The sequence below is a fragment of the Pistacia vera genome, unplaced genomic scaffold (assembly GCF_008641045.1).
Source record: "Pistacia vera cultivar Batoury unplaced genomic scaffold, PisVer_v2 Contig314, whole genome shotgun sequence".
NCBI lineage: Eukaryota > Viridiplantae > Streptophyta > Magnoliopsida > Sapindales > Anacardiaceae > Pistacia > Pistacia vera.
Window position 1 is genome coordinate 468,044 of NW_022196129.1, and position 68,741 is coordinate 536,784.

Below are 68,741 nucleotides of genomic sequence, written 5' to 3' on the forward strand. Positions count from 1 at the left end.
GAGGTGGGCAAGGCCTGGGTCCAGTCGATTCTAGGCCTGGGCCCTCAAAGAGCGAGCCCAAATCCTGAAGGACTCTTGAGGGTTTATGTAAATTTGTTTTTGTTGGGGGATGGGTTAAAAATAATGGGCCCCGTCCCTCCTCCCTTGGGCCTGAGCCAAATTCCCACATCTACAGTAAAGAACAAACACCTTTCTGAAACGCCCTTTAGTATGTTAAAGTTCGAGTCAACATACGGTTGACAACTCCAATCTCTAGCCTCTGTCATACAGTCTAGTCTTCTTTAGCCTCAGATAAGTATGGACAACACTCTGAATAGCTAGCCTATTGCCATCACGTGTTCTAAAACTGGACTAGACCGCCCGTCGGATCGTTCGAAAGGCAACCGGTGGCAAATCCGGTCCAGTATATATAAAACTGCTATTGAGTTAAACCAGATTGGACGGCGGTTGGACCATCGGAATAGTGTCGAATCGCGGTCCAATCGCCGTCGGATTCTAGCATTTCGACGGAGATCACCCTCATTCGACGGATTGCATCTCCCCGACCAAACCCATCCTTTTCAGTCGCTTCGTCCAGCCTTCGTTGATCACCGTCCACCTAAAGTTTACGTGTTACTCGATGTCGGATTTCTTTCGTTGATTCTAGCGAGTTCCGACGCCGTAGAACTCCGTCGCACCACCATCTAGTCGTCGACACTTGCACATCAAAGCCCCAAGATTCTAGCTTCGATTGCCTGATCGTCGCTGCGCCACACTCACCAATCTTCTCGTGATAGGGTGTTTTAGATAGATTTCAAACCTTAAGGGAGTATTAGGGGTGTTTTTGATGATTCAAACCTTTAGGACATTTTTTTATAAATTACGGTCTAACCGCCGATCCAACCGTCAAACCGGAAACTGGACCCTTGAACGGGTCATGTCCGATCCGGTTTTCAGAACATTGTTTGCCATACATATAGTCTTCTTTAGCCTTAGATATAGTCTGGCTACACTCTAAATAGCTAACCCTGCCTAGTCTAGTCTTTTTTAGCCTCAGATATTTAGGATTTTAAAATGATAAAACTTGGTTTTATGTTGTGATTTATATGTGTGAGTGAATTCCTTTGATTTGGTGACCCTTTGTATAGAATCTAGATTAGGTAAGGAGACTTAAGATAAAGATATTTTAGTGACCGACCCATCCACCTTCCTTATCCTATAGACTTGGGCACACTCTTAGGACTTGGGCGACCGAAACCCATATTTTGATCTTAGAGTAACCCAAGGTTGACGAAATCCCAATTAGTACCATTGGTTCCATTTATTCCAGATTCCACCCTTAAGTACAGTGTTATGAATTTTTAGGGTTTAGAGGGTATTACCATAATACCCTTAATCCTAAATTATAAATTGTTTTAAATATCTTTTCCTCTGATTATGAATTACACTTCCATTTTATTTTCAAATTATATAAAAAACCCTCGGTCACATACACCCTCGCCGGAAACAGCCTGATTTCTTTTCCGACGACGCGAACCCCTGGTCACCTCCATCACCTCCCCGAGTTCATCGTCTAAAACCCCTTCGGCTCCCGACTCATTTGCCCCTCCATGCCGGCACCGTTAGGCCTAGTTTTGGTGTTCTTCACCGATTCCGTGGTGAAAATCCAATTGGACACCACCAATGCAACCACCGTCCCCAAATCTATAAACCCTATGTCCCCAACAACCGTTTCGTCGTCAATTGCCAGTCAAGAATTCATGTTCATCGGCCGTTTTTCATTGCCGTGGCCGAGATCGACGAGTGATGAGGGGTTGTGAATGGTATGGTTTTGTAGAGGGAGGATGGGTTCAAATGGTGGTGACAAGGTGATTTGGGTGGAAGAATCGCCGGAAAAGAGCGAAAAAGTTGGAACGCCGGCTGCAATGTGCTCAGAGGACTGTTAGAGGCGGTGGTCTGCTAACGTGTGGTTGCCCATATAAATGACCAATTTACCCCTTTACTGTTATATCAAACATTTTTCCGTCACTTTAAGGATGAGAATTTGGATAAATAGAACCAAGTACTAACTTGGGATTTCATCAAACCTTGGGTGGGAATATATCTTTTCCTCCCAATCTTATAATAAAACTGAGTGTTTTGAAAGTAAAACACTAAGTCTGCAGCGGAAAACAAAATATGCTCTGCCAATTTTCCTGTTGACGAAAATCAGGCATCAACATTTTTCATAATTTAGGCCAAAAGAGTTCTTCAGTGTTTCATAAAAAATAGAAATATAATTAGACAATTATCTTTTTGTTTGGTTAATTTCTATATCATATAATAAGTAATTAAATTATTAAACACCAATGAGCGTAATTATTTTTATGATTTTAAGTTTCCCTTCATTTTCCAACCCGACCTCAAGTGGTAAATATTTTTGGTCTTACTTTTTCTTAAGGGAGAACAACATTTTCCCAACCCAAGTTTGGTGCAACAACTTTTCCCACCCGTCAAGTTTCAAAATGATGCTTTTCCACGATTTGTTAGATTCGTTAGTGTTTTCTGTTAATATTTAACTGAAAACAAAAAACCCCTAAAGTTTATTTCTATTAGTTTATTATATTTAAATTGGTTAATTCAAAGTCTTTACTTGATTATTATTCGTTCAAGTGTAAATTTTTTTTCCTTCGTTTATTTAATTAATTTGAAATATTTTTTTTTATGTTAATTAGTAAAAATTAAAACATTATATTATGAAAAAACATTATGAATATAGTAGATATTGAATATTGATGAAAATATAATGACATTATAATAATAATATTTAACTTTAATATTCCTACATTACTCCTAACTTTTAGGTAAGGTTAATTATATTTTATTTTTTAATATTTGATTATTTGGCTAATTAAAATAATAAAAAATTTATAAAGTCAAATATTTAAGGGTTTTTTGTATTTTCGTAAAATATAAGAGAAAACATAACAGAACCTAACAAGGGTGGAAAGTGTTATTTTTAAACTTGAAGGGTGGGAAAGTTTGTTTGGCCAAACCTTTGGTGGGAATGTCGTTCTCCCTTTCTTAATTATGATGCTCGTCAGCTTCCTCTGTTAGGAGTTTCAATTTTCAATAATTAATTAATTAACTTCACTTAAATCATTTCAGACTCTTGATTCCCCACCCCCCACCCTGCTTTTACGTTAAATTCTCGATAATTTCCATCTATAAATAAAACGCTTCAAAACTCTCTTCTCTCACACACACACAAAAAAAAAATGGCTAAAATTACATCACAACCTCCCACTCTAAGCTCTTCTTCCTAACTCTTCTCCTGGCTTTGTCCTTGCGTCCATAACCGAAGCTCGACCATTTTTTGAGAACAGTAGTAAGTCAAGCCTTGTGGCTCGACTCAAACTGGATAATGAATCATCAAGCTGCTGGGACTCTTTGACACAGCTTCAATCCTGCTCCGGCGAGCTTATATGTTCTTTCTTATGGGAGACAATCTCGCCCTGGCTGCTGCCAGCCATACGACATCATCACCAATGCTGGCCACCCATGATCGGCACGCTAGGGTTTACCGCTGAAAGAGTGATGTGCTTCAAGGTTACTGTGATATGAACCGCCACATGAGAGCCCGTCGGAGGCTGCTAGTGCTAGGGTGGTTGAGCAGCACACAGCTTCTTTCTATGGACTGTTCCTAGAATATGTAATTTGCTTTGGTAATCATAATATATTTACATAGCAATTAGCAATAATAATAAATTATTATAATAAAGGTTGAGTTTATTATCGTTTCTTATTATTAAAATTATTAAATTGTATGCTTTATTAGTAATTTTAAATTGTGATGAGTAATTTGTCATTAAACCATCATCATAACTATCTTTGGTGACCGATGGTTCGACAGAGCCTTAAGTCTATTACTCAAGAGGTCATAAGTTCAAGTCCTTCATTAATTGTTAATAGGGATAGCTGTTGGAAGTTATATCTGACTGTAATTTTAGAATCCTAAAAAATCAATTAAAGTGTGTGTAAACTGGCCGAACACCCTGTCATTTAAAAAAAAAAAAAAAATCAATTACGTTCAAGTTCAAAAACTGATTGCTATGGATGCTTCTTATTGGGCCAGCCCAATACATGGGAGCTTTGGCCATTCCTGGATCCGATGAATCAGGGGCTTTTTATACCCAACAAAAAAGTGAATAGAGAAATCTCGACAAGTCAAATAACTTCTCCAAACATCTGATGAAAATATTTTTTGCTATTACTGTATTACTTGTAGTTCTTCAAAGAAAAAAAAAAAAAAAAATATGGTAATCCACAAATAATTTTTAAAAATTAAATAATATATCTTAATATTTATATGTTCGATATAATCTTTAAAAACGGTTTTCATATTAAAACTATAGAAGCTGTGAACACACTTTCAATGATTTAATCATGTTCTAATTTTACACTATTTTTATAATTGTATCTGAAAACTGTTTTCGAAAACTTTTTAACTCATTTCTAAATGAAAAAAGGAAGCAAAGGAGGATTAAAGCAAGCAGATGCCAGAATATCCAAAAACAAAAACAAAAGAAGATGATTATTGATTAGGTGAAGTGGGTCACTAACTGGTTTGGCAGTGACAGGAACCTGCAATTTCAAATCTCATCTCCAATCTTCAACCAGATTTTGAGCCGATAACATTAAAATCCTCAACAGGAAAAAATATACATAGTGATCTCTTACGTATTAATATTACTGGTGAATAATGTAATGAAATCCACAATTCATGGATTCAGTCTATCTATGTAAAGCTAATTTGTAAACATAATGATCTCTTACAATGAAAATTGATGTTCAAGCTGAGTTGATTCGTCTTAGGTAGAAAAAGTCAAAGGTTAATTTAGGGTCAAATGGTAATCAAAACATACAACTACTCTACATTGAAGAGGCGACAAGAACATAGAAGTGTAAATCGGAGTGGGGTTTATCTTTGCTTAATGTGGATAAGATATATGATTATTAATGCAGGAAATTAAAGGGCTATACCTAACATTCAAATGCTGGCCATAATATTAATGGTGGTTATTAATTAATTGGTGAGGTGTTGTATATATTTTGATATTTATTAATTAATTAGGCCACTAAATTAAAATTGGGTTCATTTTAATTTGGTGAAATCACATGATGTCTGTTTCTGTTTTAACATATACTAGCCTCATAAACACTCTTACTAACACCTCTTATTAACCCTGACAGCTTGCAATTTCATTATAATTGGGTGATCCATCACTCAATTGCAATAAAAGTCATATGGCTCTTTCCACCTTTTTTTAAATATTTTTATTTTTTTATTATTATTCTTTGATGTGTGTTTTTTTTTTTTTTTTTTCAAAGTGTGTATCGTATATGTTGATATAAGTATTAGTTTTGATTTTGTATTTTATTCGGTTAGAAATTGATCATCAACTCCTAATATGCACTTTAAGAAATTAGAATATTTTGAATATACTTTTAGGATGTGTTTGGTTCTGATAAAGATGTGAGTATCGTGAAATAATAACGTTAGATTAATGATATAAATTATATTGTGTTTGGTTCCTAGATAACTTATTTTATTAATTACTGGCCTATATACAATATTAATAACCATCAATTTTATTTTAAAAGTTAAATTATCATTTTTTTTGGTTAAAGTTGACTAAATTTTGTTGTACTAATATATAGTAATTAATGAGAATGAGAAACGGGAATGAAGTAAAATATAAACATCTGAAATATCTATTATATACATCACCATAACAAGGGCAAATGCTCAAACCACCCCCAGTAGAGCACTCACAAAGTGACCCAAACACACAGATTATTTAGGGCAGTTTGCTCACTGGACACATACATCCATACATACGTAATTAACAAACAAATATAACAAATACAGAAAATTAACAATAATAATTCACTAAGCAAGTAAGCAACACTTAAAAGAGATGGTGGTGCTTCTTGCCATGAGCCTCTTCCTCTTCCTCCTTGGTCTCTTTTCTCATGGTGCTCATGGAAGGCGAATCCTCCGGCTCCAACGGCAGCCGCCGCAGCAACCTCCTCCTCGATCCTGTGCTTGTGTGCATGCTCTGGGTCCTTCTTCCCTGGTGCTTCTCATGCTGATATTTTCAATATACATCAACAAAATCATCAAATAATCATACAATTTTTACTATCTCAAAATATAAATATTATGCTGTCAAAACAAGTTTTCCAGAGAGATGAAACTAATTTGTTTCAAATTATCAATCAAATTAAACTTAAAGAAAAAAAGAAGAATGAAGTGAAAAATATCATACCAAAAGCCGAGCTTGCGAAACAAGTGTGGGAGTTCGAATTTAGGGGGAAAAAAAAAAGAAAAAAAAGAAAAAAGAAGAAGAAAAGTGAAGTGAAAGTTATTTATACCAAAGCGTAAGCACCTGCAGCAGTTCCGAGCTCGCCTAGGTGCTCAGATGCTTGTGGTGCTTCTCCTCCTTCTTGTAATCAACGCCTCCTTCCGCTGATCACCAATGTCAGACCGCGGAGGCACCTCGCCGTAAGCAGTCTCGGAGTAGGCGGTGTTCCCGCTAAACCGTAAGCATTGTCGAGTAGGCGGTGGTTCCATCGCCACCGTAACATTATCAGTGCTGTGGCTGGTTCTCGGAGTACGGCGCCTTCGTCGACCGGCCTGTCCTCTCCTTGTTGTGGCGGCCGAAGAGTGGTGGTGGTGCTCTCCTCAGACATGGTGAAGTAAAAGTTTGATTGCAAAGAGTAATTCAATACAAGAAATTTAACAAAGAATTAAATTAAAAGAAATTTGAGTTTTGGTGTGTGATCAAGCTGGGAAGTGAGGGTATTTATAAGCGCTGGTGGAAAATTTGTAAAATATTTTTCTTGCTATCGGTAAAGTTTGTGACAATAATATTTATTTTTGTGTGTTATTTTTTAATTTTAGAAAATCCGAAATGACAAACCGTGTCGAAGGGATATTAATAGGACCACTAGAACTTTTTGTGTGTTATATAAATCGACATGAGGTGGGGACAACTTTTCGGTGGTTAATTGTTTATATATGCATTTTTGGGCTTATTATTGTTTGCAATTGGTGTTGATATTAATTTTTATCTAATTATATTAAATATCCAAGAAATCAGTTAATTAAGTGTTGATATAATTATATTGACGCGTGAAATAAACAGTTTTCTTTTAAGAGTTTTAATAGGTTAATTTTATGCGTTTTTGAGAAGTATCGTATATTTAAAGGTCACAACTAGTTTATGCATTTTATATGGGGATTTGTAATTCAATTGATTTTTAATATTTTAAAAAGTATTTAAATTTTTGAAATCATTAATTTCTTCAAACTTAACTATCTTTGGTATGTTTACTATGTGTGATTTCTGATGGCCATTCGTGCCACCTGTTTAGGTACCATATCAAGATCTAACAGTTAGAAACTTAGATTGTCTCACGTCGCTCTCATAATAAATGACTTCACCAAAAAACCATCAAGGTTAAGCATGGTGTTTTACTTAAACATGGGCAGAGGCTGACTAAGATCCAGATTGCGAGATTATGCGTGTAATCCGCCTTGTAATATCAACACCTAACCAATGTTAGATGGTGTGTATAAAAAGGGTGCACCACCTTTATTTGGGGGATCCATTATTTATACTAGCGCAAACCACTGAGGGAGAGTTTTAGCTTGTCATTACATGTTTCCTCCTGGTAATCACCATGTGTATAAGACAACATGGTGATTACAATAATATAATAGTGACGTTGGCTTGGTTCTAACTTATCGAACCACTTTAAAAGTCTCTTGTGTTCTTGCATTATAGAAACTCTAATCTAATTATTTATAATCACGCACTCATCCTATCCAATTCTTCGTAGCTGACTGGATACTCTCATTGCAAGTTTTTTTTAACAACATCTGTGGAGTTGACTCGGTTTTAATTGGTGAAATCAAAGAATTTATGATTATTTGTAACTCCACAGCCCAGGACATTGATAGAGGTCATTCTGCCTGGAATTTCGCATGACAATGTATCATCTGTGTTTGAAAATTGCAATTATATTATTGTTAAAGCAATAATGTTATGCTTACTCATGAACTTACTGTTATGCCTGGGAAAATAAGGCTGACGTGACGCCCAGTTAAGTGCGAAAGGTCAGACCTCGGGAAGAGTTTACTGGCATTCTAGCACAGCCGCATCGTGTGATCATGGTTACACCCACAGCTTGCTTCCGTCAGAATAATGGGTGCACGTCAGGCCCGCCATGAGTTGTGATGATCCCGCGTGTCCAATCCCTACAGCAAATCATGTGAATTACTCTAAAAGAAGGATTTGCACGGATCATCCCACTAACTTACAGATTCAGTGATCATTACCTCAAGACATCCCACTATAAGTTGAGAGTTCCTCTCTCATTAAGGGGATTCACACATTTACTCTTGACTAACCTCTCTCTCTCTCTAGAATAGACAACCTTTGATACCTTGTATCATCAGTGTAAAGTCAGTCGTCTAAAACGACCTGACCCTTATCATTAATAAAAACATTAGTGGACGTAGGATTTACTTCCTTAGCATCCGAACCACTTTAAAACTCCTTTCTCACTGCATTTACTATCATTTTTCCTTTCTATTCACGTGTGTCTTTGGGCCAACTCAACATTTCACACGTGCGTTTCGTTGGTGTCAAAATCACGCATCAATAGTTTGGCGCTAGAAGGAGGGCTCTGATTTAGTGTTCATCCTTCATCAGGAGAATCTCCATCCTACTGGTCCTACATCAACAAATGGCCCGCCAATCAGAACCTGAGCAAACCAACCAGGGCGCTGAGGGGCTCCCCCAAGTTCAGGGGAACAATTCTTCCGAAAAACCTTCAGCCCCGCAAAATGCTACAGGAGATATCCCGTCAAGTTCACAGCTTGACCCCGTTATTAGAAGCTACCTGGAGAGGTTTGACAATACTTTCCAGACGATCAACTGAAGGCTGGACCGTTTGGACTAAGGCGTGCCATCCAAGTCAGCTGCGGTGGTGCAACTATCAAAAATGCCTGCAGGTCGTGTGAAAGCGCAGTAAAGGGAAATAGCCTGTGCCACGAGCACTGCAGCGCGTAGACAAAAGGGTAAGCAAGTGGCAAAAAACAAGCCCACGGGCTCCAAAGGGCCAGCAAACTCCGACTGCATCCCAAGCAGAATACCAGCTCGTTGAGACTCGGTGAAAGGACGCAGATTGAGCTGTCCCATGCCACGTCACAAGTGCACACCCATAAAAGTGCTGGACGGGGCGATTCCTATCACCTCCAGCAAAACGATCTTGATCGTCACCGTGTGAGAGGGTCCCACACTTCGCGGGGTGGTTCTTACCATCGCAAAGGTTGAGAAAATACCCCGCACCTTTCATTGTCATCACACGCCTCTAGCCAGTGTGTGTCGAGAGTGGTCGGAACCGCCAACCGAGGCAAAGAGGAACCCGACCTTCAGACTTTCCTCAACCGTAATTGCAAGGGTCGAACTCGCATGGGTGAAATCAATCCCCAAGCTGCTCCATTGCCGCAAATTGAGGAGCTACAGCGAGCTTTAGATAGACTACAAGCTCAACAAAACGAGCAGGGGAAGGTCGCATCTGCGTCCCCCTTCTCTACCGAAGTGTTAGTCGCTCCACTCCCACCAGGATTCCAGATGCCTGACATGCAGGCGTTTGATGGGAACTCCGATCCGTAGGATCATTTGTATGAATTTAACGACCTGATGGAGCTTCACTAGGTCTCAGATCTGGCAAAATGTTGTTGTTTGGCAGTGACTTTGACCTCTCATACCAAACGGTGGTTCAAGTCGCTCCCAGCAGGATCGATCAGTTGGTGGCCTCAGATGAGCGCGACATTCTTAAGGCATTTTCGAGCAAATTTAAGGCATTTTCGAGCAAATCAGAAGTTCTCGATGCCTTTGAGCTACCTCAGCAATATAAGGCAAGAAAGGGATGAATCCCTCCTGTCCTACATTGACCGTTTCCACAAAGAACTTAACAAAATGGCTCATACTCGCGAAGAGTTTGTTCGGACTCTCATCATAGCTGGAGTCCATCCACAGACTGACATGTGGAAAGAATTACAGGCCGAGGACGATGTTTCCCTCACTGGATTCTATAATCTTGCGAAGAAGTACCTCCGGATAGAAAATTCATTGGTGGCACTCCCCCATCGCGACCACGGCACTTCGGGCAGTACACTTGGTCGGCGGGATAGTAGAAGAGCTGATCATAGGGGGGACGCAGACTATCAGTGAAGAGGGAAGAAACCTCGTTACGAGCCCAAAAAGTCCTATGCTCTTGTCCCTCGTTGTGATCGTGACAGAAACCAATATACTCTACTGAACGCATCTGTATCAGCTATTCTCGATAAATCCAAGGAGGCCAGCCTGCTCGGAGAGCCCGAGCCCATGAAAACTCCTGCGACAGCCAGAAATAATAAAAAATATTGTTGCTATCATCGGGAAAATGGACACCATACCAATGAATGCCGAGCTCTCAAGCAGGCGATCGAAAACCTTATCAAGCAGGGACATTTCAAGGAGTATATTGATGACTCTGCTCCCTCATAAGAGAAAAATCAGGGGGAGCCAAGTAAGAAGCACCGCGATCAGAAAGGGGTGTGCACCCTCAATTTAATTTTTGGGAGACCGCACTTCGCGGGAAACTCGCAAGGTGCCCAAGAAAGGTATGCTCACGAGGCACATCACGAGCCCATCAGAGCGATGAGCGTGGCACAACGACCACAGAAGATTTACCGGGAGGAGGAAATTTCCTTTTTTGAAAAAGATGCGGCCCGACTGCATCATCCTCACGATGATGCCCTTGTGATCACGCCCCTCATAAGGCGCCATAATATACAGAGAATGTTAGTGGATAACAGAAGTGCTGTGAACATCCTGTTTGCTTCAACTTTCGAAAGTATGAATTTGGATGAGGCAGACCTAAGCTTATCTCGTTCCCTCTATATGGCTTCACAGGGGACCACCTGCTCCCCAAGGGCACGATCTCACTCCTAGTCACGCTGGGTGACTTTGACGAGGTGACCAGAGTAATTGAGTTCTTGGTAGTGGATTGCCCATCCGCCTTTAATGGAATCCTGGGGCAACCTTTGCTGAGACACTCAAGGCGGTCACTTCAATATACCATTTGAAGATGAAGTTCCCTACCCCGATGGGTATTGGGGAGGTTAGCGGGTCTCAACGCGCAGCTTGGGACTGCTATGTGAAAGCAGTACAGATGGCGTGCAAAGGCAAATGCACCTCACGCGGCGATGATAACCAGACAATGGCGATTAGCCGGATCGAGCCACAGCCTAGCCCAACCGAGAATAATATAGATCCTCGCATTCAGAACTGCCTTTCCAATGGGCCAGTTGAGGACTTGACTGAAGTACTGGTCTACCAGACTGAACCAAGCAGGGTGCTAAGGGTCGGTAAAAATCTCAATCCCTAGCTTGCTACCGAATTGACCAGCTTCCTCAGGGAAAACATCGATGTGTTCGCATGGTCGCACGCAGATATGGTCGGGATCAGCCCGAATGTTATTTGCCAGGCATTAAACATCGACAGTGAAGCCAAGCTAGTTCGGCAAAAGAGGAAAGCGATGGACCCAGAGCGATATGCTGCCTTGAAGCTTGAGGTGGATAACCTCCTCCGAAATGGATCCATCCGAGAAGCACTCTATCCAACCTGGGTTGCCAACCCAGTTCTAGTAAATAAGCCTAAAGGCAAATGGAGGACCTGTGTCGACTTCACCGACCTCAACAAGGCATGTTTGAAAGATAGTTTTCCCCTACCAAGAATTGACCAGCTTGTGGATGCCACCTCGGGGTACGAGCTACTAAGTTTTATGGATGCGTACTCGGGATATAATCAAATTCTGATGTACGGGCCAGACGAAGAGCATACATATTTTATTACAGATCGGGGACTGTACTGCTATAAAGTTATGCCCTTCGGCCTCAAGAACGCTGGTGCAACTTACCAGCGATTGGTTAACCAGATGTTCTCCGAACAGATAGGCAGATTGATGGAGGTCTACATAGACGACATGCTGGTGAAGTTGCATGTCGCTTCAGATCATGTAGCACATCTCGCTAAGATGTTCGGCATCTTCCGATAGTACCAAATGAAGTTGAACCCCCTCAAATGTTCATTCGGAGTATCCTCGGGAAAATTCCTAGGGTACATGGTTAACTAGCGGGGATTTGAGATCAACCCCGAAAAAATCCAAGCTCTCCTCGATTGAAGAGCCCGACCAACAAAAAACAGGTTATGAGCCTGAACGGGCATATAGCGACGCTAAGTCGCTTCATATCGAGGCTAACAGATCGCTGCTTGCCATTCTTCAATGTACTCAGGGCCAATAAGAAGTTCAAATGGACTCCCGAGTGCGAACAGACCTTCCAGAGAATAAAGAAACACATCGAGAAGCTACCACTTCTGTCCAAACCTCTCCCACAAGAGATCCTCCTTTTGTACCTGTCCGTCTCGCTGTTCGAATTCAGTGCATCTCTAGTTCGGGAAGAGAATGGAACGCAATGACCAGTATATTACATGAGCAAGCGTCTGTTAAATGCCGAGATGCGGTATCTGAAAATGGAGCGATTAGCCTATACCCTGCTGATCGCTTCCCAAAAGTTGCGACCTTACTTCTATGCCCATACAGTTCACATATTGACTAATTACCTGCTCAGGCAGGTCCTCCAAAAATCTGAAGCGTCTGGAAAATTACTCAAATGGGCCATGGAACTCAGCCAGTTCGATCTCCATTACAAACCAAGAGCAATTATTAAAGGGCAGGCTGTTGCCGACTTCATATCAGAGTTCTCGCATCATCCAGCAAACGAGTCGGAACAGCCCAACGAAGTCATCCAAGAAACTGTTCAAAATCTCTCGACCTAGACCCTCTACGTCAATAGATCATCAAACAGAAAGAGGGCCAGAGTGGGCCTTCTCTTGTTGAGTCCCGAAGGGGCCTGCATTCATGGCATTCTCCGGTTTGGTTTCAAATCAACGAATAATGAGGCTGAGTATGAAGCTCTGCTCACTGGACTCAGGTTGGCCAGGGAAATGGGCACAACCGTGATCAGCGTCCATAGCGACTCCATGCTGGTCGTTAACCGGATTTTGGGAGAGTATCAAGCCAAGGAAGATAACATGATCAATTATCCGAAAGAAGCTAAGGCCACACTCGAGCCGTTCAAGCACTTCACGGTCACTCAGATCCCCAGAGAAAACAATTATGTGGCGAACGCCTTGGCAAGGATAGCTTCATCATTAGGCTCGGATGCACTGGAGAACATTCGTATTCGATTCATCGAAATCCCCAGTATCACCCTAATCGAACAGGCCGTGAATGTAACGAGGGTTCAGACTCATGGATGACCCCCATTACTCGGTATCTCAAGGATGGGATCTTGCCTGACGATAAGGTCGAGGCAAGGGTTCTGCGAACAAGATTTGCTCGCTACACCCTCATCAGAGACCAGCTATACAGGCGAGGGTTTAGTGCCCCTCTCCTCCGATGTGTAACCAGCGAAGAAGTGGATTACATCATGAGGGAGATACATGAAGGGATCTGCGGTAATTACACTGTCGTGCGATCTCTTGCGAACAAGGTTGTTCGTCAGGGGTACTATTGGCCTCGAATCCAAGATGACGCCTACAACTTTGTCAAAAGGTGTGATAAGTGCAAGTGGTTCGCGAATATACCACGAGCTCCCTCCTACGAACTGATAACCATGACTAGCCCCTGACCTTTTTCCATATGGGGGATTGATCTCATCAGTCCCATGTCAGTCGGTAAAAGGGGAGTCAAATATACAGTGTTTGCGGTAGATTACTTCACCAAATGGGTGTAAGTCGAACCGCTAGCTGCGATCACGACCAGAAAGCTCAAAGACTTCGTTTTCAAGAATATTGTATGCTACTACGGAATTCCTCATACCCTTATTTTGGATAATGGGAAATAGTTCGACAACGAGGAATTCAAACAGTTTTGCGATGAGCTTGGCATCCATAAAAAATTTGCCTCAGTCGCAAGGCCACAAGCAAATGGTCAAGTTGAAGCTGTTAACAAAACCATCAAGCACACTCTGAAGGCCAAACTTGGCGCAACCAAAGGGAATTGGGCCGACGACCTCCCCGAAGTCTTATGGGCGTACAGAACTACTCCAAAAACCTCCACCTCAGAAACACCTTTTTCGCTAGCATACTGATGCGAAGCGATGATCCCTGTAGAGGTAGGAACTGGTTCACTTCGGAGGGACTTGTACAATGAGGCCGACAACGAAGCACTTATGAGAGCAAGCCTAGACCTTGTTGAAGAACATCGTAGCAAGGCTTCGCTAAGGATAGCAGCCTATCAGTAACATGTGAAGAGGTTCTTCGATTCAAAGGTCAGGCGAAGAGACTTCCAGGTCCGCAACCTTGTGTTAAAGGAAGTTCTTCTCGGTATCAGGGAATCAAGTGTGGGAGTGTTAGGACCAAACTGGGAAGGTCCATACCGCATCAACAAAGTGATAAGACTGGGGACTTATCATCTCAAAAGGCTGAACGGTTCCAAAGTACCCCGAGCTTGGAATGCTGAGCACCTTCGACCATACTATCAGTAATTCCGAACTCAGTTTTCTTTGTAAATTAACTTGCGATTTGTGTAAATAATTTCCTTGTGAAGTGTCATTTTGTGCGCTTGTGACAATCTTCGCATGTAATCTTGTTCGTGTGAATGTGTTATGTTATAACATTTGTTTAAGTAAATGTAAGCAATCAGGAAGTACTCATGTATAATAAAGCGAACAGAAATTGTAAAAGCAGAAATGTATTTCATTAATGTGGAGTACAACGAGCAAAATGACATGACTATAAGCCCTAATTCAGCTCCTAGAGGGTCGACCTCGTTGTCCTAGGGCTGGTCAGCTGAGGGTTTATCCGAGGCGTGTCCTGAACCTCCTGCTCGGGAGGCCACCGCTTTATCATCCTCCCGCGCCATGGACATAAGTGTATCTTGCCAGTCTTCTGGGAGGTCGGACATGTCAAGTCTCGGATTCTTCGATCGCAAGACATAAATAGACTCGATCGCCCATTCGGCAGCCTTCTCCTCGACCTCTGCTGCCTGATTCTACATCTCTTGTGTCAAGGAAGCCACTTTTGCTTGACTTGCTTGAAGTTCAACTTCGAGAGCTTGCTTTCGCTTCTCGGAGGTGTCCCTCTCTTGTTATGTTCGCGAGGCCTGTAGATAGGTCGCTTTGAGCTCCTGGTCCTTCTTCCCGGCCTCCTTGGAGAGTCTGGTCATGGTCCTTTGTAGCTCCTTTATTTCCTCTCCATGCTTCTCGAGCTGCACTTTTTGGAAGTCCACCGTACAAAGAGCCGCGTCTCTTTCGTTCAGGTACCGATTCGCCGACTCAAAAGATAGGTTTCTCTCTGTTTCGATGGCTTCCAAGCTTCGCTTGAGCGTTGCGTTCTCTTCCTTCACAGTAATGCCTCCCTTTGCGGCTCCTAGTTGAACCTTCTCCAGGGACATTCGCATGGAAAGAAGAGCCTGCGAACAAAGAAATATAGAGTTAGCTAATTAAAAGAAGCTAAGGGTAGTCCTCGCCAAGGACAGTTCGTTCACCTTGCTTAAGTGTTGGACTGATGTGGACATTAGGTCGAGGTCGCTGGAATCTGTGAACTACTTAAACGATTCCGAGAGTTCGCATTCCAATAAGGCATAGACCACCGGCTGCAGGTACTCCGGCAGGATCACCAGTGAGTCCAACACTGGAGTATCCTTCTTCGTGGCTTCAGCAGTGGTCGTGTCATCCATCGGTTCCTTACCTGACCTCCCCACGTCCGGTCACAACCTCTATGATTGATCATCCTCAGATTCGGTCTCTGACTCTTCGACCTGAATTTGTCTCCTCTTCTTTCGCTAGGTCGTTGTCTTCAGCCTCGGGCAAGCAGACGACGGCTGGGAGACCTTCATGGTTCGTATTGGTACGTCCTCTGACGGTTGTGCCTGAGAAGTTCTAGAAGGTCGCGCCGGTGGGCCCGATGTTGCGCCTTCAGCTGAGGGAATGGTCGGAGCAGCATCGGTCGCTTTGGCTTTTCTTGTCCAAGGGAAATTGAGCGGCCTTCGTCGCGGCTGCTCTGACTCCTTTGGAGGCATGGTCACTGCATGCAAAGCATCATTAGCAAAGATATCTTATTTCACGACCAGAAAGGGACCAGTTAGCAGGACTTACTCAATGGGGGCTCTAACGATGCGTTTGCGTTGAAGAAACCGTATTTTCGCAAATTCGCGGTCGTCACGAGTTTCTTCGCATCACACTTTCCTCGGGTAGGGAGCCGAAATGCACGATCCTGCTTCTATCAAAGAGTAGCCCTAAGTCGGTCGTCTTGCTAACTGTCAGAAAGGAATTAGGTCGTTAGAAAGAGCACATTTCGAGTGTAATGAATTTGTCAAAAAAAAAAAAAAAAAAAAAAAAATGAGGCCTACTCGGATCCTGGAAGCGGCAATGACCGTCATAATGAAAGAAGAAAAACTTCGTTTCATAGGCCCCCGCGTTGCTCGAGTAACTGTGTATCCCCTTGGCGATAGTAGATAGCCTGGACAAGTAGTAAGAGTCCTTATCCTTGCTCTTTTTCAAAAAATACGAGTAACCGATCTCCATCACGGTCAGCTCGCCTAACCCGTTCTGGTGGCACGTGATGTACATTGCAACGGCAATGACATACGCGTTTGGAGTCAGCTGTATTGGCGCGACCCCGAAGTGGTCCAAAAGCGACCTGATGAAAGGGTGGAAGGGGATCAGTCCCCCACCCTTGATGATCTCCTCGGAGACTGCGACCAGACCATTTAGAAGGTATCGCGATGAGTGTGCCACTTCGAGGAAAGCGTCCACCTCAATACTGTATTGTTTTATTACCCTCTCGAGCTCATCCTCGGTAAGTACCGAGAAGACCTCGATAAGGATACTTGGAGCACCCTGTGGGGACGAACCGGTTCCTTGTTCGGATCTGGTTGTTGAGGGGTCCATTTTGCTGGTCTGCAAAAACGACAAGCAGAAAGGTCATTTAGCAGCCGTACGCTATTTCGTATGATGATGTGGGAGGAAACAAACTCCCTAAATCCCAAAGGAAACCCTAACGGCATGATTCGAGCCGCCATTCATAGCTCGAACCCGACCTAAGCATCTCGTCTCCGATAGGCTACCGGAAGACAGACACCATTCAACCATGGAAAATAATGAAACAAAAACAGGGAGAAGCTCTTACCTCTCGGAGTATGAGAATAGCTTCCGCTTCCAATACTGGAAAAATGCTGGTTTGAAAGGCAGAGGTTCCAGGTTTGTGAAAATCTTTTACTCTTTAAGAAAAAGGCTCTGGTGACATTGCCTGAGAAAGACTCGAGGTTTTTATAGCGTACGAATCGGCGTTGGATTTCTTGGAATCGAAACAGCATTTGGACGACAAAGGTTTCTCACCGTTGATCACGGCCACGTGTCACGCATCAGCGGGGAAGAGTAAACGTCATGACTGGATAAAGTCAAACCTTCATCTTTCCCGTTGAAAAGCTCAAACGACGGCCATCCCCCTTTCTCAGAGCATTAATTGCATCTCAAATCTACATTTAATGCTCTGATAAGGGCAACGTATAACGCATTTAATGTCCTGATAAGGCGTACTGTGTCAGCGTACAACGTATTTAATACATCTAGCTGGCACTTATCACGCGCAAAGCATATCTGTCGGCGCAGAGATTGTTTCATTAAATGCGCCCATATCAAAAGCACAACAGGTGACGTCTGACGAAATCAGGTCGCTCGTCCTCTGCAAACAATGATCATGCGAGGTCGTGTTCGCAAAAAAGTGCCATTCCTACCTACTTTCAGACAGGTCGGAATAACCAGAATTTCTAGGAATCATCCAATTGCGGCATGACTTGTAGTTTCTAAGGTTCGATTCTCAAACCTTAAAAACTAGGGGACTTCTGTTATGCTTGGGAAAATAGGGCTAACGTGGCATCCAGTTAAGTGCGAAAGGTCAGACCTCGGGAAGAGTTTACTAGCATTCTGGCGCAGCTGCGTCATGTGATCATGGTTACACCCACAGCTTGCTTTCGTCAGAATAATGGGTGCATGTCAGGCCAGCCAGGATTTGTGATGATCTCGCGTGTCCAATCCTTGCAGCAAATCACGTGAATTACTCTAAAAGAAGGATTTACATGGTTCATCCCACCAACTTACAGATTCAGTGATCATTACCTCAAGGCATCCTAGAGCTCCTCTCTCATTAAGGAGATTCGCACATTTACTCTTGACCAACCTCTCTCTCTCTTTAGAATAGACAGTCTTTGATACCTTGTATCATCAGTGTAAAGTTAGTCATCTAAAACGACCTGACCTTTATCATTAATAAAAACATCAGTGGACGTAGGATTTGCTTCCTTAGCATCCGAACCACTTTAAAACTCCTTTCTCATTGCATTTACTGTCATTTTTCCTTCTATTCATGTGTGTCTTTTTGGCCAACTCAACATTTCACACGTGTGTTTCGTTGGTGTCAAAATCACGCATCAACACTTACTAACCATCTTACTAACCTTTGTAAGTATAAATCATAGTAAGAGTACCATAAATATAATACGAGTACCATATGTAATTTTAATAAAGGTAAGTAAGACGGGTAGTAAGTTCGTGAGTAAGCATAGCATTATTGATTGTTAAAGTTATACAATATTTTTTTTTGGTACATATATAATTTAATGCATAAATAAATTGTTATAAATTTGGCCAATAGAAGTAGCTGTACTTCAAATTTAATTATTAAAAATCAATCCCGTACGGCCGTACGCTAAATTAATTTACAGTGTTGTGATTAATTATTAATAAAAATAAAGAAAGAAAAAGGTTAAATTTATCCATCCGTGAGTGATGACTGATGATTAAGTGAAATTTTACCCAAACAATAATTGAATCTCATAAATGGGAGAATCGACCGGTCATAAAAAGGTACCATGTGTTGCATGTAAAGTGTTTGAAGACTTTTGCAACCAATACTTTCGTAGTAATTAAATTAACAATTTAACACAGAGGGGACGTGAATTTCAATCAGATTTTTTTCCCTAAAAAAAAAGAAAGGTTTATAAAGTTAAGGCTGAGATTGCTCCATTTTTTCGCTTCACATTTCATATGATGGCTCATGGCCGGTGGTAGGGTCATTTTGCAATGGCAGTTGGGGGTTTCTGTCGGCAAGACTCAAGACTAATTTCTTCCTTTAATATTTACTTAAATTATAAATAATATTAAATAATAATATTGTATATACAAATTTTTTTATATAAATTTTTTACATTTAAAAACCGTTGTACCACAAAAGTTGATTAAAATAATTGGTTACAATATCTCACGTAGTTAATGAATGAGAATTTGAATTCATTTATAAAATGTTGATGTGAAACTCAAAATTGGGTATATGTATGAACTAGTTTAAATCAAACAATATCCAATTAAGTATATGAATGTGGATAATAAAAAATAAATTTATATATATCAACTTATACGAGAAGCATATATACTAATAGTAAGTGATTCATACTTTTTCCCTTTTTCTTCGACTACAATTTGATTTAGGTGTTTGATTAATTCATATAAATTGAGTAATTCATGTAAACTCTTTTTCGAAATATATATATATATATATATATATAAGTTTTTATAATTTATAAGATAAGAATAATGTCACGTATCTTTCAAGTTTCGACATGATAGAAATGATTCGTGTTGTGATATTAATAACATTTGTTTCTAGTGTGAAAATATAAAATTCCCATAATCTAATAATGTAATTTTTTTTTTTAAATTTAGTTTTTGTTTTGTTTGTATTCAATCAATATGCATAGATGTCCCTACTTAGGTGGGTACACATGAGTCTTGAGCAAAGATAAGATGTCAATATCGTTTATGTGTAATATATATTACCACAAATTAAAGTGGACACCATCAAAAGATATATATTTTTTGAAAAGTTCAAAAAAATAAAACATATTCCAATAACAAATTAAAAAAAAAAAACCAAAAAGTAAAATGTTATAAAAAATATGCTTGTTTGAAATAAGTAAGAAACATTTTCAATGGTTTTCAATCTGAAAATAAACTTTGAATATTACGTTAAATGTATTTTTAAAAATTGAAATTATTAAAATACAATTAAAAATTCTAAATATTTTGGAAACACAAATTAATTGATCCTAAATTTTATAAAAAAAAAAAAAAAACCATAGAATATGACATTGGATTTGTAATTTCAATGTTTAAACAAATTTACAGAAAAAAATAATGAAAATTATCCAAATTAATTAACGGTATTATGTCTTGTAATGCACCCACAATGTTGGGAGGTGGAAGTTATTTTGGGGTACGTGTACAGGTTGTTGAGGCAATTTTAAATACGAGAGTTTAGACTCTGGATTGGGTTACCAAATTAACCGGCCCCATTTAACCAAGATCGCGTGGCCACGTTTATCTTCGGGAAAACGATTGACAGCTAATGGCTAGTGGGGCTGGGACCCCCATAAGCTTTGTGTCGTTGATAGATTGATCAAAGTGTGGCTAGTAGAATGCCGACACGTCTAACTACTAGTCAAAAGTTTTGATCATAATTTGTTGATTTGTGTTTCGTGCGATCTGGTGAATGTAGATGGATGAGTGGCTACATCACAATTATGAGATTTTATTTTTCGGTAGGGGGTGGTAGGGTGAGCCCATTGCCATGGAGTTATTACGTTGCTCGGATAACCCATTTTCACGGTATCTAATGGACACTGGTTTCTTCAATTTAGAGCACCGAAGGTTTTACTCCCTTTATTTGCCTTTTAGGTTTGGGATAATTACTATATTTACTATTCACCTTAGGATATAAAGTTTATAAGATATTTAATAGACTTCAATCTTTGAGACAATCTATCATCTTGACTTATTTTAAAACATTAAGTTTATAATTTAAAAGATATTCAATAGATTCCAAAGATTATTTAAGAATGTGCATAAACTAATCAGATACCTCATTATAAAAAAGAAAAAAGAAAAAAAGAGATTTAGTATATATATTTGGGTCTTTTGATGATGTGTTTTAAATGTCTTAAACATAGACTCATACATTTATAATATATGACTTATGAGATGCATTATTTTTATAAAGAATAAAGATAAATTGACAAACGTTTCTCATAACTTTCTCTTACAAAGATAACGTAACAGTTTATAATTAATCAACTTACATTTAATCAGGTGTGACTCATTATTGACAAATGAGATTTATTATAAATTGATCAATTATAAATTAACACTTTACAATTTTAATAAAAAAAGTTTGTCAATGTAGTCCCCTACCATTGTGCCTCCGTTACAATTTTATCTGTGTTTATCTATTTGATAAAGAAGGCATGACAACAGTAAGTAGCCCAGGCCCTATTGTTTTCATAGCTTTGATGAGGTGTCAATAGATCAGGCTAAAAATGCCAACAATCTTGGTGTTTTGTTAGTATTATTAATAACTTAGGCTGCGTTTGTTTCAGTTTTAGTATTCCCAAAAAAGTTAAACAGTAAAATATCTAAAAACTTAGATTTTTAGGAATATTACTCCCAATATTATTCAACTTTTTTTAAACCCCTTAAATTTGATAATTTAATTAAATACTCCTAAACATTTTTTTTAAAATTACAAAAACATCCCAATAATCCACATTTACCAGATTCCGGCCACCACCACCGGAAAATAGCCAGAATCTGGTAGGATGGCGCACTACCGGCTGAATCTAGTCGGTAGTGCGCCGATCTAGCCTTTTTCGATCAGATCCACCGTGGATTTGGCCGGAAAAGGTCAGATCTAAGGCCAAAGATCTGGCCGTTGACGGCCAGATCTTTGGCCGTAACACTCGGTCACGACGGCCAACAAACGGTCGTCGTTGACCATCAACGACGATCGTTTGTTGGCCGTCGTTGAGAGCAAATACGGCCACGGCTAGATCTGACCGTAGATCTGGCCTTTTCCGACCAGATCCACCGTGAATCTGGTCGGAAAAGGCCATAGCGATGCATGACTGGCAAGATCCAATCGGTCATGCGCCCATACGGCGACTCCGGCCACCTCTGGTGGTGGTCGCCAGCTGGGGGTGTTTGAAGGTAGGTTAGGGGTATTTTTGTTAACTTTTAATGTTTTATTATAAGAGGTATTTTGTAAAAAAACAAATATAAAGAGTATTTTATTAATTTATAAATTCTACATCGTAATACCTGCTCAATTCAACTTTTTTTAAACTTTTTTCAAAAAACTTTTCTCAAAACCCCCAAATTTGGAACCAAACGGAGCCCTAATCTTACAAAAATTGTACAAGTGTCTCCAGTCCTGCAATTACAGTAATTAGGCCAATTATTTTATCATTGATGTGTTGAAGTTATAAGTAGTTTAATAGTGCAACATGAAAATCAAGAAAAAATCTTCTACAGGAAACACTAACTTTTTGAATCATGAAAAGATGTTCGTAATCATTATAGAGTGTTGAACTTTGAATTGACTCCAATAAAATCTGATTTATCTGTATATATTTCAAAATATGTGAATCAATTATGGTTGTAACCAGACGAAGAAAAAAGAAAATAAATACATAAAACAAGCGTATAAGTGACACAATATATATATATATATTATATATATATATATATATATATATAAATCTATTTGTGTATATTTCAATTAATCACTCGAGATCCTAAAATTAACAACCGTATAAATTTGCAATGACCATTTTATTAGGGGCTGAGGTGGATTGAATTTAAAACCTCTTGAATAATACATTAAAGAGTCCTAATTAATCTCTCAACCACCTAATAATGGTTCTCCACTCTACATATTTGTGAAGTTATTGATCTAAAATACTGCAATGGCAAACTAAAATTCCAGAAGGCAATTCTAATTAACTAGGAAGACAATTGGTTTTATGCACAGAAGCAATTCATATATGACATTTCGTCTCAATTCAGATTCTTTCATGAATCAATTATCTTCATCATATAAAACATTTTGAATATGAGAAGCCAAATGGGAATACTCACCATAACATATGCTTGCAAGATATCCTCCATAAAATAAACAATGAATACCAAGCAGAAAGATACTCACCCTTTCTTCATTCATATACCTCGGTGATTTCTTCCTGGAAATAATTTCCACAGTCCAGCAGCATGAACCTTTATTGGTTTTGTTTGAATGAGTGCGAAAATCCGATACATTAGTAGATTTATCAATCCAGCTGAAATTAATGGGATCTTTAATTACTTGTAAGTGCAGGTACCCATGTATTAGGGAACTCCAGACCTTGCTAGTCAATTTTGAGATACAATCAAGAAACTCATTGGATATGTTCTTAAGACCAGCACTTTGAGCTTGACGTATAAATGAATTCACTTCAAGCCTATCAATCAATGAGCAATTAGAGCATTTAGAATTCTGAAGGGAAAATTTTGTAGCGGATAACCTTGATTTCATAAGCAAATTCCATGCTGAGCTTCTAGCAAGCGTTAATAAGGACTCTCCTGTATTTGCCCAGAAATTCGCAACATATGCAATCAGAGAGGATTCGGACTGAAACAAATGGTCATCAGCACCAGCAAGCAATAACGAGTATGTTGCACTAGTTCTGCTCATGTTGAAAGCTTTCCAGTGATGTCCATCAGTGTCAGAACAGAGTGTTAATAAGTCAATTGACCAGATTTTACATGCAGAGGCTAGTGTGGTATATGCATTCAGAGTTAGAAGGGATAGACCACCTAATGCAGGACCTAGAAGGGGCCACGCATGTGAGTGTAGCTGCAGGGCCATTGCTTGAGAATTCTGTTGAGGCTGAGGTTGATAAAGCTCCAATCGGCGGGAGGGAGGAGGAGGAGGAGGAAGATGAAGAGGTTCGTATGCCTCCACCCAATTGGCAAACTGGTATAACAAATACTGCTTTGCCAAGGCATCGGGGTCAGGAGAATGAGGTGGTTGACCTCATAAATAGTCTGTTTGACAATTTTACAGTTGTCGTTTATGAGAGGTTTGAGAAGATGGAAGAACGGATGAAAAAGGTGGAGGAGAAAGTTGATAGGGTGGCGCATAAAGTTGGTAGGGGGGAGGAGGAAGTTTGTGGGGTATTGAAAGTGGTTGAAGTACAACCCGAGCATAAAAGAGAGAGCCAAAAGAGTAGGCACGTAAAATCTCCTCACACAACATGGAAGAAGAGGAAAACGAAGTAAAAAAATGAGGAAGTCCATGAAAATGGAGAAGCAAAAATGGAGGAGGTAAGGAGGAACGCGGAGGAAATGGGGTAGTGAAAATGGAGGAGGGTGAGGCGGGACGCGAAGGAAGTGGGGAAGTGAAAATGGAGGAGGGTGAGGAAGAAGGTGAAGGAAGTTGGCAAGTGAAAATGGAGGAGTTAAAGGTCGATTTGTATATGTTAATACATGAGGAAAAGAAAAACCTCTTCGATGCCTATTACAATGATTTTGGAAGTGATGGGTGCGTGAAGTGCAAGACTAGGGATTATCCCCAAGAGTGGTTTGAAAAGATGTTGACAATGGGCAAGTGGCTCGACGACTTGGTGAGTTATTTTGCCTTATTTTTGCTTATGTTTTCCATGAGGTATTGTATATTTATCATGTTATTTTTATTTGATACAGCACATTGATGAGATATTGGCACTTATGAGGCTACAACAAGGTAGTAATGGTGATATTTTGTATCCGTACTGTGCCATCATCGATGTGGCCTTTGGCCAAAGCCTAGTAACTACATATGATACCTTAATGAAAAAGGCCAATGGTAGAGGTGCAACAAAGGGAGGCAAGCGGAAAAAATTGGCCACAGATGACTTCGATGGTGTCTTTGATGAGTTTCGGTTTGATGAGAGGATGATGCAGTATGTACAAGGAGAAATGCCCAAATATGACAACAGTTGGGCAAACGTTAAAAGAGTGTACTACATCATAAACATCAAGGATATGCATGATAACCGTCATTTGACTACTAGAGAAGGGCTTGCTGTAGATCCTTGATTACAACCTAAGTATTTGTCGAGAGAGACAGTTGGAGATGGAGTTGGAGTTGCAACCGCTGTGTATATTGTTCCCACAGTTGTTGCACAATAGCGGGATGTTTCAGCACTTGAGGTGATGAACTACTGACAGGAAAGTGGCCACTCAAGCGCCTTCCCATTCCGATAAATGACTCGAGATAAATTTTGTATAAAACTTACATAATACAATTATTTTATAAGCTGATTCTAATGCTCATGTCTTCCTCCTATTGTAGTGCTGATTGTAGGGCATATGCACTAAAATTTATTGAGTTCGACATGATCCCTTTTGACTGACCAGAACCCAATCCAAGTCATTGTTGATGCTGTCATCAAAAGGTATGGAAGTTGGACTTAGAGTTTTGTAGTTTATGTGAAATGCATTTCTTATTGGGTTGTCTTGAATAATTGGATTGTCTTGAATTGGATCAGTTGGTGTTGTTAGGCATCAAACTGTTGATACTTGGGTTGTGGTGTTATGTATGCTTTGTGGCATTGCTTTGTGGCCAAGGCCAAGGCTGGATAATGTTGGAAGGGTGCTATAGAAGAAGATGAAGATACTGCTACTGCTGATGCTGAAGGTGTGCTAGATAATTTTGGAGGATGGGGAAGTGGCTGAAGAGAATGATAAAGAGGGAGGATGGAGGCTGTCGACGCTGCTTTTATTTTGGGTGTATATAAGACATTTATTTGTTGTTTATAATGTTGTAATTTAATGAAATTGACACATTTCAGAATTGTACAAAAGCAATTCAATATTTTTTTCCCTCTTTTGACTTTGAGTTTATTTAGTATTTTTGTTAAATAGCATTAATGTGTTGATGCAATTAGGTTGTCAAATTCAGGAGAAAAGATGAAATTAATATGTGTTGGTGATTTTAGTTTGTCAAAATTCAGGAGACAAGTTGGAAATAATATGTGTTGCTCATGATCGCTTAAGCGACTATATATATCACTTAAGCGATCAAGAGTTTTCTATACAAGATCGCTTAAGCGAGACCTTAAATCTCTTAAGCGATTATGCACCTGGGATGATCTTGATTCCGCCTTTGACTTGATTGTTTAAGCGACAAAGGCTAAAAGTGAAGAATCGCTTAAGCGATCGTGCAATTGGGATGATCTTGATTCTGCCTTGGACTTGATCGCTTAAGCGAGACCTTAAATCGCTTAAGCGATTGTGCACTTGGGATGATCTTGATTCTGCCTTGGACTTGACCGCTTAAGCGACCAAGGCTAAAAGTAAACAATTTCTTAAGCGATCGTGCACCTGGGATGATTTTGATTCTGCCTTGGACTTGATTGCTTAAGCAATCATAAATCGCTTAAGCGACCAAGGCTAAAAGTGAAGAATCACTTAAGCGATATATAAATCACTTAAGTGAGCATGCACTTGGGATGATCTTGATTCTGCCTTAGACTTGATCGCTTAAGCGATTTAGGATCCCTTAAACAACCATGGTTAAAAGCGAACAATCGCTTAAGCGATAGTGCACTTGGGATGATCTTGATTCTGCATTGGTCTTGATCGCTTAAACGATCCTAAATCGCTTAAGTGACCAAGGCTAAAAGTGAACAATTGCTTAAGCGATACATAAATTGCTTAAGCAATCGTGCATCTGGGATGATCTCGATTCTGCCTTGCACTTGATCGCTTAAGCGACAAAGGGTAAAAGTGAAGAATCGCTTAAGCAATACATAAATCGCTTAAGTAATCGTGCATCTGAGATGATCTTGATTCTGCCTTGCACTTAATCACTTAAGCGACTAAGGCTAAAAGTGAAGAATCGCTTAAGTGATCTTGATTCCGCCTTGGACTTGATTACTTAAGCGATCTTAGATCACTTAAGCGACCAAGGGTAAAAGTGAAGAATCGCTTGAGCAAGACCTTAAATCACTTATGTGATCGTGCACCTGGGGTGACTTGATTTTGCCTTGGACTTGATCACTTAAGCGATCATGCATCGCTTAAGGACTAAGGGTAAAAGTGAAGATTCGCTTAAGTGATATTGATTCTGGCTTGTACGTGATCGCTTAAGCGACTAGGCTAAATAGACTGGATCACTTAAGTGAGACCTTAAATCGCTTAAGCGATCCAGTATATTCGAATGATCTTTATTATGCCTTTCACAAGATCGCTTAAGCGATTTATTTTATCGCTTAAGCAATGAAGCCTTATAAACACTGGATTAACGTTAATGTTAACGTACATCGGTTATTAACACATATATTAAGAGGGATTATTTGCAACCTAATTCCATCAACACATATTAAGGCCATGTAAGAAGATTATTTACAACCGCATGATATATGGATGAATGTCATAGCACACTAGTGTGACACGTTAGTAGAAACATACGTCATTTCACAAATATGGATGATGTATTTGAAAATGATTATTGTGCTCTTTTTATTGACCAAAATGTAGTCAAATCTTGTACGATGTGGGGGGAATAGATTGAAATAAGCTTGAATTTTAATTGTACGATTAGTTCAATGGACTATGATCTGTCTTGTGTCAATTGATTTGATTATTAATATCACTTAATTGATTTTTTTAAATTATATTTTAATTAAACTAATTTTTTTTTAAATTATATTTTAATTAAACTAATTTTTTTACATGTGTAGATAAACATGGAAAAGAAATATTAAAATAATACAAATTTTAATGTTTTTAAAGTACCAAAGTAAATTACCTTTGATCGCTTAAGCGATGTATGATTTCGCTTAAACGATCTTGTATATTTAGCCTTAGTTGCTTAAGTGATGTATATTATCGCTTAAACGATCTTGCCAAAGGCAGAATAAAGATCATCCGAATATACTAGATCGCTTAAGTGATTTCAGGTCTCGCTTAAGCGATCCAATATATTTAGCCATAGTCACTTAAGCGATCACGTACAAGCCAGAATCAAGATCACTTAAGCGATTCTTCACTTTTACCCTTGGTCACTCAAGCGATGCATGATCGCTTAAGCGATCAAGTCTAAGGCAGAATCAAGTCACCCTAGGTGCACGATCGCTTAAGCGAAACGATTTAAGGTTTTGCTTAAGCGATTCTTTACTTTTACCCTTGGTTGCTTAAGCGATCTGTTGCCATATATTAGAATTATAGCAGATCGCTTAAGCGATCTAGTATGTGACAGAATAAATTTTTTCACTCATTTGAACTTGCATTACATCAAACACAACCTAACAACCAAAACAACTAAATCAAAATCATAACCCAAACCCAACCCATCATTAAATCTTTGTAAATCGAAATTTAAAATGCAAAAAAGAGATACACATACCTGGACGAAATGTCAGGAGGAGGAAGAGGTAGATCTTTGGCAGAGAAGATGTTAATGGCGGAGGAAGAAGAAGATGTAGACTTAGAAGAAGATTGAGAGGAAGAAGAAGATGTAGATGAAGCTTAGAAGAAACAACAACCAGGGGAGGTGTGTTAATGGCGGGAGGAAGAAGAAGAAGGTGTAAAAGATTACTCAATACTTTATTAATCCTAATTAACCACTAATCATGTTTAATTAACCTTAATCAATAGTAAAACTATTTACTTAACACTTTAAAACTACATGACCTTTTAAGTAAATTTGAACTTGATTTGGTCTTTTAATAAAATGCCCCCTGTTTTCGGTTGCCACTTGATTTGTTTATAAAATATGTGGGGTTCAAACAGTAGCCATTCTAGAAAGGGTTTATTGGAAAATGACACTTTCCAAACTTTGTTATAAAATTGCTTAATATTTACAGTGAAATATGAGTAGTTGAGTTTTTTTGGTTTATAAAAATTATACAACAAAGCTACGGACACCGAAAAATTTACACCGAAAATGTGTACTGACCTATGTGTACCAGGCGCCTGATTTTTTTATCAATTTTTTTCTAGTGAACAGCCGTCCATCAAATTTGGATGACTGTTCACTCACATGGACTCCTGTCCATATTATATGGACGGGGGTCTATATACCAGGGACGGGCGTCCCCATTTAAAGGACGCCCTGCCATAAGTAAAATGGAATAATTTTTTTTTTATAAAAATTAGGGACGGCCGTCCCTTCATTTTGGACGGGCTCCCGCAAATAAGGGACGTCCGTCCTTAACCAAAATATGAAAATAAAAAAAAAAAATTTTGGGGACGGCCGTCCCTTAAGTTTGGACGGGCGTCCATTCCCATCCATACCTTTAAAAAAAAAAAAAAAAAAAAAAAAAAAAAAAAAAAAGAAGAGAAGCTATTAATGGATCAAAGAAGAAGCTACTTTGTCTAGCTTCTCAAAAGAATCTGCACGTCGTGGAACCCATCCCCTGATCGCCTCTCCAGCCACTGTGGTCAACCAGGCCGGCCACCTTGCTGCCACTTGCTCACCTTCTGTAGCTTTGGGAATATTACCCATCCTGGATGTGTTGAGCAACAACATATTCCATTTTCTCCCTCTTCCGAACGAAATTCTCACCATGCAACCAAATAGACCGATGCACCTGCTTATCAATCAACATTTTTCTCCCATCATTACTATCAATCGATCTTTCACCCGATATGCGTCCTCTCTCTAAATGTGCAGTCTCCCCGACTCTGGTAAAAATATCACTGATTTTGGTAGGATATTAATCTCTTAAAATTTTGGGCCGTGCTTGTAGAAGATTAATATGCATGACATGCAAAAAATGTCATTTTTAAGATAAGACTGCAGTTTCATAAAAATGATGCAAGAATAACCAGGCTAAATTATTGTGTTTATTAATATGCTCTTTCACTCTTCAGTTTTATGTGGCGGAAGTTCTTCTTTGCTTGGAGTATTTGCACATGCTTGGGATTATTTACAGAGACCTTAAGCCAGAGAATGTCTTGTTGAGGGAAGATGGGCATATAATGCATTCTGATTTTGACCTCTCTCTAATGTGTGCAGTCTCCCCGACTCTGGTGAAGTCCTCAAACTCCACCTTGGAGTCAAAGAATTCAGCATACTGTGTTCAATGCAGCAGGTGGGTTCAGAAATATTTTGAGGGAAGAAATCAATGGAGTAGAGAGAAGAAGATGGTAGTTGTTTAACCCTGCTCGCCTCCTCCTTTTAAATTATCTGATATTAGAGCGGCTATTCCTAAGCATTGTTGGGTTAAAAATCCATGGAGATCAATGAGCTATGTGTGAGAGATATTGCTGTGGTTTTTGGCTTGGCGAAGAAGAAGAGACGAAGAATGTGTTTTTTTTTTTTTTTTTTTTTTTTTTTTTTTTTTTTTTTTTTTTTTTTAAAGTATGGACGGGCGTCCATTCCTAATGGATGCTCGTCCAAACGTAAGGGATGGCCGTCCCCAAATTTTTTTTTTTTTTTATTTTCATATTTTGGTTAAGGATAGGCGTCTCTTATTTGCAGGCGCCCGTCCAAAATGAAGGGATGGCTGTCCATAACGGATGAACGGTCGTCCCTAATTTTTATAAAAAAAATTTTATTCCATTTTACTTATGGACGGACATCCTTTAAATAGGGACGCCTGTCCCTGGTATATGGACCCCCGTCCATATTATATGGATGGGAGTCCATGTGAGTGAACGGCCATCCAAATTTGATGGACAGCCGTTCACTAGAAAAAAATTGATAAAAAAATCAGGCGCCTGGTACATGTAGGCCGATACACATTTTCGGTGCAAATTTTTCAGTGTTCGTAACTTTGTTGAAAATTATAAGTGCGGTTTTGGGATAAAAAGCAGTCTATACAAGGAGTGTTCTCTTTCAAAATATCATAATAAAAAAAATTATATTATGTTCCTGAATATAAAATTTTGGGTTCCAATGGTCTAATTTTATAATAAATTAAAAAAAAATAAAATTGAAAAGTTATCAATGTAATAAAAATCTATATCATCAAATTTTTTTTTTTTTTTTTTTTTTGACATATTATCTCACTGTCTAAAATATCCTAGACTTCATTTCTAAAAACTCAATTACATATTACCAAGTGCTATAAAAATCCTCGATTTTAAATTTAATTCTAAAAATCAATTACATATTTTCTTCCAGTTGTGCATTCTGCAACCAGAGATATTGGAAGAATCCATCATTCTTTCATTAGCGGCTTCAAATGATAGTTGTCTTTAAAATTTTCATTACTGAAATAGTAATAGATTTGTTTCACAATTCAATTTCCTTCAATATCTCATTAACACAATTAATTATATAAAATAGTTAGATGTATAATCATTATCAATTTTTAAATGTAATTAAACAACAATACAAAAGAAAAATATGCTACTTTTTTCAAATATTTATAATCAAATTTCACCGTGAGTTTTTTAACATGCATAACCAATGCAATGTCAAAAGTAAAAATTATGTGCCAACTATCAATTAGATGATTAATTAAAATCATGGTTAGAGCATGACAAATTATATCCACATTAACACATCAAACTATAAACCTTGCATTTAAAAATAGAGACTTGAAACTGTTAGAAACCTTTAACATGAAATTAGAACCATTAATAATAGTTGAAACTAAAGATAACGTAAATGAACTATAAAATATGATTTTATCCTCCACTCTACATAATTGTGAAGTTATTGATCTAATATACTGCAATGGCAAACTCAAATTCCAGAAGGCAATTCTAATTAACTAGGAAGACTCTTGGTTTATGCACAGAAGCAATTCATATAATACATTTCGTCTCAATTCAGATTCATTCATGAATCATTGTATTGAATTATCTTCATCATATAAAACATTTTGAAGATGAGAAGCCAAATGGGAATACTCACCATAACATATGCTTGCCAGATATCCTCCATAAAATAAACAATGAACACCAAGCAGAAAGATATTCACCCTTTCTTCATTCGTATACCGCTCTGATTTCTGTCTGGAAATAATTTCCGCTGTCCAGCAACTTTTGTTTGAATGAGTGCAAAAATCCGATACATTAGTAGATTTATCAATCCAGCTGAAATTAATGGGATCTTTAATTACTTGTAAGTGCAGGCACCCATGTATTAGGGAACTCCAAACCTTACCAGTCAAATTTGAGATACAATCAAGAAGCTCATTGGATATGTTCTTAAGACCAGCACTTTGAGCTTGACGTATAAATGAATCCACTTCAAGCCTATCAATCAATGAGCAATTACAGCATTTAGATTTCTGAAGGGAAAATTTTGAAGCGGATAACCCTGATTTCACAATCAAATTCCATGCTGAGCTTCTAGCAAGTGTTAATAGGGACTCCCCTGCATTTGCCCAGAAATTTGCAGCAGATGCAATCAGAGAGGATTCGGATCGAAACAGATGGTCAGTAGCACCAGCAAGCAATAACGAGTATGCTACACTAGATCTGCTCATGTTGAAAGCTTCCCAGTGATGTCCATCAGTGTCAGAACAGAGAGTTAATAAGTCAATTGACCAGACTTTATATGCAGAGGCTAGTGTGGTATATGCATTCAGAGATAGATGGTTCAGGGGATGCAACCTGAAATTCAGCTGTGATTTTCCAGCCTTGCTTTCCAACTTCTCAACCTGCAGACCTTGGGTAAGCAAGTTCTCAAGCTTCTTGCAGCAAGATTCAGGATCGTCAGCCGATAAATACTCGGTTACAGCTTCATCCATGTAATCATTCAATTTTTTATCTGCCTCATCCATAAGTAAGTTGTCATCCGAACTCAAGTTCATAAACTCCATATTAGAAACAGAAATTTCCTGAGAAAAAGCTCTTCGAATTAATCACTTCTCAAAATGCTTTGTAAATAAATTTGAGGCAACTCCATATCTCAAATAAAAGGGACACTGCAAAGTCACTTTCCCCCATTTCTTTTCTCTAATTCGAATGACGTTTAGAGAGCTGAAATAAAAGGCTGAATTTATGAGACTTGATCTAAAACAAGTACTTGTTAAGCTTTTACCTCCAAAAGCTGATCTACATAAGTTGGGAGTGATGCAGTGCATCGCCTACAACAACAGACAAACTGGTACTTCGACCACAGCTCTGCCTGCCTCATTTCCTACACAAACAATTGGTTTAAACAAAATATGAATTAATAAAAAGAAAGAAGTTATATGCTAAAAAAGGATGCCAAATACCCAACAAGTTAAAAATGAATTATAGACGTTGCAAACTAGTAACAGTTTAACATAAAAATGAAACATACAGAAATGAAACAAGGCAACTTATTATCGAATACACAATATTGGAGAAGCATATAATCAGTAAAACACAATCCATGGAGAGCATAAGAAGCCTTCCATTTGATCTATGGCAAAAAAGTGAACCCACCAAATTTATCCTTCCCTCTCATTTCGCAAGCAGATTACTTTACAACCCTATTGGGATACTAGCACAGTAGGAAGTTTATTTGGTTCGACATTGCCATTTCAAGTATATCTTTCATAACGTGATGATGATAAAATTAAGCAACAGTTTTATCATTAGAAACACTAATTGCACCCGGCACTTGTTAATGACTTCGACATTGCAACATCTAACAAAGTTAACGTTACAAACAACATTATATACACAAGTTATCCTACACAATCAACAACAATGTGATGAAACTTGAATATACCTTGGGTTGCAATAAATCAGTGTAAGCAACAGTCACCTCCTCGCCTTTCTTTATCCGCTTTATACTCCGAACGACAATTCTTGGACCATCATCTGTCTCACAACCTTCAACAACAGATATTACAGCAAAAAGGAGCGTCAGACATTAATCAAATTCTAATCAAATAAGTCCCAAAATCTTATAACATAAACAATTAACAACCTTGTGCTAGTTCACTAGAGCTACAGACATCAATCTTTCCCTGCACCCAACATCAATTCAATAACCCCTCAACTCTTCATTAAAAAACAAAAAACAAAAAAAAAAAAAAATATCATATTTTTAAGATTACATGGACCTTACATGAGGAACAATTCGCATCTTTGGCTGGTAATGAAACGCCGGCGTGTTGTTTGTCTCGGAAAGCAAGAACCTGTAACAAGCATTTGGAGAGCAACTATGATTGATCCAAGAGAATTCCTTATCGTACACGGCAATTCCTAAACTGCGCCCACTCTTATCCCGGACGTCAACGGCATTCGTCATCACCAAACACAACACAGCCTCCTCCAAAACGACATCGTCCGAGAAGTTTCCTCTCGCCTTCGCTAACTCCCTCGCTCCGTCACGAATCTTTAACAAAACATCCGGCTCTTCCGAAGACAACAATTTATCGCGGTTGGTCAACAAGCCGAAGAGACGAGGTTGAGGACACGTGGAGGGAGGGGATTGGAAGAGGGAGAGGAAGCGGAAGGCGGCGCTGAGATCAGCGGAGGAGAGAAAGGAGTTGTGAAGAGAGTACGAGAGAGGAGAGAGAGGTGGAGTTAAGTCTTGGCCTTCTTCTATGTCTTCTTTTGCTACCATTTTCATCTCCATCTCAATTCCTCTCAGTTGAACTCGACCGAGGCTTTGCTCTGTTTCTGATTGCCACTTGATTGGGAGGAAATTTAACTGATATGCCTTCCAAGTGAGAAAATTTAGCTGCCATCCCAAGTTTCGATTTAAGAAAATGAACTTCAAAATGTTTTTCATTTTTTTTTTTTAATTTAGAGAAGATGATGTGACATAGTTAGCATTAATTAAACACGTAAAATAGGTTAAAATAAAAAGATTAAAACATATATAGGCCGAATCATAAATAATGAAAGCTTTTAAAATTTGAAATTTATCAAAACAAGCTCCATCTATTCACCTCGTTTAATCGAAATTCATTAGGGCAAAAAGCGATTTCTTGAACCAAAGGGAGATTGCGATTTTTTCTGATCGAGCCTACAAATTTGCACCTTAAAATCAATTTCTTGAACCCTAAACGGAATACAGTCGCGATTTTCGGCGATATAATCGTGATTTCCGATCGATTTCTTGAACCCTAAACGGAATCTGTGCGATTTCTGGCGATACAGTCCACATTTCCGATCAAAACTGCAAACTTTGACACCAAATTCAATCCAAAACCATGGCTGACACTCATAATGAGGAGGAAAACCCAACGTCACTTCGAATCCTAGATTACGGTGGCGCAAGCAGTTCAGTGGCTGCTCCGGTGGATCATCCGATCAATGAAGGTGGTCCACAAGTAGAGGAGATGATGGCGGCACAACAACAGAGAGAAGAATCGGCAAACGGTTTTGAAGATGAGGAGTCAGGCGAGAATTCAGGCTAGGAGGAGGAGTCCTGCGAGAATTCAGGCCAGAAGGAGTCGTCTGAGGATTCAGCCGACGAGGAGAAGGCCGACGAGAATGTAGGCGACGAGGAGGCCGGGGAAGAAAGGGTACGTATTTATTTTGGGAATATTGCTTGTACTGTCGCTTAAGCGATCATTTGTATCGCTTAAGCGATTAATCTCTTTTACTCACGATTGCTTAAGCGATTGATTCAGTTTACTCTTGGTCGCTTAAGCGATTTTAGATCGCTTAAGCGATCTTGCACGAGGCAGAGTCAAGATCTCTTAAGCGATCCGAAATCGCTTAAGCGACTACAGTGGTAATTTTGGTTGCTGATATTTTGTTTATTAGTTGTTTTGGTTTATTTTTGTTGCTGACATTTTGTTTATATCGATTGTGCAGATTGTGCGGACTGTAAACTGTAGCGACTACGAGTTGGAGCTTATAAGTGATAAGGTACCCTACTTCCCTGCAAGGGTGACGGTGAGGTCGAGTTGGGATGTTTTTGACAGAATAAGGGACATTTTAGCTGGAATGAGGCATGGTGCAAGAGATTTCCGTCGCACTTGTTTCGGTCAGTTTTTAAGAATCGGAACAAATTGGAAAAAGGCATTTTGGGGGCAGGGAGTGCATTACATGTTGCTGCACTTAGTAAAATGCAATAATAATAAAAAAAAGAAATGTGGTTTGTGGTGGACGGAAAGCCACTACGTTTTGGGATGATGGAGTATGCCTTGGTGATGGGCTTAGGATGCAGGAAAGTGCTAGATAAGGCAGAGGCAGACGCAATAAGGACGAGTCCGGGAGCCAAAAGGTTTCGTAAGAAGGTTTTGAAGGGGCCAAAGTCTATCATAGGACAGTTTTAGAGGAAAGGCTAAAAACAGTTCGGTTTAATGATGGAGAGAAGATAAAAGTGTGCTTGCTATTGTTTTTACATTCAATCTTATTGGCTGGTGACTCAACAAAAGCTGTTGANAATATCATATTTTTAAGATTACATGGACCTTACATGAGGAACAATCCGCATCTTTGGCTGGTAATGAAACGCCGGCGTGTTGTTTGTCTCGGAAAGCAAGAACCTGTAACAAGCATTTGGAGAGCAACTATGATTGATCCAAGAGAATTCCTTATCGTACACGGCAATTCCTAAACTGCGCCCACTCTTATCCTGGACGTCAACGGCATTCGTCATCACCAAACACAACACAGCCTCCTCTAAAACGACATCGTCCGAGAAGTTTCCTCTCGCCTTCGCCAACTCCCTCGCCCCGTCACGAATCTTTAACAAAACATCCGGCTCCTCCGAAGACAACAATTTATCGCGGTTGGTCAACAAGCCGAAGAGACGAGGTTGAGGACACGTGGAGGGAGGGGATTGGAAGAGGGAGAGGAGGCGGAAGGCGGCGCTGAGATCAGCGGAGGAGAGAATGGAGTTCTGAAGAGAGTACGAGAGAGGAGAGAGAGGTGGAGTTAAGTCTTGGCCTTCTTCTATGTCTTCTTTTGCTACCATTTTCATATCCATCTCAATTCCTCTCAGTTGAACTCGACCGAGGCTTTGCTCTGTTTCTGATTGCCACTTGATTGGGAGGAAATTTAACAGAAAATTTAGTTGCCCGGCTATCCCAAGTTTCGATTTAAGAAAATGGCCTTGAAACTGTTTTTCAATTTTTTTTTATTTAGAGAAGATGACGTGGCATAGTTAGGATTAATTAACCAAGTAAAATAGGTTAAAATGAAAAGATTAAAACAAGTTGGGCCAAATAAAAAATAATGAAAGTTTTTAAAATTTGAAATTTTTTGAAACAAGCCCCACCTATTCACCTCGCTTAATTGAAATTCATTAGGGCAAAAAACAATTGCTTAAACCAAATGGAGATGCGATTTTTTCTGATCGAACCTGCAAATTTGCACCCTAAAATCAATTTCTTGAATCCTAAACCGAATACAGTCGCGATTTTTGATCGATTTGTTGATCCCTAAAATCGATTTCTTTAACCCTAAACGGAATCTGTGCGATTTCTGCCGATACAGTCCACATTTTCGATCGAAACTGCAAACTTTGACACCAAATTCAATCCAAAACCATGGTTGACACTCACAATGAGGAGGAAAACCCAACGCCACTTCGAATCCTAGAGTCCGGTGGCGCAAGCAGTTCAATGGCTGCTCCAGTGGATCATCTGATCAGTGAAGGTGGTCCACAAGTAGAGGAGACGTCAGCGGCACAAGAACAAAGGGAAGAATCGGCAAACGGTTTTGAAGACGAGGAGTCAGGCGAGAATTCAGGCCAAGAGGAGGAGTCCGGCGAAAATTCAGGCAAGGAGGAGTCGTTCGAGGATTTAGGCGATGATGAGGAGGCCGGCGAAGAAAGGGTGCGTTGTTTGGGAATATTGCTTGTACTGTTGCTTAAGCGATCATTTGTATCGCTTAAGCGATTAATCTGTTTTACTCATGATCGCTTAAGCGATTGATTCAGTTTACTCTTGGTCGCTTAAGCGATTTCAGATTGCTTAAGCGATCTTGTCGAGGCAGAATCATAAATATAATAAGCGATCTTTTGTATCGCTTAAGAGATTCTTTCAGTTTACTCTTAGTCGCTTAAGCGATTTCAGATCGCTTAAGCGATCTTGCAAAGGCAGAGTCAAGATCTCTTAAGCGATCTGAAATCGCTTAAGCGACTACAGTGGTAATTTTTTGTTGCTGATATTTTGTTTATTAGTTGTTTTGGTTTATTTTTGTTGCTGACATTTTGTTTATATCGATTGTGCAGATTGTGCGGACCATAAACTGTAGAGACTATGAGTTGGAACCTATAAGTGAGAAGGTACCCTACTTCCCTGCAAGGGTGACGGTGAGGTCGAGCTGGGATGTTTTTGACAGAATAAGGGCCATTTTAGTTGGAATGAGGCATGGTGAAAGAGATTTCCGTCGCACTTGTTTCGGTCAGTTTTTAAGAATCAGAACAAATTGGAAAAATGCATTTTGGGGGCAAGGAGTGCATTACATGTTGCTGCACTCAGTAAAATGTAACAAAAAAAAAAAAGAAATGTGATTCGTGGTGGACAGAAAGCCACTATGATTTGGGATGATGGAGTATGCCTTGGTAACGGGCTTAGGATGTGGGGAAGTGCCAAATAAGGCGGACGCAGACGAAATAAGGATGAGTCCAAGAGCCATAAGGTTTCGTAAGAAGGTTTTGCAGGGGGCAAAGTCTATTACAGGACAGGTTTTAGAGGATAGGCTAGAAACAGTTTAGTTTAATGATGGAGAAAAGATAAAAGTGTGCTTGATATTGTTTTTACATTCTATCTTATTGGCTGGTGACTCAACAAAAGCTGTTGAGAAAGATTGGTTGTTGTTTGCAAGTGACTTGGAGTTCTTTAATTTTTATCCGTGGGGACGGATATCATTTGATCGAACCATCAAGAGCCTGAAAAAACCAGACATGGCTTTAAAGCATGCCCAATGGGGCTGGAAGGATAAACCAAGCACGTATAATTTATTTGGCTTCCCATGGGCAATCGTTATATTTTTTATAATATATGTGTTTGAATTATGATATGGACTATTTTTTTACAATGTAGGCTTGGATGTACGAGGCCATCCCTGTCTTCGCTAAGGCGGGGGGAAGGAGCAACAGTTTGGATGTGCAACAACAATTTCCTAGGATGTTACAGTGGCATGTTGGGAGGTGTAACCATTCGGATTACGACCAAATAGAGATTGAGATTCAAGCGGCTGGGGTAAGATTAAAGGATTAAGCTTTTGAATATGCAGATGCTTTAAAATATCGCTTCAATCTGATTGATTTTCTTTCTTATTGCAGGGAGTCGTCCGTCCCTTTCTCACCGCTATTGGGGATGAAGCGGAAAATGACTATGTCACATCTTTCAAAGCAGTGGAGGATGAAAGGGATGAACGGATAGATCGCTTGCTGCAGGACCTAAGAGGGGTCACGCATGTGACCGCAGTTGCAGGGCCATTGCTTGACAACGTCGTTGATGCTGAGGATTATGAAGCTTCAATGGGCGGGAGGCCCGAGGATGAGGAGGAGAAGAGGGAGGAAGAGGTTCGTATGCCTCAGCAAACCGATACAACAAGTACTGCTTTGCCAAGACATGGACGCCAGGAGAATGAGGTTATTGACCTCATAAATGGCCTGCTTGAGAGTTTTACAACAGTCGTTTATGCAAGGTTCGACAAGATGGAAGAGTGCATGAAAAGGGTGCAGGAGAAAGTGGATAAGCTGGGAGAGAAAGTTGGTATAGTGGAGGAGGAAGTTGGTACAATGGAGGAGGAAGTTGGTGGAGAATTAAAGGCGGTTGAAGTGCAAACTGGCTTGAAAAGAGAGAGCCGAAAGAGCAAGTTTGTGAAATCGCTTTACATGGTAGTGACACAGGTAAAGAAGAAGAAAATTAAGAAACAAATGGAGGAAGAACCAGAAATGGAGGAGGTTGAGGAGGTTGGTGGAGGAAGTGGGGCGGTGATAATGGAAGAGGGCAAGGTGGGAGGCGAAGGAAGCGGGGATGTAAAAATGGAGGAAGGTGGAGGAAGTGGGCAAGCGAAATTGGAATCAAATGTCGATTTGTATAGGCCAATAGAGGAAAAGAAAAAACTCTTCTATGCCTATTACAATGGATCAGGAAGTAATGGCCATATAAAGTGTAAGACAGGGGATTATCCCCGGGAATGGTTTGAGAAGTTGTTGACGATAGGCACGTGGCTTGAGGACTCAGTGAGTTATTTTCGCATAATTTTCCTTATTTCTGCCTATGTTTTCCATACTTATCTTGTTGTTTTTATTTGATGCAGTACATCGATGAGATATTGGCACTGATGAGGCTACGACATACTACTAATGGTGATCTGTTGTATCCCGATTGTGCCATCACCGATGTGGCGTTTGGCCGAACGCTTGTTTCGGCATATCACACTTTAATTAAAAATGCCGTTGCTAGTGGTGTAAGAAAAGGACCGAAGCGAAAAAGATTGGCCCCAGTACAGTTGGATTGCATCCCTGATGATTTTCATTTTGATGACAGAATTATGCAGTATATATGGGGGGATTGGCCCAAATATGGCCACGGTTGGGCTTTTGTTAAAAGAGTGTACTGCATCATTCTCGTCAAACAGATGCACTGGATAGTAGTCGTTGCGCATCTAGAGGAGGGGTTGTTGAAGATCCTTGACTGCAACCCTACTATTTGTCGAGACAAGCAGTTGGAGGTCGAGTTGAAGCCACTGTCCAGGTTGCTCCCACGGCTGTTGCGTGACAGCCGGATGTTTGGGCTCTTGGGTGATCAAGTACTAACCGAAAAGTGGCCAATTAAGCACTCTACCGGCCCAATAAATGAGTCAAGGTAAATTTTGTATAAAACTAACTTACATAATACAATTCTTCTATAAGTTTATTCTAATGCTAATGTCTTCTTCCTATTGTAGTGCTGAATGTGGGGCATATGTCCTGAAATTTATTAAGTTTGACATGACCAACACCCTGATGGACGGGTTGAATGACGAAACAATGAGAGACTGTCGGGAGGGCTGAGCTGTCGACTGCTTTCATGGGCAGATGGATCCGTTTTGAGTGAGCAGAACCCAATAAAAAGGTATGAAAGTTGGACTTTGAATTTTGTATTTTATGTGATGTTGATGTTGATACTTGGGTTGTGGTACTGATGCTGCATGTGTCATGCTTATATGGAGCTTTACCGAAAGACACGGACATAGTGAACTTCTCACCTACCTACTCTATAACTTTTTTACGTGTTTTTTTTTTATTTACAAAAGTTGACGTGTCTGCAGGTGTGTGCCAGATAATTTTGTAGGTTCCTGGCAAACAATAAGAGGAAACTTCTCAAAGGTTGGTTGGCAAGAGGAGGCATCTGCAATAAAGGCTGCTGGGAAGGCATGGTACTAAACAATGATCTCAGAGAGGTTGCTGGCAAATAGAATTCGAAAACTTCTCAAAGCTGGTTGGCAGGAGGAGGCATCTGCAATAAAAGGATTGTGCAAAGGTGTTAGTGACATTAAACTCGTTGGCATCAAAAAGTAAATTAAACACAGTATATAGAAATTCTTGTGCTGTGGCTCTTCTTGCGGCAGCCAAAAGCCTTGTGCCTGCAGAATCATTGTAAAGAATTGGATCTGACATTTGGGAGATATATTTTTTTTGTCCATATAAGTTATCTCATTAGCAGTTTGAATTTACTATGTATGGTGTGATCATTTGCTTCAACCAAGTTGGATAATGGTTTTTTAGCGTTTTGTTTCATTTTGATAAACAGGTTACATTGATGTCTCTTATATTTTGATTTGTGATGAATTAGATTGATATAAATGAGTGATGTACAAATGTTTCCCAATCACAGTCATTTCGAAATTAATTAACTTAAAGAATGGCATGATACTAAACAATTACGTATATGACCAACCACATATATCTCTTAAATGACCAAGACTTTTCCAGATATGATCGCTTAAGAGACCAAGAGTCTATTACGAAGCATCTCTTAAGCGATACATAAGATCGCTTAAGCGATTACCCATCTGGGCAGATGTTCATTCTGCCTTGGCCAACATCGCTTAAGCGACAGAGACTCGTTTAGGAAGACGCTTAAGCAATATATAAGATCACTTAAGCGATTATAGATCTGGGCAGATTCATTCTGCCTCGGACAAGATCGCTTAAGCGACCAAGAGTATTTTAAAAAATCGCTTAAGCGATACAAATGGATCGCTTAAGCGATCATAAATCTGTGCAGATTCATTCTGCCTTGGCCAAGATCGCTTAAGCGATCTCAAATCACTTAAGCGATCAAGAGTCTTTTACGAAAATCGCTTAAGTGATACAAATGGATAGCTTAAGTGATTTTCGATTCGGGCATCTGCCGCAGGCTAGATCGCTTAAGCGACCAGGAGTAAAAGCAAAGAATCGCATAAGCAATATAGACGGATCGCTTAATCGACCAGAGTAAAAGCAAAGAATTGCTTAAGCAATACAGACGGATCTCTTAATCGACTGTATAAATACAGAGGATCGCTTAAGTGATCTTATGTATTCGGATATTATTTATTGTATTTCAGAGCATCGGTTAACCGATTAACACTATGTTAAACATATAGGGTTTACGATCCGTTCAGTGGACTATGACCGTTATTATATTTATATTAAACGTATAGTTCTTTTACGTCAGTATGAAACATGTAAGGTGTAGACTGTTTACGTCTATGCTAAACATATAGGGTTTACGATTCGTTCAGTAGACTATGACCGTTATTATATTTATATTAAACATATAGTTCTTTTATGTCAGTATGAAACATATAAGGTGTAACCATGGAATCTTAGTGAACATATGTTCTTCTTTTTTTTTTAGAACATAATGGGTTCGTTTGGTTGAATATTCTTATAAATATTACAAATCCTATTCCCAAAATATTTCTTTGTTTAATTATTTAGGAAATATTAGTATTTTTTTAATAAATTTTAGACTCATTAACTGAATTAATTTCATTAATACCGTTTAAAAAAGTTTAAAAATTAACAAAAACACCCCTATCTACCCAACTTCCCAGATTCTGGCTACCACCAACGGCCACAAATGACCAAAAATGGTCGGTAATTCACAGATGTGACATTTTTTGGCCAGATCCACTGTGGATCTGGCCGGAAAAGGCCACATCTGGCCATCATTGACTTTCAAATAAATGGCCGACATTGACAGTCAACGACTGCCAAATCTTGGGCATCGTTGACCGAAACAACGGCCATATATTTGGCCATCACAGAAGGCCACATGTCAACTTTTTCGTCCGTTGACGGCCAGATCTGACTGTGATTTGGCCGTGATTTGGCCTTTTCCAGCCACATCCATGGTTGATTTGGCCGGAAAAGGCCATATCGACGCCCTATCATCTTGATCCTACCACTATGCGTCGTAACGCCCTTTCTCGGTAGGATTCTAGCAGTGGTGGCCGGAAGTTGGGTAGGTGGGGGTGTATTTGTTAAATTTTAAAATTTTTCGTTGGTCGATTAAGCGATCGTACTAAAAAGAACTTCGTTTACACAGGGTCGCTTAAGCGATCATAGATATCACTTACGCGATTAATTTCTTTTTCACTTGGTCGATTAAGTGATCGTGGATCGCTTAAGCGATCATGTGATTGGCAGAATAAATCTGCCTAGGTGCATGATCGCTTAAGCGATTCTTGTCTTTTTGTCTTGGTCGATTAAGCGATCGTGCACCTGGGCAGAATCATATTTGCCCAGGTGCACAATCGCTTAAGCGATTCGTGATATTGCTTAAGCGATCTTGTTTGAAAAACCCTTTGTCGCTTAAGTGATATACTTAGTCGCTTAAGTGATCATGGGTAATATATACTTTTCCAGCTTTTCTCCAGAATTTTGACAAACTAAAATTACCAATACGTATTAATTCCATACTTTCTCCTCAATTTGACAACCTAATTCCAAACTAAAATCACCAACAAATATTTAGGCCATGTAACAAGAAATATAAAGAATGATTTATTAAAGGTAACAATAAAATTTATAACATCAATAATTGAAAACAATAACTCATCAACGGTTGGCCTTCGCAACTCTTTGAATTTCATCATTCTTCGAACCTAATTTTCTGGATCTACATGTGATTATTTTTGGCAACTGCTTTTCTTATGGCCAGGTTGCTTACAAATTGAGCACTTATTCATCTTCCGGGGAACCTCAAAGGTTGATGGAATACGCTTAACTCTTTTTCTCCCCTTTATTGTCTTCTTGAATGGCGGATGGATGATAATGTCAGCCAACTCTGGCGGCACTACCCACTGCTCTTCTGGAGGCTTTAGATATATTTTTTCTGAATAAGCTAGCATGTAGTGATCTGCCATATAGAGAGGGGAGCAAAGTTCCATGTAAATTCTTGAACCAAAATCTGGCTTCCGTTGGTGTTTCAGTGCTGCTACTACATGAGGACAAGGTAAACGTTGAATGTCAAGCACTTTACAGCTGCAAGTTTTACTAACAAGGTTAACTAGGGCATCCGGACCATAGCCACGCACAGTGAACTCTTGAGCATTAAGAGGATAGGCAAACAGTGTATTTGACAGTTCCATACGTTCTCGCAATAATTTTTCAGCTGACGGAACAAGGGTTATAGTAAAATTATTTGACTCCCTATGATGCTCATAGAACCACCGTGACAATGTCCTCTGGATTGCATCAAAAAGTGCAACTATTAGAAACTCTCTTTCTATTAACAACTTCGAATTTATGGACTCCGCTATATTCGTGGTCATGACATTAAATCTTCTTCTAGGAAAGTAAGCTCTACTCCATCGCTCGAAACCAACATCAAGCTCAAGATACTTAACAACTCTATCATCCTTGATTCGGATTTGCTGGAAGTGCTCCTCGAACTCATCAACCTGATAAGCTTTTGCTGCCATGTAGTATGTCTGAAGGAGGCCAGCACACTTAAACTTTTGTTTTATGTTCTCACCAAAGTGCCTCATACAGAATCCGTGATGTGCTTGACGGTAAATAGTGGCAATCCCCTTCTTTACAGAGTTATGCTTATTGGATATTATGCACAACTCGTCACTGTTAGGCACTATCATACGTAATTGTTGAAAAAACCAAGTCCATGACTCGTCATTCTCAGAGTCACCACACACCATACAACAGGATATGAGTGATTCTCGCTGTCTTATGCAGTGGCCACCAACAATGTACCTCCATACTTTCCCATTAGAAAACAACCATCAACAGCCAACACCTTTCTCATGTTTACAAAACCCCTTATAGCATAACCGTAAGCAACAAAAAAATATTTAAACATCATATTCCTGTCCCACTTTAAAGCCGTCTTGCTACCTTGGTTTGTCAACTCAAGCATATAACGGTACGTTTCTAATATTACGTACCCGTGCTGCGGCGTGCCCCTCACAAAATCTTGTGCATGTTGTCTCCTTTTCCAGCATTTTTAGTAACTAACAGCACATCACAACTCTGTGCGCACAAGTCTCTGAATGTCTTTAGGAGATGGACCTTTCCCTTCAACGAACCGACTTTTGACAAATTGTCCAATAACATCAGCGGACACTTGTCGATGCTCACTTGAAATATGTCCCAAACCACATGTGTGCTCACGGGTATATGTGCTAAGAATAAATTTTTCCGACTCTGCCAACCTTCTACAATAAACCCACCACTTGCACTTTCGGTCACGACATGCCATTGTCACAACCAATGAATTTGCCTTTTTCGTGATGAACTCAAAATTACCTCTCACGGCAATAAGTTTTAGCTTCCTTACCACTTCCTCTTTGTTGTCAAATAAATACCTTATGCGCCACTCCGATCCATCCGTAAAAACATGAGCTGATTCACTACTACCTACAATTGCCCCCTCTGAACCTGCATAAACGACCATAGTATTCTCTCTCTCACAATCTACGCCTTCTGCATAATCTGTATTTAAAGGAATCTCTGCATCTGTGGGAACATCTACGGGGTCCTCCTCCTCAACATTTTCATTCTGCCCCCCATCACCAACTTCTTCTACAGTGTCCTCCTCACTACCCAATTCACCGTCTACTCTTGATTTTTCAACTAACAAATCATTGGCCTCATAGTTCAAATTAAAACCAGGCAAATCTTCGCCTACTTCCTCGTTATCCCTTTCCTTTGAACCAACTTCCAACGGTTTTTCTACAAAAGAAACCCTTAAAATCGGCCTCGAACCATTATCGGCCACATCAATCATATATAACTTCACACTTTCATCCGACTTTAATATAGCAGGAGGTACCTTATAATGTTTAGGAACTCTGCTTAAAACATACTTCACAACTATATAACTACGCGAGCAACTCAAATTACCTCTTCTAATTATTTCATCAATCAACTTATCAAAACTAACCTCTGTGCTCACAGCAATTGGTATAACTTCTTTGCGCTTCTCAATCCACTTCTAGCTACTTTCTTCCTCCACCCACTCACCAAAATATTCAACACCCAAAACAACTTGTCCCATGTGTAATAATAGCCAACTACCAGTAATGCAAGAAAAAAAAAACATTCTTAAATGCTGTACTAAGGGTTCAAATATTTTAAAAGAATCTGCACAATCGCTTATATGGTCTGGTGTATCGCTTAAGCGATCCAGTATAAATAACCATGATCGCTTAAGCGATCTGCTCCTATACACTAGACTTTTAGTAGATCGCTTAAGCGATACACCAGATCACTTAAGCGTGGTGTATCGCTTAAGCGATCCATCATACCCAGAATATATTTTCAGTCATCTCCACCATCCATCATACCCAGAAAACATACCAAGAACAAATTTTCAACATATTTCACTCCTTTCAACTTCCATTACATCAAACATAGCCCAACAACCTAAACAACTAAATCAATTACATCAAACATAGCCCAACAACCTAAACAACTAAATCAAAATCATAACCCAAACCCAATCCATGCTAAATCAAAATCATAACCCAGATCTTTGTAAATCGAAATATGAAATTGAAAGGGAGATACACATACCTGGATGAAATTTCAAGAGGAGGAGGAGGAGGAGGAGAAGGAGGAGAAGGATCTGTGTTGGAGAAGATGTTAATGGCGAAGGAATGCGTTAACGTGGTGGGAGGAAGAAGAAGAAGGTGCTTGGGTTTATTTGCAAGAATTTCAACTCTTTGGGGACATATTATAATTTTTAAAAGATTACACAATTATTCATTAATCCTAATTAACCCCTAATCATATTTAATTAAGCTTAATAAAAAATAAGGCTATTTAGTTAACATTTACAAACTACATAGCCTTTTAATTAAATTTTAACTCCAAATGTCTTTTTAATAGATTGCCCTTAATTGAACTGATATGCCATCCCAAGTTTGGAATTGAGAATATAACCTTGAAAAGGTTTTTGATTTTTTTTTTTTTTTAAAGAAAAATTTGACATCGCACACTTAAACGTAATTAAAGCAGCAAAAAGGGTTAGGGTGAAAAGATTTAAACGTTTGTGGGTTAAAGTATAATAAAAAGAAGTTGGTTTAAAATTTGAAAGGCAAAACACATTCCTCTCAGCTTCTCTTTCTCAAAACACGATTCAAACACCTTCCTTTCTCTTGTTTTTTCTTCCAATTTTCTACCATTTCTCAATTTCTTTGCTCTTTGCATTTTTGCCCTTCCTTGCCATTCCCGGTTAAGTTACAATGGCTGAGATCCTCAAAGAAACAAAAAAAACCCATTCACTCCCCAAATTGCAAGCACCACTGGGTCTACCAAAAATGGAGAAAAAGAGGTTGTAGTGCAGTAACTTTCGATGACTGAAGTTGCTCTACCGGCAGAGGATACCCTGTCAGTAGAAGAGACGACGCTGATATAAGACATCCCGCCGGTAGAAGAAGGGACGACAAGATTCAAAATTGAAAATGAAGAGGAGGACGCCAACACAAATTCCAGCGAGGAGGTGGAAGAAGAAGAAGAAGAAGAAGAAGAAGAAGAACATGTAATAATCTATATATTTGATGAAATTATTGGTTGTTGGTACAAATTTAGGATATTTGGTTGGTGTTTGTTGTTAAGGTCATTGTTGCATTTTGTTGGGCAGTTAAAGAGCATTAGAGGAATGGGTGTTTTGGGTTTCTAGAGGACCAGAGAAGCAAATGGAGGCCTTAGAGAGGTTGTTTATAGCAAGTTGGATGACTTTTGTTGGCAAAGAGAGCGGAATAGGGAGGTTGGGGGCTTGCCCTACATATTACAGGATTGTCCACGCATAGCCAGCCCTGCAGGGCTTGCCCTTAATCATCTCTCTTGTACATTATGCCAGCAAGAAACAAGAATCTGTCAAGCAAACAAGAGTAAATTTTCTTCCTCTTTATTTTAGTTATTTGTTAACATTTTTGGTTGATTGTGCAGGGCCATTGTAGAAGTACATAATTCAATTTTCCAAGTTAGATTATTGCATGTAATGCCAGCAAGAGACAAGAACCTGTCATGCAAACAAGAGTTAGTTGCATACTCCTTCCAAGCCTCATGGTTCATGTCTTTTTTTGTCTATTATGATAAGGAATTTGACATTGTTTTTTCTGTAGGTCTGGCGATTTGTCTATTAATGGTTCAAAAACTTTGAAGCAATGAAGGAAGGAAGAAAGGAAGGCATCTAAAGCTGTGGAGATACAAAAGCATGGAATAGATTTGGCTATGTTTTTTTAGCAGCAGAAAGTGTATTTAGTTAGAAAGGGTTGGCAGAATCCATTGAATCTTTAGAGTAGGGATTGAAAGTGTATTTAGTTAAGAAAAAATACAGGTTTTGGTAGGTTGTTATTTTGGTAACTGCTAGAACTGCTGGAACTATCATTTTCTAGATTTCTTTATTGTATTTGCTTCTTGTTAATCAATATAATTTCCTCAGTTTTTCTCTTAATTGATTGTTTGGTGAGTGAGGATCTTGGTTGACAAAACTTAAGGCTGCTGTTTTATCAGTTTTTCTCTTAATTTGTTGAAAACTTATTAGGGAATCAGAAAATAATTTTAATGGTTTTGATGAGTACTTTATGAGATTATCAAATTAGCCTTGGTCGCTTAAGTGATAAAAGCTATCGCTTAAGAGATCAAGGCTTATCTATATTGGATCGCTTAAGTGAGAGTTAACATCACTTATGCGATCGTGTACTTAAGGATTATATAGACACAAATTGGCCTTGGTCGCTTAAGCGATCAAGGCTTATATATGCTGGATCGCTTAAGCGAGAGTTGCATTGCTTAAGCGATCGTGTACTTGAGGATTATTTAGACACAAATTAGCCTTGGTTGCTTAAGCGATATGGGCTATCGCTTAAGCGATCAAGGTTTATCTATGTTGGATTGTTTAAGCAAGAGTTGACATCGCTTAGGTGATCATGTACTTGAGGATTATTTATACACAAATTAGCCTTGGTCGCTTAAGCGATGTGAGCTATCGCTTAAGCAATCAAGGCTTATATATGTTGGACCGCTTAAGCGAGAGTTGCATCGCTTAAACGATCGTGTACTTAACGATTACTGACAAAATTAGCCTTGGTCACTTAAACGATGTGGGCTATCGCTTAAGCGATCAATGCTTATCTATGCTGGATCGCTTAGGCAAGAGCTAACATCGCTTAAGCGATCGTGTACTTGAGGATTATTTTGACACAAATTAGCCTTGGTCGCTTAAGCGATGTGAGATATCGCTTAAGCGATCAAGGCTTATATATGCTGGATCACTTAAGCGATCGTGTACTTAAGGATTATTTAGACACAAATTAGCCTTGGTCGCTTAAGCGATTGTGGGCAATCGCTTAAGCGATCAAGGCTTATATATACTGGATCGCTTAAATGAGAGATGCATCGCTTAAGCAATCTTTTTTTTTTTTATATGGATTATTTGACAGCCCCATATTAAGTAATGTTAATGTTAATGTTAACTTGGGACATTCACAACATCACAAGATTCGGGAGAAAAGAAGCAAATTAGCCTTGATCGCTTAAGCGATATCGGTTATTAACACATATTAAGGCCATTTATGGAGGATTATTTGACAACCTAATTCCATCAACACATATTAAGACAATTTAAGAAGATTATTACCATTAATTTAAACCTCGGACATTCATAATATCAAAATATAACAGCTACGATATGTGACTAACAACCCTATGATACATGGAGAAATGTCATTGCACACTAGTGTGACACATTAGTAGAAACGTACCTCATTTCACAAATATGTGTTTGAGAAGGATATAATTTCTTACTCATTCCACATTACGAAATATAATTTCTCACTCAAACGTTCACAATATCAAAAGATTGAGGAGAAAAGAAGCAAATTGGCCTTGGTCGCTTAAGCGACGTAGGCTATCGTTTAAGCAATCACGACTTATCTATTCTGAATCGCTTAAGTGAGAGCTAACATCGCTTAAGCGATGGTTTATTTGAGAAGGATTATTCTAAGTACAAAAGCAAATTACCCTTGATCGCTTAAACGATGTCAGCTCTCGCTTAAGCGATCTTGTACAAATAAATCGTGATCGCTTAAGCAATAGCCTATGTCGCTTAAGTGACCAAGGCCAATTTTCATTGTACTTGACTATTCCTTCTCAAATTCAAGATCGCTTAAGCGATGTTAGTTCTTGCTTAAGCGATCTTGTACAGATAAGCCGTGATCGCTTAAGCGATAGCCGATGTCACTTAAGCGACCAAGGCCAATTTTCTTTGTAGTTGACTATTCCTTCTCAAATTCAAGATCGCTTAAGCGATGTCAGCTCTCGCTTAAACAATCCTATACAGATAAGCCATGATTGCTTAAGCGATAGCCAACGTCGCTTAAGTGACCAAGGCTAATTTTATTTGTACTTGACATTTCCTTCTCAAATTCAAGAGAATTCGCTTAAGCGATCATATATTGATAACATCTCAACATTAAATGAATTTATATGCACAATAACATCTCAATATTGAATTAATTCAGTAGCACAATAACAACTCAATACTGAATGAATTTAGTAGCACAATAAGAGCAACAATTAAGTAACTAGAAGCATCCTTACTATCATCTGTTCAAAACTTCAAACAAAAAGATATTCAATTGTCAACGTAAAAAATTGAAAACAACAAAGCATTCATAACAAGTCCATGAGATGAAAAGGTAATCTCATAAAGTACTAATAAAAATCATTAAAATTGTTTTATGATTTACTAATAAGTCTTCAATGGTTGGCCTTGGCAACTCTCTCGATTTCATCATTCTTCTTGATGGCATGGCTGGAAATACAAGGATATAAAATCAGTTTAATACACCACAGAAGATTGACATACAACTAAGAGAAACTAGTGAACAAGTAAACGAAACAACATCTAGCCACTCACCAAAATATTCAACACCCAAAACAACTTGTCCTATGTCTAATAATAGCCAAGTGTCTATAATGCAAGAAAAAAAAATTATTAACTGATATATTAAGGGTTGACAGATTTTAGAAAGCATCTGCAGAGTCGCTTAATCGATCTGCTGTATCGCTTACTGGATCGTTTAGACGATCTAGTATAAATAAGCTTGATCGCTTAAGCGAACTGCTGCCATATACCAGATCGCTTAAGCGATATACCAGATCACTTAAATGATCTGCTGCTATATATTAGACTTATACCAGATCGCTTAAGCGATCAATTAGCTCCAGAATACATTTTCAGTCATCTCCACCTATAATCGGTGCTACCACCCTCAGCTACCTACAATGAAAAAAAATCATCAACAAATCTCACTACTTTCAACTTGCATTACATCAAACACAACCCAAGAACCTAAACCACTAAATCGAAATCATAACCCAAATCCAATCCATTATTAAATCTTTGTAAATAGAAATATAAAATTCAAAAAGGAGATACACGTACCTGGACGAAATGTCAGGAGGAGGAAGATGCGGATCTTTGGCAGAGAAGATGTTAATGGCGGAGGAAGAAGAAGGTGTTAATGGTGGAGGAAGAAGAAGATCTTCAGTTTTGCTAAGAAGATACAACAACCAGGGGAGAGCAGTTCCGATGCATTAATGGTGGGAGGGAGGAGGAAAATGAATTTGTTTTGGGTTTGGATTTGTTTGCAACAATTTCGGGTTTTTGGGGACATAGTATAATTTTTAAAAGATTAGACAATACTTCATTAATCCTAATTAAAACATGATTAGTGCTTAATCATGTTTAATTACTCTTAATAAAAAATAAGGCTATTTAGTCAAGAGTTTGAAACTTGATAGCCTTTTAATTAAATTTAAACTCAATATGGTCTTTTAATCAAAAGCCCCAAATTTAACTCCCCGGACCTCCCAAGTTTGCATTTAAAAAAATGACCTTGAAAATATTTTTCAATTTTTTTAATTTAGAAAAGCTGACATGGCACACTTATGATTCATTAAACATGTAAAACGGGTTAAAGTGAAAGGATTTAAACAAATATGGGTAATACTATAATTAACGAATGTTTGTTTAAATTTTGAAAATTAAAAACAACCCTCACCATTCAAAATCGGTTAATCGAGCCAAATACCCAAAAAACGACCGACGAACACATTTGATTTCTCTGCCATTTTTGGAGACGAAAGTGCCCTATTTCAGCAAATATTCGATCCTAAAGCTTCCTTACACAAAATCATGGTTGATATTCAGAAAGAGGAGAAAAACTCAACCCCACTCCAAATCGTAGACTTCGGCGGCAGCAGCAGTTCAAAGGTTGTTGAAGAAGATGCTCCGATGGATCATCCGATGAGGGAAGGAGGTCCAGAGGCAGAGAAGATGACGACGACACAAGAACAGAGAGAAGAATCGAAAAACTGTTCTGAAAAGGAGAACGTTGGTGAAGAAATGGTACGTTTTTTACTTTTTTTTTGAATTGGATGAGAAAATTGATTGATTTGTGTGAATTTGAGGGACATGTAGTTGGTTTTATTATTATGGTGGTTATGACATTTTGTCGAGCAATTGGTGGGCATTGGTGGAGTGACTTTGTTTCCAGAGGATGATGGAAGGCAAAGGAGGTCGTATGAAGGTTGTTTGTGGGAGATTGATGGGCTAGGGATGGCAGGAGGTGGCGGGCAGGGCAGCCCTCCAACCCCCCTATTCCGCCACCTCCTGCCATCCTCAGCCTTCCAACTTCATGGAACCTACCACAATAGCCTCTGTAGGGCTTGCATTTGCTTCTCCGGTCCTCTCGAGGCCAAAAACACCCACTCCTCGATGCCCTTGAAGCCCATATCCCCCAAATTGGCAACCTATTAGCTGTTTTGGTTTTTTTTTTTTTTTTTTTTGTTGATATTTAGTTTATATCGATTGTCCAGATTTTCCGAAGCGTAAATTATAAAGACGATGGGTTGGAGGTTGTAAGCGATAAGGTATCGTACTTCCCCGTAAGGGTGACAATTAGGTCGAGTTGGCAAGTTTTTATGAGAATAATGGATATTTTACGGGAATTGAAGAAGGGTTTAGACCAATTCAAAGAGAGTTGTTTCGGTCATTTCGTGAACATCGAAGAAAATTGGAAAAAGGCGTTATGGGGGCAGGGAGTGCATTATATGTTGTTGCACTCAATTAAAAGCGAAAAAAAAAAAAAAAAGAAATGTGGTTCGTGGTGGATGGAAAGCCACTACGTTGTGGGATGATGGAATATCCCCTGATGATAGGCTTAAGATGTGGGGAATTTCTAGATGCGAGAGTAAGAGAGAGTAAAGAAAAGTAGGGTAGTCGATAACTTGGTTAAAAAGGTTTTGGGGGGGAGGGCATTTATTATGAGACGCAATTTAGAGGAGAGGTTAGAAGAAGGTGGGTATACCTCTTCAGAGAGGTTCAAGATGTGCCTAGTATGATTCGTGCATTTGATCCTAATGGCTTCTGACTCAACAAAAGCTATTAATATGGATTGGGAGAAGTTTACAAGCAACATGGACTTCTTTAACGCTTATTCGTGGGGACGGGTATCATTTTAGCTAACCATAGACTCCTTGCAAGGAAAAGACATGGCATTAAAGCAGCGCCAATCTGTCGAGAAGAATAGACCAAGCACGTACAATTTGTTTGGCTTCCCATGGGCAATGCAAGTAAATATTAATAGCTTTTTGTTATATTTTTTGTATTATATGTGTTTTAATTATGATATGGACTATTTTTTTACAATGTAGGCTTGGATGTATGAGGCCGTCCCTGTCCTGGCTAAGGCGGGGGGAGGATGAAGACTTTAGATGAGCGACTGTAATTTCCTAGGATGTTGTGGTGGCACATCAAGAAGTGTATCGACCCATTGGGATCATGACAAAATAGACGTGGAAATTCAAGCGGCTCGGGTAAGATTAAAGGATTAATTTTTTGAATATGCACTTGCTTTTAAATGTGGCCTAAATTTGATTGATTTTTTTTCTCATTGCATGGAGTCGTCCGTCCCTTCCTCACCGTTACTAGGGGTGAAGCGGGAGAGGAGTATGTTACATCATTCAAAGCATTGGAGGATGAAGCAGATGAAAGGATAGACTGCCTAATGCGGGACCTAGAAGAGGTCATGCATGTGAGTGCAGTTGCAAGGCCACTGCTTGAGAATGATGTTAACATCGAGGATGATGAAGCTCCAATCGGCGGGAGGGAGGAGGAGGAGGAGGAGGATGAAGAGGTTCGTACGCCTCCACCTAATTGGTAAACTGATACAACAAGTACCGCTTTACCAAGGCATCGAGAGAATGAGGTGGTTAACCTCATAAATGGTCTGTTTGAGAGTTTTACAACAGCCCTTTATGACAGGTTTGAGAAGATGGAAGAGTGGATGAAAAGGGTAGAGGAGAAAGTTGATAGGGTGGCAGAGAAAGTTGGTAGGGTGGAAGAGGAAGTTGATGGGGATATTGAAAGTGGTTAAAGTGAAACCTAAGCATGAAAGAGAGAGCCCAAAGAGTAAGCATGTAATTTCTCCTTACACGACAGTAACATATGGAAAGAAGAGAAAAACGAAGAAAAAAAATGAGGAAGTCCGTGAAAGTGGAAAAGCAAAAATGGAGGAGGAGGGTAAGGAAGAAGGCGGAGGAAGTGAAAATGGAGGAGGGTGAGGCGGGACGCAAAGGAAGTGGGGACGGCAAATGTAGGAAGGGGGAGGAAGTGGGAAAGCAAAAATGGAGGAGTTAAAGATCGATTTATATAGGTCAATAGAGGAGGAAAAGAAAAAACTTTTCTATGCCTATTACAATGAATCTGGAAGTGATGCCCATGTGAAGTGCAAGACGCCAAGACCGGGGATTATCCTTGGGAGTGGTTTGAAAAGATGTTGACGATGGGTAGGTGGCTTGACGACTCGATGAGTTATTTTCCCTTATTTTTTTCTTATTTTTGCTTATGTTTCCATGATGTATTGTATACTTATCATGTTGTTTTTATTTGATACAACGCATTGATGAGGTATTGGCACTCATGAAGCTACGATAGAGCAGTAATGGTGATATATTGTATCTCGATTGTTCCATCACTGATGTGGCCTTTGGCCAAACGCTAGTAACGACATATGACATTTTAATAAAAAAGGCCATTGGTAGAGGTGCAACAAGAGGAGGCAAGCGAAAAAAGATTAGCCATAGATGACTTTGACGACGTCCTTGATGATTTTCAGTTCGATGACATGATCATGCAGTATGTACAGGGGAAAAGGCCCAAACATAGCCACAGTTGGTCAAAGGTTAAAAGAGTATACTACGTCATCAACATCAAGGATATGCATATGATAACCGTCGTTGTGCTTCTAGAGGACGGCTTATTGCAGATCCTTGATTGCAACCCAAATATTTGTCAAGAGAGGCAATTAAAGACAAAGTTAGAGCCACTGTGCATATTGTTCTCGCAGCTATTGCATGACAGCGGGATGTTTCAGCACTTCGGTGATGAAGCATTAACGGGAAAAGGCCACTCAAGCGCCTTCCCATCCGGACAAATGACTCAAGGTAAATTTTGTATAAAACTTACATAATATAATTATTCTATAAGCTGATTCTAATGCTAATGTCTTTCTCCTATTGTAATGCTGATTGTGGGGCATATGCACTGAAATATATTGAGTTCGACATGACCAACACCCTGATGGACGACTTGAATGACAAAACAATAAGCAACTGTCGAGAGCACTGGGTTGTTGAGTGCTTCCATGGGCATATGGATCCCTTTTGACTGACTAGAACCCAATCCAAGTCATTGTTGATGCCGTCATCAAAAGGTATGGAAGTTGGACTTAGAATTTTGTAGTTTATGTGATGATGTCTTATTGGGTTGTCTTGAATAATTGGATTGTCTTGAATTGGATCACTTGGTGTTGTTAGGCGTCAGGCTGTTGATACTTGGGTTGTGGTGCTGATGCTGAAGGTGTGCTGAATAATTTTGGAGGATAGAGAAGTGGCTGAAGAGAATGATGAAGAGGGGGGGATGGAAGTTGTCGACCTGCTTTTGTTTTCGGTGTATATAGGAGATTTATTTGTTGTATATAATGTTGTAATTGAATGTAATTGACACCTTTCATATTAATACAAAAGCAATTCAGTATTTCTCTCCCTCTTTTGAGTTTGAGTTTATTTAGTATTCTTGTTATATGTCATTAATATGTTGATGCAATTAGGTTGTCAAATTCAGGAGAAAATATAGAATTAATATGTGTTGGTGATTTTAGTTTGTCAATATTCAGGAGAAAAGCTGGAAAAAATATGTATTGCCCATGATCGCTTAAGCGATACATAAGCGACTACATATATCGCTTAAGTGAGACAATAAATCGCTTAAGCAATCGTGCATCTGGACAGATGTTTATACTGTCATGGACTTGATCGCTTAAGCGATTTGGTATCGCTTAAGCTACCAAGGGTAAAAGCAAAGAATTGTTTAAGCGAGACCATAAATCGCATAAGCGATCGTGCATTTGGGCAGATCTTGATTCTGACTCGAACTTGATCACTTAAGCGACCAAAGGTAAAAGCGAAGAATCACTTAAGCGATAACATAAATCGCTTAGGTGATCGTACATCTAGGCAGATCTTGATTCTGCCTCGGAATTGATCGCTTAAGGGATTTGGTATTGCTTAAGCGACCAAGGGTAAAAACGAAGAATTACTTAAGCGAGACCATAAATCACTTAAGCGATCGTGTATCTGGGCAGATCTTGATTTTGCCTCGGACTTGATCGCTTAAGCGACCAAGGATAAAAGCGAAGAATCGCTTAAGTGAGATCATAAATCACTTAAGCGATCGTGCATCTGGACAGATCTTGATTCTGCCTTGGAATTGATCGCTTAAGCGATTTGGTATTACTTAAGCGACCAAGGGGAAAAGCGAAGAATCGCTTAAGCGAGACCGTAAATCACTTAAGCGATCGTGCATCTAGACAGACCTTGATTCTGCCTCGGACTTGATCCACTTGATCACTTAAGTGACCAAGGGTAAAAGCGAACAATCGCTTAAGCAAGAAAATAAATCGCTTAAGCGATCATGCATCTGGGCAGGTATTGATTTTGTCTTGTACATGATCACTTAGGCGATCATTGATCACTTAAGCAACAAAGGGTAAAAGTGAAGCATCGCTCAAGTGATCTTGAGTCTTGCTTGTACGTGATCGCTTAAGTGACGGTACCAGATCACTTAAGTGACTAAGTCTAAATACATAGGATCACTTAAGCGAGAAATGAAATCTCTTAAACGATCTAGTGTGTTCAGATTATTTTTATTGCCTTTCACAAGATCACTGTAATGCTTTCTTTCTAGCTAGTATACTCGTAAAATAATCACTAAAACTCATTAAAAATATATATAAGAAAATACACATATATATGAGTAATAAAGTATGGACCCATGTTTAATTTTCTTTATATACAAATATACTCAAAATATACTCAAAATGGCATCTTGATAGTGTAGCCCAATCCTTTCCACTGCTTGACATTCCGAGTGACCGTAACTCATCTATTACCTACAAAAATAATAAAAACAACGGAGTGAGCACTAATGGCTCAGTAAGTAAACCCACCATGCTACCATTCTCTCCCCGTTGCTTAAATTATGAATTTTCTTTCCTTACATCACATTTCCCAATTATTCTCTATTCTTTCTCATTATTTCTCTGTTTTGCTCTCTGTTTTCTAATTTTTTTCACTACCTATGATAATGAGCATGGTATATTGGTATTATGCATATTCATGATGCAAATGCACAAATGCATAAATTATGCATTTTCTTTTCTATTTTTCTTATTCTGTTTTCTGTTTTCTGTTTCTTTATTTCTTTGTTTCTTTTCTACTCTTTCTTTATATTCTTTCTTTCTTTTCTATTCTTTCTTTCTTTCTTTCTTTCTATTCTTTCTTTTCTTGCCGATCGGACTCGATTGAGGCATGGATTTGGAGCCTTAGTCGTGTGAGTGAATTCTCTAATTATGGGTACAGTCCTCATCCACACGCACTTTTAACAGACTGTACAATTATTCTTTCCGAATTCTGAGGCCGCTCACTAAAGGCAACGTGCATGGGGACTATGTCACTCATGGCTCCCCATCACAACAACCTTTTCTTCTTTTTATCTTTTTACACTACTTTAGGTAAAAAATTCATATTTGAATATCTTGAATATTCTCATTTTTTTCTATTTTCTCTTTAACATATTTTAGGGCTTTTTCATGCTCTTATGAATGTATATGCATGTAGATGGTTTCATGCTTATAATTCGTTCTAAATGCAAATGTTTAAATGCAAGGATGCCATGTAGCATAAAAATAAGTTTCTCTCTACCATCTACAAACTCATATCAATTCATAAATGAATAAAACTCATGCATACACTGCTCTTGGACATTTCATCAAACATATTGCATGCATAATCAAACTCTAATTTGACTACAATTCTATCTCTTTCTCAAGCCACCAATATTTGGAGTAAAACTCCCTTAAACAATTACCAAACCTGTCCAAAACAATACACTCCCAAAAATTCTACTCAACTCTTTCCAACTTCAACCAAACCACTTCTCATGGCTAAATTCTATTAATCAATAATCATCAAACTCATCAATAATTCATCAATTTCATCAACAATTTTCAAAATCATAAACATATACATATATGTAAAATCTCTACACACTTGATTTCTCAAATTATAACTTGGGTGGGATTTACTTACCTTGTGCTTGAGTAATTCCACTAGAATCTCTCTTTCTTTTGGTAGACTTGTTCTTTCTCTAAAACCCTAAGCACAAACACTATAAGAATTCAACACTTTAAAAATTAATCTCACATCTATTGCAAGAATTTTTACCTTTGGGTGCTTAAGATCAAATCTCTACCAAAATCCAACCAAAAGCCCTCTAAAATCCCTTGGAAATTTGATGAAGAGATGATAGAAATTGAGAGTGAGGTGGCATGAGAGGGAATAGAGAATGATAGGGTCTTTTTGCTTGAACTCTTAATATTTCATATTAATATGCATACTTTCCCATTTTGCCTTTGCACTTTCTTTAAAATTCCATCTATGTCCCTTAGTCAATTACCATAATGCCCTAATTTTTAATACATTCTCCATGAAATTCTACCTCTTTTCACTCCCCACTTTTTTTAACTAATTTTGAGTGAAAAGACCATTTTACCCTTAATGCAAGTTTAAGGTATTTTCTTCACATTTTCTCAAAATAACTTTAGCAAAAAAATCAACTAAAGCTATAAGAGCATAAATTAAATTACGTACCTCCATGTGGGCATTACAATCGCTTAAGCGATGAAAGCTTATCAACACTGGATCACTTAAGTGATGACAGGATCGCTTAAGCGATTCCTTTTTTTTTTTTTTTTTTTGGAATAGGTTGTCCCATATTGAGTGACGTCAATGTGAACTTCGGATGTTCACAATATCACATGATTATTAACATTAATGTGAGGTGACATCAGTTAGTAAAACTTATTAAGGCCAATTAAGAAGGATTATTTGCAACCTAATTCCATCAACACATATTAAGGTTACAACAGTATAATATATGATGAATGTCATAGCGCACTAGCATGACACATTAGTGGAAATGTACCTGATTTCATAAATATGGATGATGTATTTGAGAATGATTAGATTGAAATAAGCTTCAATTTTGACTGTACGATTAGTTCAGTGGACCATGATCTGTCTTGTGTTAATTAATTTGATTATTTATATCACTTAATTGATTTTTTCTCAAAAATATATTTTAATTAAATTAGTTCTTTTACATCTATATTAAACATGGTACATAAACTTAGAAAAGAAATATTAAAGTATAGAATGTTTTTAAAGTACCAATGTAAATGACCCTTAATCGCTTACATGAAATATGGTGTCGCTTAAGCGATCCCGTTTATTTAGCCTTGGTCGCTTAAGTGATAATAAATCGCTTACACGATCTTGTCAAAGGTAGAATAAAGGTCATCCGACTATAGTGGATAGCTTAAGCGATCCTAGGTCTCTCTTAAGCGATCCAATATGTTCAGACTTAGTCACTTAAGCGATCACGTACAGTCGCTTAAGCGATCACCTACAAGTGAGGATCAAGATCACTTAAGTGATGCTTCACTTTTACCCTTGGTCGCTTAAGCGATCATGTAGAAGGCAGAATCAATACGTGCCCTGATGCATGATTGCTTAAGTGATTTATAGCTTAAGAGATCAAGTCCGAGGTAGAATCAAAAACTGCCCAGATGTACGATCGCTTAAGCAATTTATGGTCTCGCTTAAGCGATTTTCGCTTTTACCCTTGGTCGCTTAAGCGATTAAGTCCAAGGCAGAATCAAGATCTGCCCAGATGCACGATCGCTTAAGCGATTTATGGTCTCGCTTAAGCAATTCTTCGCTTTTACCCTTGATTTCTTAAGCGATTCTTCACTTTTAGCCTTGGTCGCTTAAGCGAGACCATAAATCGCTTAAGTGACCAAGGCCATTTTTCTTCTTATCTCACCGATCTTTTGATATTGTGCACGTTTAAGTGAGAAATTATATTCCGTATTGTGGCAAAGCTTTATATTCAATCATAACCATCCATATTTGTGAAATGAGGTATGTTTCTACTAACGTGCCAAACTTGTGACTAATTCAGTAAATTGATTGATTGATTGATTGTCTTGATACGACAATGATGTTGATAATATTTATATTGCTTGTCTTGCTTCTTTGGGCAGCTATCAATGTTGTTCAGAGGTAATATGATGAAAATGAAAAATAATTAATTTGATTTAATACATTATAAGGGATGATTTATTCAAGGTAACAATAAAAATTAAAGCATAAAAAATTGAAAACAACAACTCTTCAACGGTTGGCCTTGACAATTCTCTTGATTTCATCTTTCTTCTTGATGACATAGCTGGAAATACAGGGACATAAAATCAGTTTAATGCACCACAAAAGAGAAACATAATAATTTCATCAGATTTACATATAAGAAAAGATTGCTTAAGAGAAACATAATAACTTCATCAGATCTGCATATAAGAAAAGATCGCTTAAACGACCTTGCGTCGCTGAAACGATCTGGTGGCCAGTAGATTGATTTGAGCAGCAGATCGCTTAAATGATCTGCTATTCAGATCTGCAGATAGCGATCTTATGTCGCTTAAGAAATCCGGTCTTATCTGCAAATTGCTTGCTTTCTTGCTACTAATCAATTCGAACCTAATTTTCTGGATTTGCATCTGATCGATTCTAGCAACTGCTTCTCTTGTGGCCAGTTTGCTTGCAAATTGAGCACTTATTCATCCTCTGGGGAACCTCAAAGGCTAATAGAATACGCTTAACTCTTTTTCTCTCTTTTTCTGTCTTCTTGAATAACGGATGGATGATAATGTGAACCAACTCTAGCGTCACCACCCACTGCTCTTCTGGAGGAATTGGATATATCATTTCCGAATAAGCAAACATGTAGTGATTAACCATATAGGGAGGGAAGCAAAGTTCCATGTAAATTCTTGAACCAAAATCCAGCTTCCATTGGTGTTTCAGTACTGCTAGTGCATGAGGACAAGGTAAACGTTGAATGTCATGCACTTTATAACTGCAAGTTTTACTAAGAAGGTTAACTAGGGCATCTGAACCATAGCTGCGCACGGTGAACTCTTGAGCATTAAGAGGATAGGTAAACAGTGCATTTAACAGTTCCATACGTTCTCGTAATAATTTTTCAGCTAACAGAACAAAGGTTGTGGAAAATTATCTAACTTCGTACGATGCTCATGGAACCACCGTGACAATGTCTTCTAGATTGTATAAAAAATGGCAACTATTAGAAACTCTCTTTCTATTAACAACTTCAAATTTATGCACTCGACTATGTTCGTGGTCATGACATCAAACATTTTTCCAGGAAAGTAAGCTCTACTTCATCGCTCGAAATCAACATCATGCTCAAGATACTTAGCAATTCTATCATCCTTGATTCAGATTTGCCAAAAGTGCTCCTCAAACTCATCAACTCGATAAGCTTTGCTGCCATGTAGTATGTCTGAAAAAGGCCAGCACACTTAAACTTTTGTTTTATATTCTCACCAAGGTGTCTTATACAGAATTCGTGATGTGCTTGAGGGTAAATAGTGGCAATCCTCTTCTTTATAGAGTTGTGCCTATCGGATATTATGCACAACTCGTCATTGTCAGGCACTATCGTACGTAATTGCTGAAAAAACCAAGTTCATGACTTGTCATTCTCAAAGTCAACCACACACCATGCAACGGGATATGTGTGATTCTCGCTGTCCTGTGCAATGGCCACCAATAATGTACCTCCATACTTTCCCGTCAAAAAGCAACCATTAACAGCCAACACCTTTCTCATGTTTACAAAATCCCTTATAGCAGAACCGTAAGCAACAAAAAAAATATTTAAACCTCATATTCTTGTCCCACTTCAAAGTCGTCTTGCTACCTTGGTTTGTCAACTCAAGCATATAACGGTACTCTTCTAATACTGCATACCCATGCTCCGGCATGCCCCTCACAAAATCTTATGCATGTTGTTTCCCTTTCCAGCATTTCCAATAACTAACAGCACATCCCAACTCTATATGCACAAGTCTCTGAAAGTCTTTAGGAGATAGACATTTCCTTTCAATAAACTGACTTTTGACAAATTGTCCAATAACATCAGCGGAGGCTTGTTGATGCTCACCTGAAATATGTCTTAAACCACATGTGTGCTCACAGGTATATGTGTTAACAATAAATTTTTCGGACTCTGCCAACCTTTTACAATAAACCCGCCACTTGCACTTTCGGTCACGACATGTAATCATCACAACCGATGAATTAGACTTTTTAGTGATGAACTCAAAATTACTCTCACGGCAACAAGTTTTAGCTTCCTTACCACTTCCTCTTTGTTGTCAAATAAATACCCTATGCACAACTCCGATCCATCCGTCGAAACATGAGCTGATTCACTACTACCTGCAATTGCCCCTTCTGAACCTGCATAAAGGACCATAGTGTTCTTTTCCTCACAAACTACACTTTCTGCATGATTTGTATTTAAAGGAATCTCTACATCTATAGGAACATGTACGGGGTCCTCCTCCTCAAAATTTTCATTATGCCGCACATGACCAATCTCTTCTACAGTGTCCTCTTCACCACCCAAATCACTGCCTACTCTTGATTTTTCAACTAAGAAATCAATGCCCTCATAGTTCAAATTAAAATCAGCATTCTCTCCACCAACTTCCTCATTATCCCCTTCATTTGAACCAACTTTCAACGGTTTATCTACAAAAGAAACCCTTAAAATTGGCCTCGAACCATTATCGGCCACATCAATCATATATAACTTTACATCTTCATCCGACTTTAATATAGTAGGAGGTACCTTATAATGTTCAGGAACTCTGCTTAAAACATACTTCACAACTATATCATTACGTGAGCAACTCAAATCACCTCTTCTAATTATTTCATCAATCAACTCATCAAAACTAACTTCTGTGCTCACAACAATTGGTATAACTTCTTTGCTTTTCCCAATCCACTTCCAGCAACTTTCTTCCTCCACCCACTCACCAAAATATTCAACACCCAAAACAACTTGTCCCATGTCTAATAACGGTCAAGTACCTATAATGCAAGAAAAAAAAAATTATTAACTGATGTATTAAGGGTTGAAAGATTTTAAAAAGCATCTGCAGAGTCGCTCGAGCGATCTGGTGTATCGTTTATTGGATCGCTTAAGCGATCTTATGCCATTTACCTGATCGCTTAAGCGATCTGCTGCCATATACCAGGCTTATAGTAGATTGCTTAAGCGATCTTCTGCCATATACTTGATCGCTTAAGCGATACACCAGATCGCTTAAGCGATCCATCATATCCAGAATACATTTTTAGTCATCTCTACCTACAATCGGTGCTACTACCCCCAACTACCCACAATGCAAGAAAATATTTAACAAATTTCACTACTTTCAACTTGCATTATATCAAACACAACCCAACAACCTAAACAACTAAATCAAAATCAAAATCATAACCTAACCCCAATCCATCATTAAATCTTTGTAAATCGAAATATAAAATAAAGGGAAAATACACATACTTGGACGAAATGTCAGGATGAGGAGGATTTGTGGCAGAGAAGATGTTAATGGTGGAAGAAAAAGATAATGTTAATGGCAGGAAGAAGAAGATATACAGGAAAGAGGAAGAAGAAGATGTAGACGAAGCTGAGAAGAAACAACAACCAGGCGAGGGATGTGTTAATGGCAGGAGGAAGAAGCAGAAGGTGTTTGGGTTTGTTTGCAAGAATTTCGACTCTTTGGGGACGTATTGTAATTTTTAAAAGATTACACAATACTTTATTAATCCTAATTAACCACTAATCATGTTTAATTAACGTTAATCAATAATAAGACTATTTACTTAACACTTTCTAATTACATGACCTTTTAAATAAATTTGAACTTGATTTGGCCTTTTAATAAAATGCCCCCTTGATTTGTTTGTAAAATATGTTGCCACTTGACTTGTTTATAAAATATGTGGGGTAAGTAGCCATTCTAGAAAGGGTTTATTGTAAAATGACACTTTCCAAACTTTATTATAAAATTGCTTAATATTTAAATTACCGGGAAATATGAGTAGTTGATTTTTTTTTTTTTTTTTTTGTTTATAAAAATTATAGGTGAAATTTTGGGATAAAAACAGTCTATACAAAGGTGAAGAAGTGTTCTAATTCAAAATATCATAATAAAAAAAAATTATTCTATGTTCCTCAATATAAAATTTTGGGTTTCAATGGTAATATTATAATAAATTAAAAAAAAAATCAAAATTTAGAAGTTATCATTATCAAAGTAATGTAATAAAAATCTACATTATCAATTTTTTTTTTTTTTAAACATATTATCTCACCATTCTAACAAATCCTAATACTTCTATTCTAAAAAATCAATTACATATTGCCAAGCGCTATAAAAATCCTTTGATTTTAAATTTAATTCTAAAAATCAATTACATATTATCTTCCAGTTGTGTCTTCCGCAACCATAGATATTGGAAGAACTCATCCTTCTTTCATTAGCAACTTCAAATAATAGTCACCTTTAAGATTTTCCGTGCTAAAATAGTAATCTATTTTGTTTCACAATTCAATTTCCTCCCATATCTCATTAACATAATTAATTATATAAAATAATTAGATATATAACCATCATCAATTTTTAAATGTTTCAATAATTAAACAAACAATACAATACAATACAATATATATATATATATATATACTACTTTTAAAAAGCATTCTTGTTTAAATATTTATGGAAGGAACTTTATATCTATAACAAGAGACTTGAAACTGCCCATTCACGTAGTTAAAACCTTTTAACAAGAAATTGGAACCATTAATAATAGTTGAAACTAAAGATTGCGTAAATGAAATATATAATATTAAACTTGAATATTCTAATGTCAAACTTAATTCTATAGGAACTTGATATCAAAAAGTATATATATATATATTGAAACTAGTAACAAGTTACTTGAGACATTTAATGTGATCGAAATCTTTAATAGTAAAAATGATACTTTTAACGTTAAACATGAAATATTATACATTAGACTTGAAATGAAAAGAGTTTGACAGTAAAATTATTTACTGATAAATTAATTTATTATTTTTTTAAAACAAATTACACTAAAAATAAATTTATTAAATATTTTAAATTAACTTTTAAGTAATATCCAGCAATTACCTTTCTTTAATGAAATAATATGGCAAGCTTTAATTAATGATGAAAAATTTAGGAATTGCGTATCCTTACTCCCAAAAAAAACAAAAAAAAAATTAATAATATGTTCATGAAGAATCTATTTAAATATAAAAGTTTCAATTGTCTTTTAAGTGATTTTATAATAAATTGAAAAAAAACACACAAAATTTAAAAGTTATCATATACTTAGACTTTAATTATAAAAAGTCGATTACATAATATCAAGTTCTATAAAAATCCTTAATCTTAAACTTAATTCTAGAAAATCAATGCAATTCCATTTCATCAGGATTGTCTACGGATTGGCTTGAAAGGCCTCAGCAAGTTGTGCAACGTCTTCGTATCATATGCCGTTTAACCTTCATTAAAGCTGAATCCTTGACAGCATTGAGGATAAAGTTGATATCAATGCACATCCTCCTCATTCTTCTAAATTCAGCAATTGCTGATATGCAAACCCATCCCTCCCGGTTCATCAGCGACTTCAAATAGTAGTCATCTCTAAGATTTTCATCGCTGAAATGGAACTCTATTTGTTTCACAATTCTCTTCTTCAACAATGCTACTGTCTCTTCAGTTTAAGGATATGCAACAAAGGGAGGCACAGGTGCATGAATGCGCTGTTGCACAGGAATATTTTCCTGGTGATGAAACGGTAGGTGATAATGCCAACCATGAGTTGGAATGGATCTTTTGCCGGAGAAATTGACAGCAAAAGCATTATCGCCGTCAGTGACATTAGCTTGCAGAGGTGGAAAGAGTCCGGGGTAAGGTTGCTGGTAATTAGCAGAAGAATGAAACAAACCAGGGTAAGGTTGCTGGTAATTAGCAGAAGAATGAAACAATGGAGACGACAGTAATGGCGGGTAATAGTAGGGTGAAGGGACAAGATCGTATGAATTTTTGTAACAGTGTTCGTTTACTAGGCCAATATTAGACATTTTACTCTTGACTCAATTTGGAAATTCGACTTTTTTCTTTTTGCAAGATAAAAAAACAGAAAAGAGAGGACGGAATGCTGAAGAGTTGAAGAACTTACAGAAGAAAGGTAATGTAGAAGTAGAACACAGAACGTGTAGGAGCGATTAGAACTTAACATATGAAGGGTTAAAGGGTGTTATGAATATATAATATGTTGAGTCCTAATCATTTCAAAATTAGATTTCCTAATTCATCTTAATTAACTACTTTTAATTACATTACATTTCCTAAATGGACACTAACTTCGTTTTTTTTAATTTGTTTTCTATTATTATTTTCATATGAATAAATATTGTTTTATTAATTTAGAAGGCGTTTTTGAAATTTGAATTAAACAACTCCATTTAATTACATCACTTTTCCTAAATCCATACTAACTTTATTTTAATTCAATTTGTAGATGTACATTGATTTGATTTTATTATTTACTTCTAGATAAATATTGTTTTATTAGTTTAGAAGATGTTTCTGAATTCAACAAAGTTAAACGAATTTATTCTATAGCATCCACTCCCACCGCTTGAGAGATTTGGCAATGTTTGAATTTAATAGTCACAGTTTGTATTAATTAATCAAATATTGTATAATTCATCATAACCACATAATTGATAAATTCGGCCCTTTACTCTTAATGAACTATTAGGGGTTCAATTAAATTATTTTCACCATTTGAGTTTTACTCAACATATTCACATAATTTTAAGATAAAATCAATAAATTAATATTTAACTAAAACAAAATTACTGATGGAATTATATCATAATTGTACCGAATAGATTTTTACATTAATTTGAGATCCAAAAAAATTGGGATGTTTATTTTATAGGTATCGTATTACCCAGGCATCCTTAATATTTATTTATAATAATTACAAGTTAAAAATTAAATAACAATAACCCTATCCAATTATAGTTACACAAATTGTGGTCATAAAATTTGTCTAAGTTTTTTAATCGAAATTGAGTTCCAATGGATACCTCTCAAGAACATTGAACGTAACAGTGCCAAGTTATATGCTAAAAAAGGACATCAAATACGCAACAAGTTAAAAATGAATTACAGCTAGTAACAGTTTAACATAAAAATGAGACAAGGCAACTTATTATTGGAGAAGCATATAATCAGTAAAACACAATCCATTGAGAGCATAGGAAGCCTTCCATTTGATCTATGGCCATTCCAAGCATATCTTTCATAACGTGATGATGATAAAATTAAGCAACAGTTTTATCATTTGATCTAATTGCACCGGCACTTGTTAATGACTTCGGCATTGCAACATCTACCAAAGTTGACTTTACAAACAGCATTATATACACAATCAACAAACAATGTGATGAAACTGCATGAGTATTTAACCTGGAGATGTTTAGATATTCATTAACTCTAGAAGTATACATAGTGTATGAACGATCATTTGTAATTAAACTTATCTTCATCGGATATCTCTCCTCGAGTAATGACCATTGACCAAGTATTATCTTCTTTATTGCATTGCTTTGATCTTCATTGAAATAGTAATGGGTGTAAATTACTTTTATAAATATGACTTTGGCTTTATTATGATTCTATTCTAGCAAATGTGATTGCTCTCTATTCACTTCACCATTTTCTACAAATTTCTAGACTTGAGCCATGAAGCCCTGATATATTGAATTGCTTTTCTGTTTTT

General features: G+C 38.2%; 2 protein-coding genes across 2 annotated transcripts; one reads left to right on the forward strand and one right to left on the reverse strand.

Annotated features, from left to right (window-relative positions):
• Positions 1-31,606: 31,606 nt before the first annotated feature.
• Positions 31,607-36,815, reverse strand: LOC116136470 (protein SET DOMAIN GROUP 41-like). Its single transcript, XM_031422167.1, has 6 exons — positions 36,309-36,815; positions 33,999-34,625; positions 33,858-33,897; positions 33,657-33,760; positions 32,997-33,095; positions 31,607-32,793 (listed from the first exon to the last, which is right to left on the reverse strand). The coding sequence occupies exons 1-6, from the start codon at positions 36,813-36,815 to the stop codon at positions 31,795-31,797; spliced, it is 2,376 nt and encodes a 791-aa protein (XP_031278027.1). The 3' UTR covers positions 31,607-31,794.
• Positions 36,816-37,458: 643 nt separating this feature from the next.
• On the forward strand, positions 37,459-54,730 carry LOC116136471 (major centromere autoantigen B-like). Its single transcript, XM_031422168.1, has 5 exons — positions 37,459-37,671; positions 38,070-38,123; positions 52,504-52,701; positions 53,154-53,230; positions 54,619-54,730. Exons 1-5 carry the CDS (start codon positions 37,459-37,461, stop codon positions 54,728-54,730), a joined length of 654 nt encoding a protein of 217 aa, XP_031278028.1.
• Positions 54,731-68,741: the final 14,011 nt, after the last annotated feature.

Excerpts from the sequence above, each read along its gene's own strand:
- LOC116136471 (XM_031422168.1), top strand. The coding sequence starts at position 37,459 with ATGGCTGCTCCAGTGGATCATCTGATCAGTGAAGGTGGTCCACAAGTA. Across the intron at positions 38,124-52,503 it reads TGGAACCTATAAGTGAGAAG|AAAGAGGAGAAAAACTCAAC; the intron begins GTACCCTACTTC and ends GTTGATATTCAG. Across the intron at positions 52,702-53,153 it reads AGAACGTTGGTGAAGAAATG|TTTATATCGATTGTCCAGAT; the intron begins GTACGTTTTTTA and ends GTTGATATTTAG.
- LOC116136470 (XM_031422167.1), bottom strand. The coding sequence starts at position 36,815 with ATGAAAATGGTAGCAAAAGAAGACATAGAAGAAGGCCAAGACTTAACT. Across the intron at positions 33,096-33,656 it reads CTGATTTATTGCAACCCAAG|GAAATGAGGCAGGCAGAGCT; the intron begins GTATATTCAAGT and ends TTGTTTGTGTAG. Across the intron at positions 32,794-32,996 it reads ATGTAGATCAGCTTTTGGAG|GAAATTTCTGTTTCTAATAT; the intron begins GTAAAAGCTTAA and ends GCTTTTTCTCAG.